This window comes from Pelodiscus sinensis, chromosome 22 (genome assembly GCF_052426305.1).
Source record: "Pelodiscus sinensis isolate ZL-2025 chromosome 22, ASM5242630v1, whole genome shotgun sequence".
Taxonomy (NCBI): Eukaryota; Metazoa; Chordata; order Testudines; family Trionychidae; genus Pelodiscus; species Pelodiscus sinensis.
Window position 1 is genome coordinate 19,447,666 of NC_143073.1, and position 64,967 is coordinate 19,512,632.

At 50.7% G+C, this 64,967-nt stretch overlaps 1 protein-coding gene across 1 annotated transcript; it reads left to right on the forward strand.

Annotated features, from left to right (window-relative positions):
- The first annotated feature begins 30,426 nt into the window (after nucleotides 1–30,426).
- Nucleotides 30,427–57,952, forward strand: LOC106731621 (IgGFc-binding protein-like). The gene is made up of 7 exons (XM_089772725.1): nucleotides 30,427–30,963; nucleotides 31,295–31,853; nucleotides 32,518–33,116; nucleotides 40,214–40,778; nucleotides 41,167–41,366; nucleotides 56,017–56,409; nucleotides 57,626–57,952. The coding sequence occupies exons 1-7, from the start codon at nucleotides 30,427–30,429 to the stop codon at nucleotides 57,950–57,952; spliced, it is 3,180 nt and encodes a 1,059-aa protein (XP_089628851.1).
- The last annotated feature ends 7,015 nt before the right edge of the window (nucleotides 57,953–64,967 follow it).

Consider the following 64,967-nt stretch of genomic DNA (forward strand, 5'->3'; position numbering starts at 1 on the left):
GGCCCTCTTCCTCCCACCTAGCCCCTCCTGGAGCAAGGAGGGCTCCCTCCCTCCCCTCTGATCTCTCCCAGGGCAGGTGGGGCAGTAGGATGGTAGATCTCCAGCCCTGCTGGCCACTCTCTTGATAGTGCAGTTGCCCCCCCCCCCCCCCCCGGTGACTACTCTCATATCATGTCCCCCTGAACAACAGCCCCTCCCTTTGCATGTTATAGAAAACAGTCCTTTTCCAGGGGCTTCTGGGTGTCCTGGCACAACCAAACTCTGACCTTGCTTGCTTTAAGTTAGGAGAAGAGGAAGTTGCATATCACATTTGGTGGCCCTAGCTTTTACCATCTAGGACAGGGATGGCCAGCCTGTGGCTCCAGAGCCAAATACAGCTCTTCAGAAGTTAATATGCAGCTCCTGATGTAAGCGGGGTCAGGGTAAATTCTATCCTGACATCTGGTGGTGAACTGTGGCAAGTGGTACAAAGAGACTTCAGGGGCTGAGCCCAATTTGCATAGACACACCCACCCTGTCTAGTGTGTGCTTACAGCAGCCCAAATGGTCACTTTGGCCACTGTGGGATCCCCAGTCTCTGTTATTGAGGCAGGGGGGATAAAAGTGTTGTTATCCTGATTATGCGAATCAAGGACAATGGACTGGTGGAACTGTTTATGACAGAGAGATTCGCCATAAACTAAGTAGCACTCGCTAGACAAGGGGCATGGGTTCCAAACTCAGTCAAATTGAGAGAAAGTGGGGACAAGCCTTTGTATGTGGGGGGTGGGTGGGTTCTGTCTGAGGGTTGCTGCAACACTGATTGCATTCCCTTCTCTTGCCACTGTGGAATATCAGAGTTAATTTGGGTTCTGTTAGGAGTCTAGTTGTGAGCTGTGGAGCACTAGTGCTAAGGCTTCTCTGTTATGAGCTGAAATTGCTGTGGGGAGCTTGGCACTGTGCTGTAGAACAAGAACTAAAATTGCTGTTGCTGAGAGGAGCCTGGTGCTGTGCTGCAGAACAAGAACTGAAATCACTGTTGCTGAGGGGAGCCTGGTGCTGTGCTGCTGGGCTACTAGCAGAGCAGCTTGCAAGGGACAACCAGCAAGTGCAGGTGGTTTGCCGGGATGACCGGTGGTTGCAGGCGGACAGCAGATGCAGCTGGTGAGGGTGACCTGCGGGTGTGGGAGGACAGGCTGGCTGACAGGAGGCTGGTAGGAGCAGCAGCAGACAGCCAGCGGAGCAGCAGCAGAAGCAACCAGCTGGCAGCCAGGGGCGTGGACCGAGACTGCTGGCCTGCTGGCCGAGGCTGCTGGCGGAGCCGGCCAGTGGAGGCGGCTCGCTGGACGACAGGCGGAGTGTGGCGGAGTGACTTGCGTCGGCGGAGCCACCAGCGGACCACGTAAGGTGTATCGATCCCCGCCCCTCCAGGTTGGGATGGTGAAACCCTGCGTTCACCCTGGGGCGGCACTGACCCTGGGCAGAAACTTTTGGGGTGTTGGACTTTTGGGACTTTGGGGGGATATGTGGCTGGGGGGACGGCCTTCACTCATGTTTGGCCTTCGCTCATGTTTGGTCTGTAAATCCGAGTTCTGGTGTTTCCCCAATTTAATGCTGATGTCGGTTACCTCATGTTATTAAAGGTTTGCTACTATACTGAGGCTCTGTGCTTGCGAGAGGGGAAGAATTGCCTCTTTTGAGGCACCCAGAGGTGTATGTAAGATTTCTCAGGTCACTGGGTGGGGGCTCGAGCCGGTGTTGTATTACCTTGTTGGGAGGAGACCCCTAGATACAGAACCCGGCCCTTGCTGCTATTTACTCGGCTTGGCAGAAGGGTTACACTTGCATAGGTACCAAATCCAGGGCTGGAGCTGCAGGTACCAACTTTCCACTGGGATGGAGGGTGCTCACTGTTCAACCCCCAGCTCTGTCCTAAGCGCTGTCCCTCTCCACCCTTTTCCCCTAGGATCCTGCCACTTCCCATCCTCTCCACTAAGCCTGTCACACCCATGCTTCCCCCCTCCAGTGTCTCCCACTGAGAAAGAGCTGATCACAGTGGGCAGGAGGAAAAGGAGAAGGAGGCGACTCTGACCGGTGGGACTGCCAGTGGGCGAGATGTGCTGAGAGTGGTGGTGGAGAGATGATCAGGGCTGGCGACATACAACTGTTACTCTTAGGCGATGTGCATTGGTCAATTCTGGCTCCTCTTCAGGTTTAGGTTGGCCTAGGAGGAAGTCTTGAACAAATGGACTCATAGACAGATAGACAGACAGATATACTCTAATATATATATATATATATATATATATATATATATATATATATATATTACGACAATCTGTAACCCACCAACCCTCCTTTGCTATGTAACTGCAGGTATTACTTGATCACTGTCATGACCATGAGAGATGGGCAGCAGCCTGGGGACTCTGGGTATGTCAACACTACATGGTTCTATTGACGGAGCCATGTAGATTACCTTTGTAGACATAGGAAAATGAAGTGGCGATTTAAATAATTGCCACTTCATTTAAATTAAAATGGCTGCCGCTCTGTGCTGATCAGCTGTTTGTTGGTGCAGAGCGGTAGTCTGGATGCTCTGCAGTCGACATCAAAGGCATTTGTCGACCTCCCCGGTAAAGCTCATCCCACGAGGCATACCAGGAAGGTCGACAAATGCATTTGATGTTGACTGCGGAGCATCGAGACTACAGAGCTGTGCCGACAAACAGCTGATCGGCACAGCACAGCAGCCATTTTAATTTAAATGAAGCAATGATTATTTAAATTGCTGCTTCATTTTCCTAGGTCTCCATCGACGGAGACATGTAGTGTAGACATACCCTAAGGCTACGTCTAGACTGGCATGATTTTCCAGAAATGCTTTTAACTGAAAAGTTTTCCGTTAAAAGCATTTTCGGAAAAGCGCGTCTAGATTGGCAGGATGCTTTTCCGCAAAAGCACTTTTTGCGGAAAAGCAGCCGTGGCCAATCTAGATGCGCTTTTCTGCAAAAAAGCCCTGATCGCCATTTTTGCGAACGGGGCTTTTTTGCAGAAAACAGTACTGTGCTGTCTATACTGGCCCTTTTGCGCAAAAGTCTTCCGGAAAAAGACTTTTGCCCGAATGGGAGCAGCATAGTATTTCCAGAAAAGCACTGACGATCTTACATGAGATCGTCAGTGCTTTTCCGGAAATTCAAGTGGCCAGTGTAGACAGCTGGCAAGTTTTTCCGGAAAAGCGTCTGATTTTCCGGAAAAACTTGCCAGTTTAGACACAGCCTAAGGCTACGTCTACACTGGCCCCTTTTCCGGAAGGGGCATGTTAATTTCACCTATCGTAGTAGGGAAATCCGCGGGGGATTTAAATATCCCCCGCGGCATTTAAATAAAAATGTCCGCCGCTTTTTTCCGGCTTTTAGAAAAGCCGGAAAAGAGCGTCTACACTGGCCCCGATCCTCCGGAAAAAGCGCCCTTTTCCGGAGGCTCTTATTCCTACTTCAAAGTAGGAATAAGAGCCTCCGGAAAAGGGCGCTTTTTCCGGAGGATCGGGGCCAGTGTAGACGCTCTTTTCCGGCTTTTCTAAAAGCCGGAAAAAAGCGGCGGACATTTTTATTTAAATGCCGCGGGGGATATTTAAATCCCCCGCGGATTTCCCTACTACGATAGGTGAAATTAACATGCCCCTTCCGGAAAAGGGGCCAGTGTAGACGAGCCCTAAGGGTTTAACTGTACCTAGCCAGGTATCTGCTTAGCCAATAGAAATGTAGGTAGGAATTTCAAACTGGGACAAAGGAATTTTTGGGGTTTTCCCTCCTTTGTCCCTGGGCCGTTTTTCTCTAGCTACTGAGGGGGACAGACAATATGTCTCCCTCCAAGAAAAAACTCGTCACTATCTGTAAGTAGGGTAAAATTTAGATAAATCTGTTAGGTTTTATTGTTTTATGGTTTGGGAATGGGAATCTGATGTTTGTGCATTTAAAAATGGGGGTTTCTCTCCTTTGTAACTAAGTTTTGGCCCATGGTGGGAACTCTCCATGAGTATATTAATTGGTGACTTTTCCATCTAGTCATTATGCTTTTAATAGGAGTATTGTGGTGATAATAAAAGTTATTACTCTTTCTTTTTTATTAACCTGGTATTGTGTCCTGGTTTTTACTTTAGGGCTGAGATTTCCCAAGTGATCTCTCCCCTGGCTTTCTTATCATTATTTGGGTGGTGGCAACGGATTTTTATCCCCAAAATCTAGGTTTTTAAAATTTTGAGGGGAAGTTTTATGCCCAAGCCTGGAAAGATAAGGTTTTGGGGTACTTTTGCGGGCCCCCACTTCTGCCTTCATCATGCTAGAGTGGGGGGAAAAGCCTTGACAGTCAACAATGCGAATGTTTATGCCTTATGCTAAACAATCAGTCTCAACTTGCATGTAACTGTGACATTCGGTTCCCGACCTGAAGAAAAACTCTTGTGTTTTCACAAACTTAGGCTATGTCTAGACTGCAGAGTTATATTGGAAAAGGATACTCAAATTGCGAACCACAATTTGCATATCTTTTTCTGCTTTTTTTCAGAAGAGGCTTTTCCAAAATTTGGCCCGTCTACATGGGGCCAAATTTTGGAAAACCCTCCTCTTTCAGAACATCCCTTCTTCCTATACTATGAGGAATACAGGGATGCTGAAAGAACACGTCTGCTTTTTTGGAAACTTTTCCAGAAAGCGGACGTGTTCCTTGGATGTAGCATAGCTTTTCCAGGATACCTGGTATCCCAGAAAAACTCTGCAGTGTAGACATACCCTTAGTCTCTCACCCACAGAAGTTGGCCTACCTCACCCACCTTGTCTGTCTCGTATTCTGGGACCTACACGGCTAGAACTACGCTAGACTGACAGGAAGACAGTTCTCCATATAACTGTTCCCACTTTCCTCGCCTTGTGTTTTTTCAGATACGCTCATGTATCCCTATGGAACCATGTTCCGAGACAGAAGAACCCCCAAGGCAGACGATGGGGCATCTCCTGAAATCCCCATCTCAGTGCACTTCTCCTTCTATGACAGGAGATACCGCTCTATCTATGTAAGTTGCTCATTGTCTCTGCATAGAATTATAGAATCATAGAATCCTAGGGCTGGAAGGGACCTCAGGAGGTATCGAATCCAGTCCCCTGCCCAAAACAGGACCAACTCCAGCTAAATCATCCCAGCCAGGGCTTTGTGAAGATGGGACTTAAACTCCTCTAGGGATGGAGAGTCCACCCCCTCCCTAGGGAACTCAATCCAGCACTTCCCCACCCACCTAGGGAAATAGTTTTTCTTAAAATCCAACCTAGACTTCCCCCACTGTAACTTGAGATCACAGCTCCTCATGTTATCTGTCACCGCTGAGAACAGCCTCTCTCCAGCCTCTTTGGAACCTCTTTCAAATTCCCCCTCACTCTTCTCTTCTGCCGACCAAATAAGCCCAACTCCCTCAGGGTATGTCTCCACTAGCCCCCTAGTTCAAACTAGGATGGCTAATGTAGGCATTCAAAGTTGCAAATGAAACCCGGGATTTAAATATCCCGGGCTTCATTTTCATGTTCCCGAGTGGGTGTCATTTTTAAATCCCCTTAGTTCAAACTGACTGCCCATGGCTACACACACTAAGTCCTTAGTTCGGATTAACTGTTACTCCTCCTGCAATGAGGTGTAACAGTTAATCCGAACTAAGGATTTAGTTCGGATTAACTTCTGATTGCTGCGTGTTACCGCGGGCAGTCAGTTCGAACTAAGGGAATTTAAAAATGGCACCCGGACGGGAAGATGCAAATGAAGCCCAGGATATTTAACTCCCGGGCTTCATTTGCAACTTCGAATGCCTACATTAGCCACCCTAGTTCAAACTAGGGGGCTAGTGTAGACATACCCTCAGATTCTCCTCATAAGTCATGTGCTCCAGCCCCCTAATCATTTTGATTGCCCTCTGCTGGACCATCTCCAATGTGTCCATATCCTTTCTATAGTGGAGATCCCAGAACTGGATACAATACTCCAGATATGGCTTCACCAGTGCTGAATAAAGTGTAATAATCAGTTTGCTAGATCTGCTGGCAGTGCTCCTCCTAATGAACCCTAAAATGCCATTAGCCTTCTTAGCTGCAAGGGCACCCTGTTGACTAATATCTGGCTTCTCATCCACTGTAACCCCCAGGTCCTTTTCTGCAGAACTGCTATTTAGCCAGTCAGTTCCCAGCCTGTAACAATGCTTTGGATTCTGTTACCAGATTTGCCCAATACTCTGGGGTATGCTCATTTATCAGGGTTACCCTTATGGGACTGGGGGAAGGTTAACAGTTCTATCAGTGTGCTGTTGGTGCTTACTTGGGCTCTCATATGGAGCTGAATTCTCCCTGCTGCCAATTCCCCCTCCCACTGGAGCTCTCCTGCAGGAACTAGGTTCCTCAGGATGGGGTTCTTACCACCTTAGCAACACACACAGACACTCACACCCACTAACAGAGCACGTCTGAGAGGACTGGGTACTCAGCACTGACAAGCTGACCCCCTCATATGTCCCTGGACTCAGCTGGCTGGGTTTCACAGCAATGCCACACTGCACCCTCCTGTGCCTTTGGACTCCGTGGGCTGGATTAAACAGCACTTTAAGCTGCCATCCTCATAAACCCCCAGGTTCAGCACCCCCTATCCCCACTTTCACACCACAGTCATTCACTGGTAAACCACACGATGAGCAAACCCCACAGGATTTGAGGCACTACAGGGATCTTTTGCTTGGGTACAAGAAGCGTTGTTGCAGAGCGAATGGGGAAGCCAAAACAACACCCCTTAAGGAAGAGTGAGCAAAAGAGAAAGAAAGAGAGAGAAGCAACCAGTTTAACAGTGAAAGTGATTTATTTCTGAGTAGTGAATAGATATCAAACAGTTACAATATTAAATCTAACAATTACAATATTAAATCTAAATTGAAACTGATTACAAATGTTAGGTAACCATATAACAGTTTACACAGGGCAGGGTCAGGAGGCTGTGCTTAGAGAGATAGTTGAGAGAGAGAGAGAGAGAGAGAGAGAGAGAGAGAGACCTCACCACTCCACGGAGCTTGCACTAATCGGGGTTCCCAGATGATGATGGTAGCCGGGGGTCCAGAGGGCAGGAGAGAAGCAGGACAGAGCCCCCAGCACGATCAGACAGGAGATGATGAAGTCTCAATGGAACTGATGCAGTTTAAGTCCAGGTATCAGAACAGTTTTCTTGGGGCAAGGAGAGGAGTTTTTATAGGGATAGTTCAAAGAGAAAGAGGAGAGACAATAGAGACTGATCACCCCTGGTTATGGGTGATGTTCCTTGAACGAGCTCACAATGCAACTAGGCAGTTTCAGTATTTTAGGTGTCAATAGGATCGTTACTAGAATTGGTCTGATAATGACTAATTTGGGTGTGAGCAGGCCTAGGTTCATTAGCATCTGGAGCAGGGATTTCCCATCAGGCAGTGCTTCTCTGCTTTCGGTGTCCCATAGTTCACTGCGGTTCCTGCCTTGGAAGAGCTGCTCTCCATTCTGTATGCTAATGAGATGTCCCTCTGTTCCATCTTTAATGCAAATGAGGCTGGGGTGTTTCCTTAATTATATCACCCTGGTCTGAAGCAGTTTAGGTGTGTCTTCCCCGGCCTTTTCATTGCTTTGTCTTTGATTCTAGCAGAGGCCTGAGGGAGGGGGATGGTTTTCCATAAATGTCACTCCCTGACTCCCCAAGAGCACAAGGCTGACAGGCGACCATGTTCTGGTTCCCCAAGAATCACAGAGCTGGTGGGTAACAATTCTTCTGTCCCAAGTGCAGGACTCTGTGCTTTTCCTTGTTGAACCTCATCAGATTTATTTTGGCCCAATCTTCCAATTTGTCTAGGCCACTCTGGACCCTATCCCTTCCCTTCAATGAATCAACCTCTCCCTCTAGCTTAGTATTGTCTGCAAACTTGCTGAAGGTCAAATCATACCCTCATCCAGGTCATTAATAAAGATGTTGAACAAAACGGGCCCTAGAACTCATCTTTGGGGCATTCCACTTGAAACCGATTGCCAGCCAGACATCGAGCCATTGATCACTACCCATTGGGCCCAACAATCTAGCCAGTTTTCTATCCACTTTACAGTCCATTTATCCAATCCATACTTCTTTGCCTTGCTGGCAAGAATATTGTGGGAGACCGTATCAAAAGCTTTGCATGGGAGTGTTCTCAGCCACCCAAACCCTATGGTTTTTTTCTGCACCTGCAGGCTCTTTAGTGATCTCTGAGAAATGAGTGGATGGGCTGTCAGTCCAGTTCTCAGAGGGCAGACATCAGCCTCCCTGGGTCAGCATAGAATGGCCTCCTGGCAGGTAACCAGGGTGGAGATTGCATGGGTGGAATAAACCAGAGAAGCTGACTTACCCTCGAGGTTGGGAGGGATCCTCAGGGAAGGCAGCAGTGAGGTCCATTGGGGTCATGGTAGGCATGAAATGCCTTTCTGTGGCCAGTAAAAGCAAATGGGTTCCAACATCCACTGCGTGTGCAGTGAGTGACAGGGGCCACATAAACATGAAAAGCTAAGCTGCTCACAGATAAATATTACTGGTTGCTGAGAGAGACAATCTGGCCTTTGAGCTTACTCTTTTTTCAGATCACAACATACATTATTAAAATAGATATAAAAGCTCATCCACCTTGTCTTGCCAATATTCTGGGATGCACACAACTCTAGCTACACTGTGTACAAACAGACAGACCAATCAATTGATCAGCAAGCATGGGGATGGATAGAAAGATAGGTGTGATGATAAAAGATAGACCCTCAGTTCCTTTCCCACCCCCAGGTGAACAACAATGGAGTGGTATCATTCGGCATCCCTGTTAACCAATTCACACCTGATTCCTTCCCACTGACTGACGGCCGGGCCTTTGTGGCACCATTCTGGGCTGATGTGGATAACCGCATCATGGGTGAGGTGTGTTACCGGCAGAGTCGAGATCCACAGCTTCTGCAGAGAGTCACGGCTGACATCAATGTCTACTTCCCTCATGAAGAGTTCACTGCAGCCTGGCTCTTCATAGCCACTTGGGACCGTGTGACCTTCTATGGCTCCAAGTCCTCCAAGGTAAAATACCAGAGGGTCTTGGTTACAGTGGTGGGTGAAGGCCTGGGAACCAGGTCTCCTAGGTTCTGTGCTTAGCTCTGAGAGTGGAATTGGGGTTACACCAGGTGTGGCATGGGAGTCAGGACTCCTGGGTTCTTTCCCCCAATCTGGGGAAAGTGAGTTTAGTGGTTAAAACATCAGGAACAAGGGCTCAGGACTCTTAGGCTGTGTCTACACTGGCATGAATTTCCGGAACTGCTTAAAACGGAATACTATCCCGTTTTCAGTTTTTCCGGAAAAGGAGCGTCTACATTGGCAGGCTGCTTTTCTGGAAAAGTGTCTGTGTTCAATGTAGATGCGCTTTTCCGGAAAAGAGCCCCGATCGCCATTTTCGCGATCAGGGCTTTTTTCCGGAAAAGACTACTGGGCTGTCTACACTGGCCCTTTTCCAGAACAGTGTTCTGGAATAAGGACTTATGCCCGAGCGGGAGCAGAATAGTTTTTCTGGAATAGCGGCTGATTTTGTACAGTAGAGCATCGTTGCTTTTCCGGAAATTCAAGGGCCAGTGTAGACAGCTCGCAGCTTATTCCGGAAAAGCGGCTGATTTTCCGGAATAAGTGGCCCAGTGTAGACACAGCCAGCGGGTATATCTACACTAGCCCTCTAGTTCAAACTAGGGAGGCTAATGTAGGCATTCAAAGTTGCAAATGAGGCCCGGGATTTAAATATCCCGGGCTTGATTTGCATCTTCCCATTTGGGCGCCATTTTTAAATCCCCCTAGTCTGAACTAACTGCCCGTGGCTACACGGGCAGTCAGATGTTAACTCGAACTAAGTCCTTAGTTTGAGTTAACTGTTACACTTCGTGGAATGAGGTGTTACAGTTAATTCAAACTAAGGACTTAGTTCGAATTAACGTTTGACTGCCGCGTGTAGCAGTTAATTTGGACTAGGGGGATTTCAAAATGGTGCCCGGACAGGAAGATGCAGGAAGATATTTAAATCCTGGGCTTCATTTGCAACTTCAAATGCCTACATTAGCCACCCTAGTTCGAACTAGGGGGCTAGTGTAGACATACCCAAAGGCTGTAATGCGAGTGTGGTGTAAAATGGTTAGAGCAGGGGAGCTGGCAGTCAAAACTACTAGGTTCTATCCCCACCTCTGGGAGCATGTGTGGTCCAGTGACTGAGCTCAATGGGAGCTGCAGGAGTGGGCTGGTGTTTATCTTGAGTCCCTATTGTGCAATGTCTGGCTGTGAATGGTGTGAGCCTTTGTCAGGGTCTGTATGGCTCAGTGGCTCCACTGAATGGGTGGAAAACAGAAAGATCCTAGGTTGTTCTTGCTGGCTCCTTACACCCTGGCTTGTACCACCTCAGCCAGGACCTGATCTTTCTAGTAAAGCTGGACCTTGCTAAAGGCAGCTGCTGGATCAGAGCTGGGATTCTCAAAGCAACTGCAGGGGGGTGAAGGTGGGGCTTGGAGCCAGATCCTCAGCTGGGGTGAACTTGTATTGCTGCTTGGAAATCCATGCTGAGCAGCTGGCTCTCTATGGCCTTCTACATTAATATGCCTTAAACAAATACCAGTTTTTAATTAAACACACAATCACTGTCTGGATAAATCTTCATTAAATACATTCTTGAGAACATTGGCTTCCAAGAACAATGAAACTGCAGAGCTCTTCCGGCCAGAGAACAAAAAGGCTCCAAGAGCGCAAGGCTCCCTGCTGCCCTTCCTCACCCTGGGCTGTGTCTAGACTGGCAAGTTTTTCCACAAAATCATCTGCTTTTGCAGAAAAACTTGCCAGCTGTCTACACTGGCCGCTTGAATTTCCGCAAAAGCACTGATGATCTCATGTAAGATTGTCAGTGCTTTTCCGGAAATACTATGCTGCTCCCGTTCGGGCAAAAGTCTTTTTCTGAAAGACTTTTGCACAAAAGGGCCAGTGTAGACAGCAGAGATTTGTTTTCCGCAAAAAAGCCCCGTTTGCGAAAATGGCAATCGGGGCTTTTTTGGGGAAAAGCGTGTCTAGATTGGCCACGGACACTTTTCCGCAAAAAGTGCTTTTGTGGAAAAGCGTCCTGCCAATCTAGACACTTTTTTCCGAAAATACTTTTAACAGAAAACTTTTCCGTTAAAAACATTTCCGGAAAATCATGCCAGTGTAGACGTAGCCCTGGTGTTTATCAGGAGTGACTCCACTGGAGTCAATGAGGCTGATTCCCTGCTCACTCATCCTGGGTTAGATCAAGAGTAACCTCCCTGAATATAATTCAAACTAGCCAATTAGCCCATCATAAAACGGGATTTTCAGGTCTCTCCTCCACATCGGTCTTCTCTCCTGAGCCTCCGGTCTCTCGCTCCATCTCTCTCTCTCTCCCTTCCTCCTACTGCCTCCCCCTATCTCTCTCTCAGCTCTCCTCCATCTCCTACCCCTCTCCATCTTTCTTTCTCTTCTCCCCCTCCTGCCTCTCACTCTCTCTTTCTCTTCTCCTCCTCATCCTGCATGGGGAGTGCAGAGCCGAAACAGCTGTTTGCACCACTTGCTCCCGCACGGCAACCCGGCTGAGCAGCTGCCTATGAGCTGCCCTCCTGCACCATTTCCTTTCACCCCAGCACTGATCTTGTGGCCTGCCAGCTGTCCTCCCCCTCCCCCTCTTTTTTGTTCCCCCCCCCCCCGGCCAGGCTCAGCACCCAGCCCCCACCCACAGGTGCCGACTGGAGGACTGAGCAGGGGGCAGCCATGGAACAGGCGGCTAGAGAGATGCAGCACTTTCCCCTTAAAAGCACCGCTTCTCTCCAGCTGACTGTGCAGCTGCTTGTGCTCCTCCAGCCTGTGACTCTCTCCCAGGCCCACTCCAGGTGGCGATCTCTCCCGGACTGACTGGACCAGATGTCAGCACAGTAAGGACGTGACGGAGGCTTCAGGCCCCTCTCCCTGGCTGTGTACGTCAGTGCCCTGCTCCCGTTCGCTTCCCGCCGTAGCGCTTGGCTGACTTCTGTGCCGCTCAGTTGGACCGCCGCGTGGGAGCAAGCTGTGTAATCGGCCGTTTGGGGTTCATGGGGAGCATGGACCCCAAACGGTTGATTACGCCACTTGCTCCCATGCAGTGGCCTGGCTGAGAGGTGCAGAAGTCAGCTGAGCACCACGGTGGGAGGCAACTGCGCCACCCAGAGGGAACAGCCAGCATTTCAGCATTATAGCGTGTCAGACATTGGGCTACTATATATATGACTAGCCAATTAGCCCATCATAAGACGGGATTTTCAGGTCTCTCCTGCACATGGGTCTTCTTTCCTGATCCTCTGGTCCCTCGTTCTGTCTCTTTTTCTCTCTCTCCTCCTCCTCCTACTGCCTCCCCCCTCTCTCTCAGCTCTCCTCCGCCTTCTGCCTCTCTCTCCGTTTCCTTCTTTCTCTTCTCCTCCTCCTCCTGCCTCTCACTCTTTCTCCTCTCTCCTCTGTCTCCGTCGGGAATGCACATGCCTGGGCGAGTCTGGCTCCCCGCCGGTCGATTCCCTCTCCCTTCTCCCCACCAGCCAGTTCCTCCTCCCAATTTCCCACAGCCAGCCTCACTGCCCCTGATTCCCACCCTCGACCAGCTTTGCTTCCCGCTGGCCAGCCCCACAGCCTCTGACCCCCACCCCTGACCACCTTTGCTTCCCACCGGCTGCCCCTCCTCCATTTTCCCCTTGTCAGCTACACTGCCTCTGACCCTGCCCCCAGCTCTGCTTCCCGCCCCCACCTCCTCCCCCCAGCCAGTCCCGCTCCTCTCCGGGCCGGCCCCTCCCCACTCCAGCCTCCAATCAAGGATGTCTGGGGTTTTTTTACCCTATCCTTTTGGCGTACGTAGCTGAGGGCGGGGTCATGTGCATCAACGCCCCGCCCCCCTTCACCTCCCACCATGGTGCTTGGCTGAGTTCTGCACCGCTCAACTGGGCTGCTGCAGAGGAGCAAGCGAAGCAAATGGCCCTTTGGGCTCCCTTGTGGTGGCCCGGCTGAGTGGTGCAGAAGTCAGCCGAGCGCCACAGTGGGAAACGAAGGGGGGCAGGATGGTGATGTACATGGCTGGGCCCCACCTCCTGGCCATATACGTCACCGCCTTGCCCCCCCTTCCCTTCCCGCCGTGGCGCTCAGCTGAGCGCTGTGCCCCTCAGCTGGGCTGCTGTGGGGGAGCCCAAACAGTCGCTTGCTGCCTCTGGCTCCCCCGCCGCAGCCCAGATGAGTTCGCAGCACTCAGTTCGCAGCACTCAGCTGAGCACCATGGCAGGAGGGGAAGTAGGGGCGGGGCGGGGCGGTAACGTACACGGCCAAGAAGCGGGACCGTGTACGTCAGCGTTACAGACTCACAGACATTGGGCTACTATATATGGGTATGTCTACATTGCCACCCTAGTTCGAACTAGGGTGGCTAATGTAGGCATTCGAAGTTGCAAATGAAGCCCAGGATTTAAATATCCCGGGCTTCATTTGCATCTTTCCGGGCGCCACCATTTTTAAATTCCCCTTAGTGTGGACTCCGTGCCCATGGCTAAACGTGGCACAGAGTAGGTAGTTCGAATTAGGCTCTCTAATTCAAAATACCGGTACACCTAGTTTGAACTACCTACTCCATGCCGTGCGTAGCTGCGGGCACGGAGTCCGCTCTAAGGGGGATTTAAAACTGGTGGCGCCTGGCAAGATGCAAATGAAGCCCGGGATATTTAAATCCCGGGCTTCATTTGCAACTTCGAATGCCTACATTAACCACCCTAGTTCGAACTAGGGTGGCAGTATAGACATACCCTATATGACTATCCAATTAGCCCATCATAAGACGGAATTTTCAGGTCTCTCCTCCATGTCGGTCTTCTCTCCTGAGCCTCCGGTTTCTCTCTCCATCTCTCTTTCTCTTCTCCTCCCCCTACTGCCTCTCACTCAGGGGACCTCGGAGCCCAAATGGTCGTTTGGGCTCCGCACTCCCTGTGCTGCATGGGGAGCACAGAGCCCAAAACCGTGTGGTGACCCAGCTGAGCGGCGCAGAAGTCAGCCAAGCGCCATAGTGGGAGGCTAAGGGGGGCGGGGTGGTGATGTTCACAGCCAGGGGGCAGGGCCTGGAGCTACTGTCATGCCACACATCACCACCCCGCCCCCCCATCGCCTCCCACCGTGGTGCTTGGCTGACTTCTGCACCACTCAGTCGGGACGCCGCATGGGAGCAAGCAGAGCAAGCGGCCGTTTGGGCTCCCCCGTGGTGGCCCGGCTGAGCGGCACAGAAGTGAGCCAAGTGCCACGGCTGCAGGCGAAGGGGGGCAAGGCAGTGACATACACAGCTAGGCCCTGTCCCCTGGCCATGTATGTCACCGCCCTGCCCCCCTTCTCCTCCCGCCGTGGCGCTTGGCTGACTTCTGCACCACTCAGCTGGGCCACTGCGGGAGAGTCCAAACAGCCACTTGTGCTGCTTGCTCTCCTATGGCAGCCCAGCTGAGAGGCGCAGAAGTCAGCTGAGCGCCACGGCGGGAGGCAAAGGATGTTACAGAGGCAACAGCGCCGCCCAGAAGCAATACCAAGCGTTACACCGTTACAGAGTCACAGACATTGGGCTACTATATATATGATGATACTCTTGATTTACATAAAATGAGATGCAGAATCTGGTTCATAATCTCCAAAATCCTCAACAGTTGTTTTATTCCCATCTGGTGGCCAGTTTGGTGGCTTGGTTGGATTGAGTTTGATGGTTCTCAGCACAGTTCCTAGAGGACAGGCAATGATTTGACAACTCTTCTTTCTCTGCCAATAGCATTAATTTAACCCCTTCATTGTCTATGTCATCAAGCATTGCTTAGGACATGGCTCCAGAACCTCCCTCCCACTCAGGCAGGGCTTCCGGGTGGTGAACATGAGATTGTAACTGGTGTGTGGATAGACCTTTGTCTTAGGTGCTGGTTTGTGAATTTTCATTGATTGCCTTCCTCAATGTGGCTGCACTGCTGTAGGTGAACTCCTTCCAGGTGGTTCTAACCACTGATGGTGACCTGTCCTTCATCTTGCTGCACTACAGAGACATCCAGTGGACAACAGGGGTGGCGAGTGGTGGGGACTCCTATACTGGATTGGGGGGTATCCCAGCACAGGTAAGTCCCACCCAGTGTTCCCTGTAAACTAGGTGCTTGTGTGGCCACTCAGGAGAAATTCCAGTGCCACCCAGCTGATAAGCAGAGCACCCAAAGCTACATTTTTATTAATACTGGTGGTGCATATTTGTGTGTGCTTTGGTATACATAGAAAAATTTATTCTGCACATGGATGGAAAAAATCTGCTCATGGATGGAAAAGATTGGAGGGAACATTGGTCCCACCTCATTAACCTAGGCTATAAAACTGGGAGCCTAAGAAGGCAAGTTGAGCACACATGATTAATGCTTTCAATCAACATGAAGCCTAGAAGGCCTGTATTATGGGAAGCAGCTTCTGTCTCTCTATTAATCCATCCATCTCTGTACACTACCTACTGGGCTCCTAAGCCAAGTTACTGCCTAAGTGCTGGTGATTAGGAAAGAAGAAAGAGCCAGACCCTGAGTTCTAGTTTCAACAAAGTGTGTGGGTCAGTACTCCTGAGTTCTTGGAGTCTATTCACAGCCTGGCAGGAAGTGAGGGCTAGTGGATCAAAGCAAAGGAGCTGGGAATCAGGGCTCCTGAGTTCATACCCAGCTCTGCTGGGAGAGTGGGCGTCAGTGGTTGATGTGGGAGGACTGGAAGTCCTAGTTCTTGAAGGGATGTATACTTTAGTGGTCACAGAAGTGACATATTGTTAACCCTGGGTGATTTTCCAATAGCTGTCACCCACTACCGTCCTTTTCTTCCTGTGCAGTAGGGGGAGCAATATAAAACTGATTTCCCCCACGAGCCCAGTGCCTACAGATGCCCCATCATGGACCCTGGCATGGCCAAGACTCATGTGTATCCCATGGAGTTGAAACCGTGGCACTAGAGTTGTGTGTCTGCAGCACAAACAGCCACCATCTTCCTTTGATCCTCTTCTTGTTTATTCCACTCTCAGGCTGGATTTAACAGTGGAGGATCTAAAAAATACTTCAGCATTCCTGGTTCACGGACCCCAGACATCCTGAAGATCAGTTCAATGAGCAACATCAAGAGCCCTGGGCGCTGGGCTTTCCAGGTGGACAATTTTGCTGTACCCAACGGCTGCGTCTACAACGGTGTGTAGCAGAGGCTGCAACACTGCTGTCTGGTGGGGTGCAGTTTCTCTCACACCAGTGCACTTGAACCTCTTTAATTCAGCAACCCTGGGAAATAGAGTATGCCAGATTAAGGAAGTTTTCAGACCTTGAAGGGTGCTGGGACAGGATCTGAGAGAGAAGGTTAGGGTATGTCTACACTACCCCGCTAGTTCGAACTAGCGGGGTAATGTATGCATACCGAACTTGCTAATGAAGCCCAGGATTTGAATTTCCTGGGCTTCATTAGCATAAAGCCAGCGCCGCCATTTTTAAAAGCCGGCTAGTGCGAACCCCGTGCCGCGCGGCTACACGCGGCACGGGCTAGATAGTTCGAACTACGTAGCCATTCCGAACTATCTGTACGCCTCGTTCCACGAGGCGTACAGATAGTTCGGAATAACATACCCTAAGTGAGGGAGATGGGGGTGTGGACTCTGAGGGTATGTCTACACTACAAAATTAGTTCGAACTAACAGCCATTAGTTCGAATTAACTTTAATAGCGTCTATACATACAAACTGCTAGTTCGAATTTAAATCGATTAAACCTCATTCGAGCATTGCAGGGCGTGGAGTCACGTGTGACTCTGGGAGCAGGGCACCAGGTAAGAGCACCATCCCCATCCCCATCCCCCTCAGGGTATGTCTACACTACAGCACTAATTCGAACTAACTTAATTCAAAATAGTTAATTCAAATTAAGCTAATTCGAAATAACACATCTATACACACAAACTATTTTGAAATAGCATGTCCACACTGAGTGGACCCTGAACCGAAGTTAAGGGTGGCCGGAACCAGTGCCAGCAGGGTATCAGGTTAGGACTTAGTGTGTGGGGCTGCTGCCTGAGGCTAACTGAGCTCCATGCTTAAAGGGACCCTACCGCTACCTCAGACAGACAGTTCTCAGGGTTCCCCACTTGCTTGTCTACCTCAATGAGGGACAGCAAAGCAGTCCTGTCTTGGAGAGTCCTGAGTGCCCACACTCGGGACACCACAGCACTCAGCCACATGGAGCCAGAGATGCCCCTGGGAACGCCGGTGCGTCTCGGGGTCGTTTCCATCAACCCGGCTGCACTTGCTGCAGGCTGCCATCCGGGGGGGGGGGTCCATTGGGGAGCTGTGAGGACCCAGGAGGCCCTGAGGGAGAGCGTCCACCCTGAGGTGCCCGAGGAGCCACCTCGATCCTCCCCAGCGGGGGCTCGTGCCTCATTCCTCCTTCACGTCCTTCCACTTACCCCTCCCTAGCCCCCCTTCCTGATGTCAAACAAAAGATACGTATGTTCAAAAATAGAAACTGGGTTTATTGAACAAAACTGGGGTGGGAGGATGGACCTCTGGGGAGACTGGGAAAAGGAGGTGGGAGAAGGGAAGACAGAGGATGGGAGAGGGGAGGGGAAAACAAGGGAGGAGAGAGCTGAAAGGAGGAAGCAAGGGGAAGAAGTGGGAGGGGAAGCTCAGCGCTCAAGGTTGGGGGTCTTGCCAGACCAACTTGATTTTCATGCTAACCTGCTCCTGGGTTTGCAGCCAGGCTGGCAGCTATCCTGCCATAGACGGTCGCATTCCTCCATCTAGTGCAAAGATCATGGATGTTGGGGGCATCCCCCCCAAACCTGAATAAGGTCCATGATCTCTACCCTGGACCAGGAAGGCGCCTGCCTTCTCCAGCCCCTGTCAGGCTCCTGAGAGCTGGCAGACTGCTCCTGGGGAGTGGTGGAGGGCTGGCTGCCAGTAGCTGACTGGCTCATGTTTTGGGGCCTCTTGGTCAGGGGCTCCGGTGGCCGCTGCTGGCTCTGGGCTGGCAGGCTTGGAGCTGGCACAGGCACTGTGGCCAGGGTCTACCCCTTTAATGGCTCCAGGGCTGGGGAGAGGAGAGTAAGTTTTCCTGGTTGTGCCCAGAGTGGCCACCAGGGCTCCCTGGGAAGGGCTGGAGGCCCCCTATTTCGAATTAAGTGTCTATTTCGAATTTGGCGTTACTCCTCGTAGAATGAGGTTTACCAAATTCGAAATAAGTGCTCCACTATTTCGAATTTATTTTGAAATAGCGATTTGGCTGTGTAGACTCTAGGAAAGTTAATTCAGAATAATTGCTGTTATTTCGAATTAACTTTGCAGTGTAGACATACCCGCACAGATTTACTGGAGCATAAACATACATGGGCAAAGACCCACTTTGTCAGATGCACGTCCTGCAGCAGTGCACAGAGCTGCTTCTTCCTCCTGCTGCCAGGGTCTGAACCATGGGTGTCCCCAGATTAAGGACACCCAGATTACGGGGTTTCAGGTATATATTACTGACAGCACCTTGCACTGGCTTTGGCTAAGGCCCCCATCTTATTTCTTATCTCCCTCTGACCCACAGATCCTGTTTGAGACCATCAAGTACTTCCATGAAGCTTGGAAGCCTGGTCTCTGGGCCTTGGCCTGTAAGGCCTAGAGAAGCACGTCTCTCTCCCAGACACCTAGCACCTCCGTCCCAGCCCATCCCTTCCCCTTTCCCCTCCAATTGCTCACCCCATCTCTGTTCCCTTCCAGCCCATCCACCTTGCTAGACCCAACTCTCTTTAGCATCAGCCCCCATCCTTCCCTTTAACCGTATCTCTTGCAGCTCCAAAGTGTGTCTCCCTCCACCTTGGCCCAGACAGCTGCTGCCTCCCCATCTTGGGCACAGAGTCATGTCTCCTGTTCTCTTCCCGCAGCCAACTTCTTGCCCTCCGGCACCTTCTTCTGGAGCAACCAGAGGTGTGAGCACAGGTGCCAGTGCATGTATGGTGACGATGGGGTGACATGCCAAGCACAGGGCTGCTCACTGGATGAGGTCTGCCATCCAGTCTCCTGGTACCACGTATGTCAGCCCATCAACCGAGCATCCTGCCAGGCATGGGGGAGCCGGCACTACACCACCTTCGATGGGAGACGCTACCACTTCCAGGGGGCTTGCACCCATGTGCTGTCTCAGCTTTGCGCCCCTCACCAGCCTTCTGGCCTGGCACCATTCCGGGTGGAGGCAGAGAGTGAGAAGCCAGGAGTGGTACAGGGGGCACCTGGCACCCGGCTTGTCCGGGTCACAGTCTATGGGAAGGACATCACCATGGACCAAGGAGCCATTGGATACATCATGGTAAGTCGAGGACAGAGACTCCAGGACTTAAGCTGAGCCCCAGAGTTACTGCTCTGCCTTCATACTCCCACAGCCCTTAGCAACACAAACCTGTCCCGTACTGCCCCCAGTACCTGCCTGCCCCAGGCCCTCCCATGCTACCCCCAGTGCTCTCCTGCCCTCCTATACTGCCCCGCTTCATCAGATTTTTCCCTCCCACACTCTATCTAGTTGCCATTAATAACAGATGGCAGAGGTTGGACATCCACGGCTTGTGCCCTGTCCCCACGACACACTGGGCTCGTCTACACTGGCCCCTTTTCCGGAAGGGGCATGTAAATTTCACCAGTCGTCGTAGGGAAATCCGCGGGGGATTTAAATATTCCTGTAGGAATAAGAGCCTCCGGAAAAGGGTGCTTTTTCCGGAGGATTGGGGCCAGTGTAGACGCTCTTTTCCGGCTTTTTTAAAAGCCGGAAAAAAGCGGCGGACATTTTTATTTAAATGCCGCGGGGGATATTTAAATCCCCCGCGGATTTCCCTACGACGACTGGTGAAATTTACATGCGCCTTCCGGAAAAGGGGCCAGTGTAGACGTAGCCATCGGGTGTAACACATAGGCTGGCTTGCACGGGGCTCTCCTCAGAGGAAAAGATACTCTTGGAGCGAAAAAAGGTGGGAAAGAGCTAAGCATCTTTATTATGCCCCTCATCTCTTCTCCCTATCTGTGCCACTCCCTCCATCCCATACAACTTTACCATTCTCACCCCTCCTCCGACCCTCCCCATCCCCTACATCCCCCCCATCCCCTACAATCTCCCCATTCTCACACCCCACCCTTCCCCGACCGCTACAACCTCCCCTTTCTCACCTCTCCTTCAACCTTTCCCTGTTCCCTACAGTCTCCCCTTTCATAACCCTCCCCCATCTCCTACAGCCTCCCTATTCTAACCCCTCCTGCGTCCCTTCCCTGTCCCCTAGGGCTTCCCCATTTTGACCCCTCCTCTGACTCTCCCCTGTCCCCTACAGCCTCCCCTTTCTCACCCCTCCTCCAACCCTTCCCCGACCTCTACAATCTCCCCGTTCACACCCTTCCCCCATCCCATACAGCCTTCTCATTCTCATCCCTGCTCTGGCCTTTCCCCCTCCCCTACAGCCTCCCCATTCTCGCCCCTTTCCTCTCCCCTATAGCCTCCTCATTCTCATCTCTCCTCTGACCCTTCTCCCTCCCCTACAGCGTTCCTTTTTTCACCCCTCCTCCAAATCTTCCCAGTCGCCTACAGCCTCCTCATTCTCATCCTTCACCTATCTCCTTCAGCATTGGTTCCCAACATTTTGGGGCTGCCAGGCGCTGTGCATCCGGGGGCGGGGCCGCTCACGGGCTATGGGCCTGGGGGTGGGGCCAAGCATGTGCAGTGTGCCCAGGGCCGGCACCAGCATGTGCCGCGACCCCGGGCAGGGGCCACCCAGGTGCCATGCATCCAGGGCCGGCACCAGCATGTGCCGTGCACCTGGGGCTGGGGCCAGAGTCGGCATCGGCATCTGCTGTGACCCCGGGCAGGGGCCGCCCCGGCACGGCATGCCCGGTGCCGGCACCGGTATGTGCCACGACCCCGGGGCAGGAGCCCCCATGCGCCCAGGGCTGGCACCTGCCGCAAGCCCAGGGGCGGGACCAGCCCTGATTGCTCCGCAGGCACACATAAATGGCCCAGTGGGTGCAATAGCACCCACGGGCACCGCGTTGGGGACCACTGTCCTACAGTGTCCCCATTCTCACCCCACCTCCAACCCTTTCCCGTCCCCCACAGCCTCCCCATTCATACCCCTCCTCTGACGCTTCTACCTCCCCTACAGCTTCCCAATTCTCACCACTCCTCCAACCCTTCCCGGTCGCCTACAGCATCCCCATTCTTATCCCTCCTCCAATCCTTCCCCATCCCCTACAGCATCCTCCTTCTCACCTGTCCTCCAACCCTTCCCCCTCCCCTGCAGCCTCCCCATTCTCACCCTTTCTCAAACCTTTCCTCCCCACTGTCACCCCTCATCTGACCCTTCTCCCTCCCCTACAGCATCCCCATTTTCACCCCTCCTTCAACCCTTCCCATACCATACAGCCTCTTCATTCTCATCCCTCCTTCGACCCTTCACCCTCCCTACAGCCTCTTCATTCTCATCCCTCCTCTGATCCTTCACCCTCCCTACAGCCTCTTCATTCTCATCGCTCCCCCGACCCGTCACCCTCCCTACAGCTTGTTCATTCTCATCCCTCCTCTGATCCTTCACCCTCCCTACAGCCTCTTCATTCTCATCCCTCCGACCCTTCACCCTCCCTACAGCCTCTTCATTCTCATCCCTCCGACCCTTCACCCTCCCTACAGCCTCTTCATTCTCATCCCTCCTCCGACCTTTCACCCTCCCTACAGCCTCTTCATTCTCATCGCTCCCCCGACCCTCCCTACAGCTTGTTCATTCTCATCCCTCCTCTGATCCTTCACCCTCCCTACAGCCTCTTCATTCTCATCGCTCTTCTACAGCCTCCCCATTCTCCCTCCCCTCCAGCCCCCCTCCTCTCCTTCCCCTACACAGCATACCCATTCTAACCTCTCCCTGATCCCCTACAGCCTTCCCATTCCCACCTCTCCTCCGATCCTCCCCCATCCCTTGCAACCTCCCCATTCTTTCCCGGTCCCCCATCCTCTGCAACCTCCCCATTCTCAGCCCTCCTACAACCGTTCCCCATGCCCTACAGCCTCCCCATTGTCACCCCTTCCCCGTCTCCTACAGCCTCCCAATTCTTATCCCTCTCCATCCCCTACAGCCTCCCCATTCTCACCCCTCCTCTGACCCTTCCCCTTCCCCTACAGTCTCCCCTTTCTCACTGATCCTCCAACCCTTTCCCGTCCCCCACAGTGTCCCCATTCACATCCCTCCATCATCCTGTACAGCCTCCCTATTCTCACCCCTCCACCATCCCCTACAGCCTCTCCATTCTCACCCCTCAGCATTCCCATCCCTCCTTTTACCCTTCCCCGTCTTCTACAGCCTCCCCATTCTCACCTCTCCCCCATTCCCTAATGTCTCCCCATTCCTATGCCTCCTCCAACCTTTCCCCATCCTCTACAGCCTCCTCATTTTCATCCCTCCTCACCCCCTACAGAAGTGGTGGCCCACCTAAATCCGAGGAGGAGCCAGAATTTACCAATGCATCTTGTTAAAGAGAAATACTTCTATGTCACTAGCCCTGATCATCTTCCCACCACCACTCTCAGCACATCACACCCATGGGGATCCCCACTGGTCAGTGCTGCATCCTTCTCCTTTTCCTTCTGCCCACTGTGATCAGCTCTTTCTCAGTGGGAGACACTGGAGGGGGGAGCATGGGTGTGACAGGCTCAGTGGAGAGGGTGGAAAGTGGTAGGATCCTAGGGGGAAAGGGTAGAGGGGGACAGTGCTTAGGGCAGAGCTGAGGCTTGAACAGTGAGCACCTTCCACCCTTGTGGAAAGTTTGCACCTGCAGCTCCAGCCCTGGATTTGGAGCCGATTGTAGCACCTATATTAGGAGCTGCATATTAAGTTCTCGCCCCTCCTCCAACCCTTCTGCATCCCCTACAGCCTCCCCATTCTCACCCCTCCTCCGACACTTCCCCGTCCCCTACATCCTCCCCAGTCTTACCCCTCCCCCATCCCCTGCAGCCTCCCCATTGTCACTCCTCCACTGACCGTTCCCTGTCCCCTACAGTACCCCCACATGTTCTCACCCCCTCTGTTGTTTTTTTTTGCAACATATTTAACAATTCTGGGAAGGATGTTGTGGTCCATTAAAACATTTGTGTTGATAAAAGGAAATGCGATTGGGCATCTTTGACTGTGTCCACACTTCACACTGATTGCTGGCTGCAGCAGACAGACCTGTCATAATTCTGATTGCTAGCACGCTACCAACAGCGGGGGGAAGAGGGGGAGAACAGCAGGATGGGCTCACCGCCCTGAGTGTATACCCATCCAAAACACTAGGCAGATAGCCGTGACTACTTGATGAGTTCAGTGAACAGCATGAGGGTGTCTCCTCCAGCTCAAAGTGCAGAGTGTCTAAGTTAAGTGGGAGTGTTAACAAAACAAGCACACAAAACAAAGAGTTTTAAACAGACTCCATAACATTTTTTCCCCCTCTCAATCCAGCTGCTTTACAAGTATGCCATAGCCTAGGGTGACCATAGGTCTTTCAGGGAAAAAAAGATAGGGAGGACATGGATTTCTAAGGCAATTTTAAAAAAAATCTAGTCCTACAAACAACCCTCTGAAGTCTTTAGATGCTATATATTCATAGATTGATTTGGCTAGAAGGTGGTCCTTTATGATCATTACACATGGCCTTACACTGATTGCTTCATCAATCCAATAACTTCTGGTTAAGTTGAGGAATATATTTTAAAAAGAGAGATACAGTTTTTCAGGGGTGAAAGTAACAAATTTCTTACAGGTACTGTCCTATCACAACCCACTGTCTCCCATGATAGAACTTTCAGTGTGGTATGGAGTGCAGGGGGGCTTAGGGCAAGGGATAGGTGAGTGTGGGAGAGATGAGGGCAGGGGATTGTGTTGTAGGGGGTACAGGAGTCCAGGCAGGATATCAGTAGTTGGGACGTGCTCAGGTTAGGGGGTTTGGAATACAGAAGTCAGAGCAAAGAATTGGCCACTGGATCTCCACGGCTGGCTGGGGTGGCAGGGATTGCATTGACTGGCAGCCAGATCCCTGGTGTTGGGGCAGGGCAGTGGGGACTGCACTATTGGGTACTGGGACTGGAGCATAGAGAGCTCCACAGCTAGCCAGCCTGTGGAGCATGGGCTTACTTTGACCTTTGCTTTTAAAAACTTTAAAAACAACAAATAGTCCAGCAGCACCGTAGAGACGTCCAAAAGGTGTAGATGGGCTCAACTCACTTCTTGCAAGGCTCCCTTATTGTCCCCTCAGAGGATATGTCTACACTACAGCACTAATTCGAACTAACTTAATTTGAATTAGTTAATTCGAACTAAGTTAATTCGAACTAGTGCATCTAGATCTAAAAACTAGTTTGAATTAGCATTTTGCTAATTCTAACTAGCATGTCCACATTGAGTGGACCCTGAACCGAAGTTAAGCCTGGCCGGAAGCAGTGCCGGCAGGGCATCAGGTTAGTACTGAGAGCGTTGAGCTGCTGTCTCAGGCTAGCCAAGGTCTGTGCTTAAAGGGACCCAACCCCCACCCCAGAGAGACATTTCTCAGGGTTCCCCGCTTGCTTGTCTACCTCGATGAGCGACAGCAAAGCAGTCCTGTCTTGGAGTGCCCTGAGTGCCCACACTCGGCACATCACAGCACTCGGCCATCAGCCCGGCTGCACTTGCCGCAGGCTGCCATCCGGGGGGGGGGGGGTCGTCAATCAGGGGGCTGCAGGAGAGCTTCCACCCTGAGGAGCCCGCAGAGCCACCCCAGTCCTCCCCATTGGGGGCTCGTACCCCATTCCTCCCTCACTTCCTTCCACTTACCCCTCCCTAGCACCCCTTCCTGATGTAAAAAATAAAGGACACGTGTGTTCAAAAATAGAAACTCTCTTTATTTAACAAAACTGGGGGGGAGGATTACCTCTGGGGAGACTGGGAAAAGGAGGTGGGAGAGGAGAAGAGAGAGGGTGGGAGAGGGGAGGGGGAAACCTGGGAGGAGGGAGCTGGAAGGGGGAATCCAGGGGAAGAAGGAGTAGGGGAAGTATCAAACTATGGGACGCCATATCTTCAGTACTGTGTACAGATGTGATCTCCTTACCCCAGAAAAGATATTTTGGCCTTGGAAAGGGTTCTGGAAAGAGTAACTAAAATGATCAGGGATTTGGAACAGGTCCCATATGAAGAGAGGCTAAAGAGACTGGGACTTTTCAGCTTAGAAAAGAGGAGACTGAGGGGGGGGATATGATAGAGGTCTATAAAATCACGAGTGGGGTGGAGAGGGTGCATAAAGAAAAGTTCTTCATTAGTTCCCATAATATAAGGATTAGAGGACACCAAATGAAATGAATGGGTAGCAGGCTTCAAACTAATAAAAGAAAGTTCTTCTTCACAAAGCAAATAGTCAACCTGTGGAACTCCTTGCCACAGGAGGCTGTGAAGGCTAGAACTATAACAGAATTTAAAAAGAAGTTAGATAAAGTCATGGAGGTTGGGTCCATGGAGTGATATTAGCCAGGGGGTAGAAATGGTGTCCCTGGCCTCTGTTTGTGGAAGGCTGGAGATGGATGGCATGAGACAAATGGCTTGGTCATTGACTTTGGTCCATCCCCTCCAGGGTACTTTGTGTTGGCCGTTGTCGGCAGACAGGCGACTGGGCTAGATGGACCTTTGGTCTGACCCAGTACAGCTGTTCTTATGTTCTTATGTTCTAAGCTCAGGGCTCAGGGTCGGGGGTCTCACTGGACCACCTTGATTTTCATGCAAACCTGCTCCTGGGTTTGCATGTGGCCTTTGGTGACCAGGCTGGCAGCTATCCTGCCCTAGATGGCCACTTTGCGGTGCCTAGTGTGGAGGTTGTGGACGTTGGAGGCCTCCCCCCAAACCTGGATGAGGTCCACAATCTCCGCACTAGACCAGGAGGGCGCCCACCTCTTGCGGCCCCGGGCAGGCTCCTGGGAGCTGCCAGCCTGGTCCCGGGAAGAGGCGGAGGGCTGGGTGGCAGCAGGTGTCTGGCTTGTGCCATGCCAGATGCAGGGTCTGCTGGCTGGGTGCTGGCAGGCTTGCACCTGGCACGGGCACCGTAGCCAGACCGTGCCCCTTTAAGGGCTCTGAGGCAGGGAGGGGGGCAGAAGAGTTTCCTTGGTTGTGCCCAGAGTGGCCACCAGGGCAAGCTGGGGAGGGCTAGCCTCCCACTAGTTCGAATTAAGTGGTTACACAGCCCTTAATTCGAACTACTTAAATTCAAACTAGGGTTCATAGAATGAGGTTTATCTAGTTCGAATTAAGCTCTCCGCTAGTTCGAATTAAGTTCGAACTAGCGGTTTGCATGTGTAGCGCCTATGAAAGTGAATTTGAACTAACGTCTGTTAGTTCGAATTAACTTTGTAGTGTAGACATACCCTTAGCTCTTTAGCCCCACCAAAGGAAAGGAGCTAAGAGGGGACAATAAGGAAGCCTTACAAGAAGTGGGTTGTGCCCACAAAAGCTCATGATCCCATCTACATACTTTGTTGGTCTCTAAGGTGCTGCTAAGACTATTCACTGTTTTTTAAGTTTTTCTGGTTACAGACTAACTCAGCTCCTCCTCTGAAGCTTTGGTTTGAATATAGACTCTTACAGATACTGTAGAATGACTATTGTCCATTGTTCCAATAGTTCATTCCCATGCTGTTAAAAGTGTGGCTCATTTTTGGTCTGATTTTCTTTCTCTTCAACTTCCAGGCCTGAAATAATATTCTGCCTTTTTGTCTGCTGGATTCACAAGTGCTCATTCCCAGCAAACTGTTCCCGGGGGATCATAAGGAGGGATCATGGAGAGAGATAAGCTATAAGCATGATCCTCCACAGTGGTCAATCAGAGTAGCTTAGCTGATGGCAACAGAACTGTGCCAATTTACAGTAGCCCAAATGCCCTAGGGCGCTTTAAAGTGAAGATTCTTAGCTAGAGCTCAGTGCTTTATTCTTATCAATCCCCTGCTAGGTGAATGGGATAAAGTCTCTCCTTCCGGTCGCTCTTCTCAGTGGGAAGATCCAAGTACACCAGAATGGCTTCTCTGTTAAAATTGCCACTGATTTTGGGCTGGAGATTTCTTATGATGGGATTCAACATGTGGTGGTCACGGTGCCCTCAACTTACCATAACTTGACCTGCGGCCTGTGCGGGACACTGACTGGTGACCCCTCCGATGACTTCCGGACTCCAAATGGCAGTTTAGTCACGTCAGCTGCTCTCTTTGCCACAAGCTGGCAGGTAAAGGGTGGCAGGCACCAGTGTGTGGAGGACCAGGAGCTGCCTTCTTGTCCCACTGCTGAACAGGTTCATTACTCTGGCCATGACTACTGCGGCATTATGCAAATGTCTCCAGGCCCCTTCACAGCCTGCGTGCAGGCCCTGTCCCAGGCAGGCTGGGTGGAGACTTGTATATATGACCTGTGTATGTCCAGCGGGAATCAGACTGTGCTGTGTGGGGTTCTGGGTGCTTATGCAGAGAGCTGCCAGGCAGCCAACATCACTGTGGGGCAGTGGAGAACAGACCGATTTTGTGGTAAGTAAAATCTCTGCAAATCTTTAGCTAACCATGAAGTACCTGTGCTGTCCATCTGTCTTAAGCACTTATATGGCCTCCATCGCCTCAGTAGATGATTGCCTCACCATCTGGAATAGCATTTTTCTCACAGTAGTTTTGTGAGGCAGGGCACTGCTATTTCACAGATGGGGACTTGATCCACACAGAGGATCAGGCTATGGCTACTTTGCAGTGCAGTATGGTGTGTGAAATGCAGAGTGCACCACATTGTTGCACTCCAGTTGCCCCATGTGGATGCTGCTGGGGTGTACCAAATGGTCACTACCTTTTCTTAACATAGTCCTCCTTCATACTGGACTGTGATAACATGAACTAGTTACCTCTTAGCTCATGCTAGTCACACCCACATAGGCTAGTTAGAGCACATTAGTGCACACTGCAGCTCCTCCCTCCCCCCAGTCCAGTGGTCTCAAACCGTGGCCATCCTCCAGGTGATCCGCAGCTTGAGCGCAGCCCTCCTCCTCACACTGCTGCTCCAGCCTAGCAGGCGCTATGCAGCCATGGGACTGAAACATCAGCTCCAGCTTCCCGCTTGGAGGGCACGGGGAGGGGGCGAAGTGTGTGAAGAAAGTCCTGACCTTCCCCACCAGACCTGGCTCACAGAGAAAGACAGAGCAAGTGGAGCAAGGGTCTCCATTCACTGCCGCTCCGCCCCCTCCTTACCATGCTGGGAGAGTGTCAGCACAGGGATGTGCTGTCTGGACACTTTCTCCACTGCTCCCATTGACTGCCAATGAGGGGGAAGCACCCCCTAATGCCCACATTCCACACCCCAATGCCCCCTCACTCACCCTGCCTCCAAGACCCCTCACCCCAGCTTGCTCCTACACACTCCCTTGCTCTCACACCCTCCCTCCTGGCCAGACACCCTACCCCCAATCTGCTCCTGCATCCTCCCTCCTGGCCAGACTCTACACCTTCCCAGACACCCTAATCCCAGACTGCTTCTGCATTTCCCTTGCTCCTGCCCCTTCCCCCGGACAGACATCCTACTCCCAGCCTGCTTCTGCACCCTCTCTTGCTTCCACACACTCCCCCTGGTCAAACACCCTACTCCCAGCCTGCTCCTGCACCCTCCCTTGCTCCTGCAACATCCCCTCTGGCGAGATACCCTACCCAGGACCCCTCCTGCACTCACTTTTACTCCTGCACTCTCCCTCCTGCTCACATCCTGCATCTTCCCTTGTTCCTGCTCCCTCCCTTGGCCAGACATCCTACTCCCAGCCTGCTTTTGCACCCTACTTCCCACCCAGACCTCACAACCTCTCCCCCTTTTGCACCTCACCTCCCTCCCAGATCCTGCACCCATCCCTATCCTACTCACTGGCAGCCCTTGGAACCCCACACTGAACCCCTCATTTTTGTCCCCATCCCAGAGCCCCAAAGGGGTCCACAAAATCCACTAATTTCAGAACCCTAGAAAAGTAAATCTGGCCTATGGGAAGCCCTGAACCTCAGCCCTCCCTATCTCTTCCCCTCACCACATGGGGGCTGAAGTGTCAGAGGAGTGAGGTGTCTCATTTGGGGGCCACATCAGTGAGGGTTGGCGGTTCTTGGAGGAGTTGGGTGAGGTTTTTTTTGTTTTGGTTTTGGTTTTTTGCTTTTCACTTGTGTGGTCCCCAACTGATTTTTCTGTGGGGTCAGTGGCTCCTGACCCAAAAAAGGTTCCTCATCCCTGCCATAAATAAAACTTTTTGTGTTGAACATAAATTATTATTTTACTTTATTTAAAATTAAGTTTGATAAACTAATACAAGAAAGTTAAAAGGCTTAATCTGTTTAATAATTTAACCATTCTCCCTAGCTGCACCATTAGCAAAATGGCTTAGGTGTAATTAACAGTGAGTTTACATTAGCAACAGCTGGTCCGTGGAAAGGTTTGCATTGAGCCAGATGGGCCAAAAAGTTTAGAACCACTGTGCTAGTCCAAAGTCTGCACAAGATATCCCAAGAAGTACATTTTGAGCCTAATACTGATCTCAATTCCACACTGGCTCCCATCATGTAACATCTGATATATGCAGTTATGAGATTGGACTGAGGCCCTTTGTTTACTTCTCAGATTCTGCATATTTGAGGGTGGCAGGTAAGAAATAAAATTGCTGGTGTCATTGCTGCCAACAATTTCACAAATATTGGCAAGGAAGGGTGGACTAGCCCTTTGGGCAATGTACTGAACTAGGGTTTAGCCTCAATTCCTGCTTTGCCACAGACTTCCTGTGTGACCTAGGGCATGTGTGTGCCTCTGCTCCCATCTGCAAAATGGTGGTAAGCCTTTTCCCGTCTGATGTCTGCATAGATTATCAGCTCTGAGACAGGGACTGTTTCTTACTATTATTAGTGTCTGCAGAGTGCCTAGCACAACAAGGGCCTCATTTCCATTCAGGCGTCTAGATGCTTCTTTAATACAAAGAATATCTATCTATCTATCTATCTATCTATCTATCTATCTATCTATCTATCTATCTATCTATCTATCTATCTATCTTCTGTTTGATTGTTCAAGAACTCATCCTAAGCCATAAGAGCTACAGACTACACTGCTGTCTGTCACAGCTAATAGGCCCAACCCTTCAGATGACTTCCCTGGGAGTTGCAGGTTCTCAAACACTGGTTCATTTCTGTGGTTCAGGGTGCTAACAATGTTCTCCTTTTCCTTCCTTTGAGTCTAGGGGTCACTTGTGCAGAGAACAGCCATTATGAACCCTGTACCAGTGCCTGTCCTGCCAGCTGCATGGATTCCACGGCCCCCCTGTACTGCCCCCAGCCGTGCAGAGCGGGCTGTGTTTGTGACAAAGGCTACATTCTCAGTGCAGCCACATGCGTGTCCCTGAGTCAGTGCGGCTGCACGCTGGAGGGTCGGTATCACCAGCTGGGAGAGGAGGTGATCTTGACAGACACCTGCAGCAGGAAATGCAGCTGCCGCCAGCCAGCCCAGCCCATGCAGTGCCAGGATCATGCCTGCGGGGCTCTGGAGACGTGCAGAGTTGTGGATGGCGTCCGAGGCTGCTACCCTGTGACGTTTGGCACCTGCAGGGTGTTTGGCCACATCCACTACACCACGTTCGACGGAGTCATGTTTGATTACCAAGGAGTTTGCAAATACACCCTGAGCAAGTTCTGTGGGCCCCCCGGGAGCCTCCCGGACTTTGCCGTCAGAGTAGAGAATGAGCACAGAGGCTCCATCGCGGTGTCCTGGACACGCCTGGTGGAGCTGGATGTCTACGGGGAGCGTATTGCTATGGCCACGGGACAGTACGGCCAGGTGCAGGTGAGAGCATTTCCATGGCTTCTCTTACATTTTGCTTTTTTCCCCAGCAAGTAACTTGGAAAGAGCCACAAGGGCACTCTAAATCAGAGTGGATGCAGCTATCCTGAAGGGATGCTACAAAGTCAAGTACAAGCTGGAGTGCTGTATTCTCTGACTTCTCCCCCTTCTCCAAGTATAGGCATGACCCTTCCTGCCCTTGAGGAGGGGGACGATAGTGTAAAACTTGTACATTCATGCTATAGTCTCCTCATAACATGGGGAATGCCAGTTTTCCCAGGCCAGACACACATCCTGTTCTTTAAGATTTCTTCTTGTCTCATTTTCCCCATAGGTGAATGGATCCCTGGTCAATCTTCCCTTGGTGCTTGCTTCAGGTAAAGTGTATGCCTATTTCAGTGGCTCGTCCTCTGTGGTTCAGACAGATTTTGGCCTCTCTGTATCCTATGACTGGTTCGACTCTGTGTCGGTTTCTGTTTCTGAGGCCTATTCTGGGTTCCTCTGTGGACTTGGTGGAGACTTCAATGGGAACTGGAGTGATGATTTTCGAACTCCGAATGGTTCTGTGGTCCATGACCCTGCCACCTTTGGCAACAGCTGGAGGGTTGCCAATTCCCATTTTCACTGCACAGCCGTTGGGCTCCCCGCCCATTGTAATGAACGAGCCCAGTACAGATCCCAGACCTATTGCAGGATCATCGCAGACTCTGCTGGGCCTTTTAAAGTGTGTAACAAACCAGCTGATGCTCATGTTCACATGAAGAACTGCATGCAGGATATGTGTGCAACTCAGGGAATCCACGAGACTCTGTGTCAAGTGCTTCGCAGTTATGCTCAGCAGTGTCAAAGTCGGAGCATTGCCATTAAGCCATGGAGACAGCAGGCTGCATGTGGTAAGCAGATGGTTCCAGACACATGCTCTTCCTCTCTTATTGAACAGCTCAGACATTAGCCTGAGTCACATTGGTCAGGGCCGGCTTTTCCTGTTCCTACATTCTGATGCTTTCCTTTCAAAGATCAGTATAAAAATCTTTAGATGATGAGGACAGATCATTTATTTCTTTGTTCCCAGTTTTCGTTCTTCAGAACAAATTAGCTTTTCTGATACAGTGTCGACTTTTATTCTTCCTGCTTTCAAATGTCAGTCTCTCAAAATGTCCTACCAAGCTATGAGCCAGCACTACAAAGCTGGTAAAACACAGGAGTCATTAGTTTCTCAATAGAGCTCCAATATCAGATCTAGTTTGAAATTAATAAAATGAAAATGAGTGCGAGAAATGTTCATCTTAGATGCAAAACTGCCAGTTCTAATGGGTAGAATTTTGACAAGTGCTCTTGGGATTTAGGAGCACAAATCCCACTGGGATTCATACTATAAGTTGCTCAGGTACCTCTCAAAATGCCAACCAACATGAAAATATTTTTTCACACAACCATCCCTTTTCATGTTCTATCATATTATCCCTATTTTCATTCCCTCTCTGGGGTTTACTGCCTGGTAGGGACTCCCTGGAACACTCCTTTGGGATTTAACAATCCTTTTTATGTCCCTTTCAGAGTTAATCTGCCCCCCCAACAGCCACTATGAGCTCTGTGGACCTTCCTGCCCGGCCTCTTGTGCCCACCCAGCTGTGCCCTCCCGCTGCCGGACTGCATGCCAAGAAGGGTGCCAGTGTGACCCTGGCTTTGTGCTGAGTGGCACTGACTGCGTGCCTCGGGAGCAGTGCGGCTGCACCCACAATGGCAGATATCACCTGGCGGGGGAAAGCTTCTGGGAAGGAGAAAATTGCCAGAGATTGTGCAGGTGCAATGGCTCCTCCCACGCTGTCCAGTGCTCCAGCGCTGCCTGTGCTCCCGGGGAATCCTGTGGCACTCGCCGGGGGGTTTATGGCTGCCACGAGAGAACCAACGGCATCTGCTGGGCGTCTGGGCTGCCCCACTACACTACGTTTGACGGCAAGCGCTACGACTTCCAGGGCACCTGCAGATATGTCTTTGCTGAACTGTGTGCGGCATCAAAGTCCTTGCCCTTCTTCAGAGTGGAAGTGAAGAATGAAAACCTGCCCCATGTCCCTGTGGCTGTGACGTCGGAGGTGTTTGTCCTTGTGAGCGGAGTTGAGATCCACCTGCAGAGGGGTCAGCATGGGACAGTCCAGGTAATTCCCTGGGAAAGTATTGACTCAAAGATCTTACACCGGAAAAATATTTCCCAGATTATTTTCTACCTTCCCCAATAAACCAATCCTTGTTCTCTACTAGTCCACTTTAAAGGTGGCTACAACTAAAATCCTCGATTAGGTGGACAGTCTACACTGCCAGCTTTGCCGGCAATGACTGTGCAAATGAAATGCTGCATGGAGAGCGTGGACCCCATGTGTCGCTTGCTCCCATGCAGCGGCCCAGCTGAGCGGCGCAGAAGTCAGCCGAGTGCCATGATGGGAGGCAACAGTGCCACCCAGAGGGAACAGCCAGCATTTCAGTGTTACAGAGTCACAGACATTGGGCTACTACATATATGACTAGCTAATAGCCCGTCATAAAATGGGATTTATGGGTCTCTCCTCTATGTCTGTCTCTCTCTCTCTCCTCCTCCTTCTGCCTAACCCCTCTCTCCCTCAGCTCTCCTCTGCCTCCTGCCTCTCTCTCTGTCTCTCTCTTTCTCTTCTTCCCCACCTGCCTCTCACTCTCTGGGTATGTCTACACTGCAAAGTTGAATAGCGTCTATTCATGCGGAGCTCTTAATTCGAATTTGGTAAATTTCATTCTATGAGGAGTAATGCCAAATTAGAAATAGCTACACAGCTAAGTGCTATGTAGAAACTTAATTCGAAATAGGGGCCCACCAGCCCTTCCCAGGGAGCCCTGGTGGCCACTCTGGGCACAACCAGGAAAACTTACTCTCCTCTCCCCAGCCCTAGAGCCATTAAAGGGGTAGACCCTGGCCACAGTGCCTGTGCCAGCTCCAAGCCTGCCAGCTCAGAGCCAGCAGTGGCCACTGGGGCCCCTGACCCAGAGGCCCCAAAACATGAGCCAGTAAGCCACTTGCAGCCAGCCCTCCACCGCTCCCCAGGAGCAGTCTGCCAGCTCCCAGGAGCCTGACAGGGGCTGGAAAAGGCGGGCGTCTTCCTGGTCCAGGGTGGAGATCATGGACCTTATTCAGGTTTGGGGGGGGATGCCCCCAACATTCATGATCTCCGCACTAGACAGAGGAACCTGGCCATGTATGGCAGGATAGCTGCCAGCCTGGCCACCAAAGGCCACATGTGAACCCAGGAGCAGGTTAGCATGAAAGTCAAGTTGGTCCGGTGAGACCCCCAACCTTGAGCCCTGAGCTTCCCCTCCCCCTTCTTCCTCTTGCTTCCCCCTTCCAGCTCCCTCCGCCCAGGTTTCTCCTTCTCCGCTCCCACCTTTTCTCTTCCCCTCTCCCACCTCCTTTTCCCAGTCTCCCTAGAGGTTCATCCCCCCCCCCCCAGTTTTGTTCAATAAACCCAGTTTCTTTTTTTGAACATATGTCTTTTGTTTGACATCAGGAAGAGGGGCTAGGGACAGGTAAGTGGAAGGACGTGGGGGAGGAATGGAGCACGAGCCCCCAGTGGAGAAGACCAGGGTGGCGCTGAGGTCTCCTCGGGGTGGACGCTCTCCCGCAGGGCCTCCTGGATCCTGACAACCCCCTGATGGACCTCCCGGATGGCAGCCTGCAGCAAGTGCAGCCAGGCTGATGGCAATGACCCCACAAGATGCACCAGCATGCCCAGGGGTGGGTCTGGTTCCATGTTGCAGAGTGCCATGTTGTCCTGAGTGAGGGCAAGAAGTTCACTCTGAGAAACAAATGCTTTGCGGTCCCTCAGCGAGGTAGACAAACAAGCAGGGAACCCTGAGAACTGTCTGTCTGGTATTGGGGGGCAGGGTAGGATCCCTTAAAGCACAGACCTCGGCTAGCCTGAGGCAGCAGCCCCCCACACTAAGTCTGACCCTGATGCCCTGCCGGCACTGGTTCTGGCCAGCTTTACCTTCAATTCAGGGTCCACTCAATGTGGACGCGCTATTTTGAATTAGAAAAACGCTATTTTGAATTAGTTTTTGTGTCTAGATGCATTATTTTGAATTAGCTTATTCAAAATAAGTTAATTCAAAATAGTGCTGTAGTGTAGACATACCCTCCCTTTCTCTTCTCTTCTTCCTCCTGCCTCTCACTCTCGCCCCACTCCGTCTCTCTCTTTCTCTTCTCCCCTCCTGCCTCTAACTCAGCTCTCCTCTGTCTCTGTCGGGGATGCACACTCGTCCAGGCCCTGCCCCCTGGGCATGTATGTCCCCGCCCCCTTCTCCTCCCGCCGTGTTGCTCGGAAAGGAGGTCGGGGTGGTGAAGTTCACGTGCAGGGGTTGGGCCTGGAGCCGCTGTCACGCCGCGTATCATCACTCTGCCCCCCCCTTTGCCTCCTGCTGTGGCGCTCGGCTGAGTTCTGCACCGCTCAGCCGGGTCGCAGTGGGGGAGCAAGCGGAGCAAGCGGCTGTTTGGGCTCCCCTCCAGCTGCCTGGCTTAGTGGCACAGAACTTAGCCGAGCACCACGGTGGGAGGCGAGATGGGGCAGGGAGGTGACGTATATGGTTGCCAGGTGTCCGGTTTTCTACCGGACAGTCCAGTTTTCGGGCCCTCTGTCCAGGAAAAAAAATCAGAAAATACTGGACATGTACAATGTCAGGTGTTTCCTGGTTCTCTGGCTGGGTGCCAGATGGAAGCCTGGCGGGGGCGGGGGAGTGGCTGGGAGGGGGGGCGCGATAGGCACTGGGAGCCTCTAGCTGCCTCTGGGAAGCAGGGGAAGCTCTGTCCCTGCTCCTGAGGGCTGTTCCGGCGCGTGCTGGAGCCGCAGCTGGACTTGCTCACTGGGACCATGAGCGGGGCAGGCAGTACCCTGGGATCTGCATGTGCCCGGGTGAGTCTGGCTCCCCGCTGGTCGATTCCCTCTCCCCACCCCCTGCCAGCCAGTTCCTCCTCCCGATCTCCCACGGCCAGCCTCACTGCCCCCGACTCCCACCCCCGACCAGCTTTGCTACCCGCCAGCCAGCCCCGCAGCCTCCGACCCCCACCCCCAACTGGATTTGCTTCCTGCCAGCCGCCCCCCCCCCCCCCGCAGCGGCCCGGCTGAGTGGTGCAGAATGCAGCGGAGCGCTATGGTGGGAGGTGAAGGGGGGCGGGGCGGTGACATACACAGCTGGGCGCTGCGGTCCCCATGCAGCATCTGCATGGGGACCATGGGGCCCAAATTGCCACTTGTGCTGCTTGCTCCCCCGCGGCGGCCTGGCTGAGTGGCGCAGAAGTCAGCCGAGCACCATGGCGGGAAGCAACAGCATCCCCCAGAGGCAACTCGTAATGCTACAGCATTACAGAGTCACAGACATTGGGCTACTATATATATGACTAACCAATAGCCCATCATAAGACAGGATTTTTGGATCTCTCTCCACGTCTGACTCTCTCTCTCTCTCTCCTCCTCCGACTGCCTCCCCCTCTCTCTCTCAGCTCTCCTCCACCTCCTGCCTCTCTCTCTGTCTCTCTTTCTCTTCTCCTCCCCCTCCTGCCTCTCATTCAGGGGACCACAGAGCCCAAATGGCCGTTTAGGCTCCATGCTCCCCCTGCAGGAGCAAGCAGCGAAAGTGGCCATTTGGGCTCTGTGCACCCCATGCTGCATGGGGAGTACGGAGCCCAAACAGCTGCTTGCGCCTCCTGCTCCTGCGCGGCGGCCCAGTTGAGTGGCACAGAAGTCAGCCGAGCACCACGGCGGGAGATGAAGGAGGGCGAGGCAGTGACATTCATGGCCAGGGGGTGGGGCCTGGAGCCACTGTCAAACCACACGTCACCACCCCACCCTCCTTCGCCTCCCGCCGTGGCACTCAGCTGACTTCTGCATAGCTCAGCCAGGCCGCCGCTGGGGAGCAAGTGGTGGAAGCAGCCGTTTGGGCTCCCCTGCGGCGGCCCAGCTGAGTGGCGCAGAAGTCAGCTGAGCGCCATGGTGAGAGGCGAAGAGGGGTGGGACAGTGACTTACACGGCCAGGCCCCGCCCCCTGGCCATGTACGTCACTGCCCCTCCCCACTTCCCCTTCCGCCGTGGCGCTCGGCTGACTTCTGTGCCGCTCAGCCTGGCCGCCGTGGGAGAGCAAGCAGCACAAGCGTCCTGCATGGGGGTGCTGCATGGGAACCGCAGCGCCCAAACGGCCCTTTGCACCGCTTGCTCCCCCGCGCAGAAGTCAGCCGAGTGCCATGGCGGGAGGCAACAGAGGGAACAGCCAGCATTTCAGCATTACAGAGTCACAGGCACTGGGCTACTATACTTGTAAAATGGGTACACTACTTGTAAAATCATAGGACTGGGAGAGATCTTGAGAGGTTATCTAGTTCAGGCTGTGTCTAGACTTCATTCCTTTTTCAATAAATGGATGTAAATTAGGCACGTCGATATTGCAAATGAAGCTGGGATTTGAATTTCCCATGTTTCATTTGCATAATGGCGGCCACCGCTTTTTTTTTTTTGAGGCATAAGGCTCTTGCGCAAAAAGGAAATGTCCATGCTGCTTGGTTTTGCGCAAAAATCTATATAGCAAAAACGGATTGGCAGAAAATATGCACATGAGATCGTGACTCATGCAAATGAGCCCCTCATTAGCATATTTTCTGCCACAAAAACTGGCAGAATAGACGTAGCACTCGAGCCTTGCAGTCACATCTGATTTGCTCCTGGCCATACCTCACAGTATCTTCAGTGTCCACATGGATGAGTGGCATGAGGTAGTAGTCAGAGGCTCTGGACGATTCTTAACAATCCCTCTGTAATTTCTTGGATTCAGGACTCTGGCAGGCAGCATAGCTCCTGGGATGCCAGGTCAGAGTGATGATAGGTGCCTCTGTCCCCCTCAGAAGAGAGTCACCAGCCACCACTTTCCTACATTTCCTTCTGGGTGTGGTGTCTGTGATCCGCCTGGCCTTGAGGCTACTTGGCTTCTCCTCCTCCACCTTTTGGGGATGATTCCTCATAGCTCACTGTCAAGGTAGCATAATGGTTCTTCATCACTATGGTGGCTGGATTGGAAGTAGGGGTGGAGTATGACTGCTGCCAGGAGTAACCAGCATTCAGTGTCCTCCCTCTGACTGAGTCATATCTTGGTGGCATGATAGCAGGTCTCTTTAGCTGGATAGCTTCCTCAGCCTTGGATGTCTCACTATGAATGCTCTCAAGTAATTCCTCAGGAGCATGGATGCTCCTCAGCCTAGCCATCTCCTCCTAGCAGCTCTCCCACCTGCTTCCAGAGAGATTCCACCAGCAGACACCTGTCACACTGGCTGGTCCCTCCTGCCTGGCTCTCTGAGAATGGAAAATGCAGGCCATAGTCTCTGCAATTAAAACACCAACAGCTCCTGGTCATTAGCAGGCAGGACTGAGTCTGGGACCTGTGGAACTAAATGCAAGAACTACTGCCTGAGCTAATAGCCACATAGCCATTAGCTAAGGCTATAGAGCAGACTCATTTTTCTCTAAGTGGTCTTAGTTCCACTACATGGGATGGAACACTTCACCCAGGAGTGTGAGTTACCAAATCCACCCCAGGACCTGGATAGAGGTATTTTTTATCAGAGTCTTTGTCTTAGTGTACCGTAGGTGAAGGAGCGAGCAATGTTGGCACAGGCAATGCAACCTTTCCTAACCACTGTGATTATATTACAATCTGTTGACCAGCTCCCCCTGGTCACTTAGCATTTGGCTTTTAAAGCTTTCTCTCCCAGATCAGTGCTACTCCCATAGGAGGACAGTGATCACAAGGAGGACTGAGCCTTTTGTTCCCTAGATCATCTTTGAACAGCCTCAAACAGTCCCCAGACATACAATCCCTAATGGTCTAGTATTGTCATGGAGGAGATGGAGTAAGCTCAATCTGTTTCACAGAAACCTGGAGCTGAATGGGAACTGAAAAAGTCATCTAGTCCATCCCCCCCACATTGAGGAAGGACTATGTATACCTAGATCATCACTGACAGGTGTTTCTCTAATTTGGTTAATAACATACAATGACGGGGATTCCACAACCTCCCTAGGTGACCTGTTCCAGGGCTTAAATATTCTTAGAATTAGATTTTATCCCTAATGTTTAATTTGGAGTTTTCCTTGCTGCAAATTAAGCAAATTGGGAATTGTCTTACCCAAATTAGAGGACATGAAGAACAATTGATTGCTGTTCTTTTTATAACTAGGGATATAAAATCCCGTTTAAAATATTAATCTGTTAAACTCTGGCTGTGTCTAGACTGGCATGATTTGCGCAAAAGCGGCCACTTTTGTGCAAAATCTTGCCATCTGTCTACACTGGCTGCGAGTATTTGCGCAAGAACACTGACTTTGTAATGTACAAAATCAGTGGTTCTTGCGCAAATACTCTGACGCTCCCACTCAGGGATAAGCCCTCTTGCACAAGTATTCTTGCACAGGAGGGCCAGTGTAGACAGCAATGTTAATTTCTTGGGCTAAAATGGCCATCGGAGCTTTCTTGTGCAAAGGCACATGCCAGTATAGATGCTGTCTTGCACAAATACTTTTAATGGAAAAACTTTTCCATTAAAAGTATTTGCGCAAAATCATGCGAGTCTAGACGCAGCCTCTGTGTTTAACTGATTAATTGATTCACTGCACTGAGCTGTGAGCAGAGGCCTGCTTCAGTCCAGTCAAGCTGGAGTGGCCCCCTGCCCACAGCATGGCTGGGCCGTGATGTGTCCTGTTGTGCCATAGGCTGCTCCAGCCAAGCCTGGCTGAGCCCACCAAATCATGCTGTGTGCGGAGCATGGCGCAGTGCCATGGGTCTGGCCAGGCTGGGCTGAGACCCACTGTCCCACGGGCGAGGGCTGGTCTGGCTAGGCTGGGCAGAGCCCATCGTGCTGCACTGCAGTGGGGTGTGCTTGAGCCCCTCACCTGTGGTACAGCATGCCACAGCACGGTTGGGCTGGAGTACCCTCCGCGCACGGCATGGCATGGTGTGGTGGGCCCAGCTGGGTAGAAGATTCATATCTTCCTAAAGTACATGCAGGAGTTCAGCCAGAAGATATAGGGCTTGCTGGTGTCATTTATGTGGTAGAGAAGAATAATTCCCTCCGCTGAGGGAAGCTGTCTGGCCTGGATCCTGTTGGAGATCAGACTAGATGTTCAAAATGTCCCTGTCTATGAATAGGAAATTTCCTATGTTGATCTCTTTGGTGCTGTTTTCCCTCACTCAGGTTAACGGGGTGACTCTGAGTCTTCCAGTGCATCTCCAGAGAAGCGGAATCCTCGTTTATCAGGCTGGGTTTCATACGGTTGTGCAAGCCGACTCTGGGCTGAACGTGAGCTACGACCTGGCCCACAGCCTCTTTGTCAGCCTGCCCCCAGAGTACCGAGGCCAGACCTGCGGCCTGTGTGGGAACTTCAATGGAGCCGCTCAAGACGACTTTGTGACCCATAACGGCTCCATAGGGAAGGACGCCTTCCACTTCGCTGCAGACTGGAAGTCGGAGGCTGTCCCTGGCTGTGACGATGGCTGCCGCGATTCCTGCCCTGTGTGTGACGATGAGGAGAGTCTGGTGCAGTCCAAGTCCCAGTGCTGGGTGATCCAGGATCCTGACGGGCCGTTCTCCTCCTGCCACTCCCAGGTTGAGCCAGGCCCCTATCTGTCTGATTGCATCTTTGACCTGTGTGTGTCAGGAGGGGCTGGCAATGCCCTATGCGAGTCCATTCAGACATACGCAGCCACCTGCCAGAGAGCCAACATCACCATCTCCCCTTGGAGGAGCGAGGCTTTTTGTGGTAAGGCTGCTCTGCTATTGGACTGTGTGCTGCTGGTGGGCACACAGATCTTATGTGATCAGATTCTATAAATATTTGTAGCAGGAACCCAAATTCTGTTGTAATCCAGTCCCCAACTACAAAGGCTTGTAGACATATTAAAGACAAGGTCTGAATTGTCTTCTAGAGAAGGAGAAGATCAACCAGTCCCAGGTTGTCCCTCTCATTCCAGGGTGAATTTGACCTACCGATGTAACCTTCTACCTTAGGCATTCCTGTTCATCATTAGTATTTTGCAGAGGCATGTGAGACTTCTCAAAGCTAACGTTCTTACTAGTAACCGTGGGAGTGTAAGATATAGTCATGCCAAAGATTCATACCCATTTTCCACTCCCAATTCTTTTCACAGATCCTCGCTGTCCAGCAAACAGTCACTACAAGCTTTGTGGGCGTCCCTGTCAGGACCTGTGTGCAGGCTTCTTTCTTGAACATCACTGCAGCTCCCTGTGCTCTGAAGGGTGTTTCTGCAATGACGGGTACCTGCAAAGCCGGGAGCAGTGTGTCCCGCCAGAGCAGTGTGGCTGTGAGCATGAGGGAATCTACTATGGGGTGAGTTTCCACTTCTCTTGCAGATCTGGCAACTCAGGACAGTGAGAAGACAATATAAGGGAGCCTGATTTACTGTAATCAAGGACTAAAGAATCTGCTTTTTCCCTGGTGTATGTTCCATGGAAAAGTACTGGAATCATCTGTCCATGAAAATTTTTCTCTATATATCTTATCTGTCTATCTTACTTACTTGTCTATATCTAGTTTTGTTTTCTCTTCCTTTCTGGGAGATCAGAATATTAATCACAGATGGGTAGTGCTGGAAAAGTCCATTACACATCAGCAAACCCAGACACTTGCACTGAAGCAGAACCAAGCAGACCTTAGACAATCCCTGAGACGTGTTTTCCAATCTCTTCTTAAAAATCTCCAGTGATTGGGATTCCAGAACAAGGGATGTTAAATGTAATCAGCTAATTGATTAGTCAATTTTAACCCCACTGCATTACAGCCTTTTTAATGTATTAAGAGTCTGGTGGCTCTTAATACTTTTAAAAAACACAAGTGCGGCAGGGGGATCAGGTGTGAGCTGGGAATCAGATTGCTTGCACCCAGTCCCCTGCTACGTCTCTGCCTGTGTCCCCTTCCCCCACAGAGATGGTGCTGGGGGGGAGCCCGGCTTTTAAGCGAGCTCCCCCAAGCACTGGCTCCCACTCTCCACCCCCCATCTTGCTGCCTCTTTCTGACAGAGAAGCGACTAGTCGAGTCACTAGTCAACTAGTCACTAGTCACTGGTCAACTAGTTGCTTACATCTCTATCCAGAGCCTCCATTGGAAGCCTGTTCCAGAACTCAACTACTGTGTTCTCTACTCTCTCCCTAAATCGTGGTATTGGTCACTATCAGCAACAGGGTAGTGAGCTAGGGAGACCAGTGGTCTGAGGCTTTGTGGTGGTTTTTATGGTCAGATGTGCTTACATGCAGGAGGAATCCTGCCACATGATAAATCCGCACAATAAAACCATGCTGATGATCGATTGTTTTCCCCACATTAAACACCTACTTGTACACTGGGAAGCCCCAAAACTGTCTTTCTCAGAAGCATGAACGGTACCATTTGTTGCAGCTAGGGACCTAAGAGCCAGGTACCATGGGGCAGCCTTCCCATACTTAAAAGCAATCCCAGATGTGTTGTAGGTCAAGGAGTATGCACAGGGAAGAGGCAGGGCTGAGGGAAGATGGGGACAGAGGAGTTTAATAGCTGCGGAATAAGTTAACATGGCTGCTGTATTCAGATATGAATGAAGGAGCTGTGAGCATGGAGGGGACCAGATTGGAGCTGGCACTTGCTATAGGTTATGACAAATCATAGAAACAGAGAGCAGCATGGGACCTCGAGACATCATCAAATCCAGCCCCCGAGGCCAGGCCAAGTAAACCTAGACCAGCTCTGGCAGGTATTTGTCCAACTTGTTTTTAAAAACCTCCAATGAGGGAGATTCCACAACCTCCCTTGGAAGCTTATTTCTGTGCTTAACCACCCTGGTAGATAAAATGTTCTTCCTAATGTCCCTTGCTGCAGATTAAGCCTGGGCTTCTTGTCCAGTCTTCAGTGAACATGGAGAACAATTATAAGGGTTATGTCGAGACTACATCCATCTGTCGCCAGAGGGATTTAGATTAGACATACCGAAATTGCTAATGAAGTGGGGATTTAAATACGCAACGAGGTTTACAGGATCGGTCGGAAAAGGCTTTCCTTGTTGACCGATCCCCATCTAGACTGCCACTTTTTGCCGGCAAAGTGCCGTGGCGGCAAAAAGTGGTGGCCATTTTTATTCCAATGAAGCGCGGGATATTTAAATCCCCGCTTCATTAGCAATTTTGGTATGTCAAATTTACATCCCTCTGTAGACAGAGGGATGTAGTCTAGACATACCCTAAGGCTATGTCTACACTCGCAGCTTCTTGCACAAGAACATCTTGCACAAGGGTTCTTGTGCAAGAAGTCTTGCGTAAGAAAACATCCACGCTGCCAAGTGTGTGCTGTGCTTTTGTGCAAGAGCAGTGTGGACACTTTCTTGCGCAAGAAAGCTCTGACGGCCATTTTAGCCATAAGGCTTTCTCGCGCAAGAAATCCCCGCCTAGCGTCCACACTGCCCTCTTGCACAAGAGCTCCTGCACAAGAGGGCTTACACCTATTAAAAAAGAGCGTAGCTCTTGCACAAGAAGCTCTCTCTTACCACACCGTACTGTAAATTTCCTTGCGCAAGAGCGGGTGGGCAGTGTAGACGCTCTGCAGATTCTTGCGCGAGAATGGCCATACTTGTGCAAGAAGCCGCAAGTGTAGACATAGCCGAAGTGTCCTCTTTCTAGCAGCCTTTAACATATTTGAAGACTTCTCAGGTTCCTGCTCAGATTTCTCAAGACTAATCAGAGCTCTTTTTTTTTTTTTTAAATCTTTCCTCACAGGTTAGGTTTTCTAAACCTATTGCAAATTTTGTTGCTTTCCTTTCAGCTCTCTCTAGTTTGTTCCCATTTTTTCTAAAGTGTGCTGCCCAGGACTGCAGACAGTACACTAGCTGGGGTCTCTCTGGTGCTGAGTATAGGGGGACAGTTATCTCCCATGTCTAACATACAACCCTCCTATTAATAAACCTCACAATGTTATTAGCTTTTTTTGTAATTGCCTCACATTGTTGACTCCTGCAATTTGTGAACCACAATAACCCTAGTATCCTTTTCAGTGGTACTACCACCTAGCCAGTTATTTCCAATTTTGTAGTTATGATTTCTAATCAAAGTACTTTGCATTTTGTCTTTATAGTATTTTGCCCTGTTGAATTCAGACTATTTCTCCAATTTGTCACGGTCATTTTGACTTCTAATCCTGTTAATTAAAGTGCTTGCAGCTGCTCCCAGCTTGATATCGTGCACATTTTATAAGCATACTCTCTGCTTCTGTGGAGGGACACTACTGGGTATGCCCCCCAGTCTGACAGTGAATCACTGAAACAGCTCTTTGAGTATGGTGTATTATCGAGTTGTGCTCCCACCTAATAGTATTTTCAATTACTGCAGTTTGTATATGAGAATGTCATGTGGGACTGTGTTAAAAACCTGACTAAAATCAAGATAAATCACATCTACTGCTTCTCCCCACTCATCCAGGGTTACTAAGCCAGTAACCCTGTCAAAGAAGGACATTAGGTTAGTTTGGCATGATGTATTCTTCACAAATCCATGCTGGCTATCCTTATATACTATCATCCTCTAGGTACTTGTAGTATAACAGGTCAGTCTGGGCACTGCCGAGGGAGTTGGATCAGGGCATACAATCACTGCAGTAACTGCATCACTTGTGCATGTCTACGCTTTACTTTTTCCATCTGTGGTGCATATCCTCACCAGGAGCACTTGCACCGATTGAACTGTTAGCACAGGGAACTGTGGAATGGCTTCTCAAAGCCAGCAGCAGCAGTCAATGTAAGCAATGCCATGTCCATACAGACACTGCGTCAACTCAAATACATGAGCATTGATTCTATGCCTCGCATGGAAGTGGAGGTATTAAGACGGAGGGGCAGGAGAGTTACGTGGGTGTGAATGAAATTTTGGAGTAAACAAGTAGAGTTACATTGATGTAAGATGCCTTGCATCAACAGAATTATGTAGTGTAGGGCAGGGCTTGGCCTTTCTGATTTTGTCCCTGAATGCTTATACTATTCATTTGTGCTGCTCCTTAGCAATCAGTCCATGTTTCCACTTTTTACAAGATTCCTTTCTGATTGTCAAATAACTAAAAAAGCTCCTAATCTTATCATTTATTTTAGAAATGTGTGTCTGTCTGTCCATCTGTGAGTTCAAGAATTCCTCTTAAACAGTAAGAGCTAGGATAACCTAATTTGGTATAAGTGGTGAGGAGTCCTGTGGCACCTTATAGACTAACAGAAGTGTTGGAGCATAAGCTTTTGTGGGCAAAGACCCACTTCATCAGTCATCTGATGAAGTGGGTCTTTGCCCACAAAAGCTTATGTTCCAACACTTCTGTTAGTCTATAAGGTGCCACAGGACTCCTCGCCACTTTTGCAGATTCAGACTAACATGGCTACCCCTCTGATACTAATTTGGTATGCAGCTTCCTCTTATCATAACTTAAAGCAAAGTCAGGGTTTGGTTGAGCCAGGACAATGGGATGTGCCTGGAATTCAATTGTTTTTCATAAAAAGGAAAGAGAGGGGTCTGGTAGGAGGGACAATTTTACTGCAGAATGACCTGAGGGAAGCAATAAGGGGCCAGAGATGGGGACTGGGACAGCTATAACCCCATTAGGCCAGCAGGGGGCTGGAGTGGAGAAAGGAACAGCTAGCTGCCTACTATATATTACAGAGAATGTGTCTGCTTGTGTGTCTGTCTGTCCCTCAGCTGTGCTGCAGTGGCTATAGAGAGATGCTTCTCACCTGGCCTCCAGCTGCTGTGGTGTCAGAAGCTTTGTCCTCTCTCCCCAGGGCAGCCTGCACACTGAACCTCTCATCCCCAACCCCACCCCAGAGTAATGATTTAAACGAAGAAAAACAAAACATATTTGAAGTAAGGACCCAAATTGAACTGGGTAAATCTTCTAGTGAAGCAGTATTGGCCTGTTACTGTTCTTCCTAGCTGTCTCTCGAATCAGGATAATTTGAAATTATGTCTTTATTATTGTTCCCTTGACAAACTGCCAGCTGAACTGAACAACATTTTTCCTTTGATTTTCTTCCTATGGGACCTGACCTACCAGTTTGCTGAGCTTTTTAAAGATCATTCTCCTTATTCTGCTCCGCTCACCTTCCTTTCCCTAGAACAGTGGTTCTCAAACCAGTGCAGACCTTTCTGTAGGCCACCAGCCATGATCACAGAATCATAGAAACAGAGCTGGAAAAGACCTCAGAAGGTCATCAAGTCCAGCACTCCGCCCAAGGCAGGACCAATCCCAACTAAATCAACCCAGCCAGGGCTTTGTCAAGCCGAGACTTAAACAACACTAGGGATGGAGACTCCACTACTTCCCTAGGTAACCCATTCCAGTACTTCACCACTCTCTTAGGCTGTGTCTAGACTGCAGGCTTCTTTCGAAAGAGCCTCTTTCGAAAGCATCTTTCGAAAGAGGCTCTTTCGAAAGAGCGCGTCTAGACTACAATGCGCGGATCGAAAGATCGATCCGCTATTTCGAAAAAGAGCGTCCAGACTGCCGGACGCTCTTTCAAAATTGAAAGCCACCCGGAACTGCTTCTGCCAGGGCATGGGGGCAGCATTTCCTTCCGGGTGCTGCCTGCCTGCCCTTTGCAGAGACGCGTGGTGAGAGGGACACTCCTGAACACCCGTTGCTCTGCTCCTGCAGCTGCCTTTGCTGTCCCTTGAGGAATTTTGCAAGGCATTGCAGTGCTGCTTTGGAGTGCTCAGCTTCCTGGGACACCCCAGCAGCTTTTTTCTTTTGAGGTTTTTCTGCTTGCAGACCCTTATTTGTGGCATGGAGCCAGAGCTGCCCCTGGGCAGGCGAGGGCCCCACACCACCATACTGCAGCTGTTGCTGCATCTTCGTGAGACAATCATGAGGCTCCTTCCCGAGCTGGACCCAGACCAGAGGGACGAGGGGTTCCCCCGTCCGGCAGCCACACTGCCCTTGCCTCCGAACTTTTTCGTGGACAGGCGTGTTTGGAGGTTTGACACCAGCTCTGACTGGTGGGACCGGCTTGTGATGGATATCTGGGATGACCAAGACTGGCTACAGAACTTCCGCATGAGAAAGACCACTTTCCAGGAGCTGTGTACCTGGCTCGCCCCTGCTCTGCAACGGCAAGACACCCACCTGCGGCCCGCCATCCCCCTGGAAAAGAGGGTCGCCATTGCCCTCTGGAAGCTGGCAACCCCCGACAGCTACCGCTCCGTGGGACACCAATTTGGAGTGGGGAGATCTACTGTCGGGGACGTCTTGATGGAGGTAAGTCATTGTCTGGGGACAGTCACAGTTTGGGGTGGGGGGAAGGGAGACTGTCAGGAAGGGCCAAGTGGAGTGGGAGTGAGAGTGGGAGGGAGCTCCTCCAGTCACCCTGAATTGGGGGGGGGGGGGGTTCTGAGGAGGGGATTCCCGGGCTGTTTGTTTGAGAGGGAAGGTGGGCGGTGGGTTCTCCTCCTAAGACATAAGGCACCCCTTCTAACACTTTGTTGTCTGTCTCGTTCTGCAGGTGGTGAGGGCCATCAATTCGGAGCTGCTCAACAGGCTCATCTGTCTACCAGATCTGGACAGCGTCATGGCCGGCTTTGCTGCCCTCGGCTTCCCCAATTGTGGAGGAGCGCTCGATGGGACACACATTGCCATCCGTGCACCGCCCCATCGAGCAGCCCAATTCATCAATCGAAAGGGCTACTTTTCTATGGTCCTCCAGGCCCTGGTCGACCATCGTGGCCAGTTTTCGGACATTTGTGTTGGGTGGTCAGGCCGGGCACACGATGCCCGCATCTTCAGGAACTCGTACCTGTACCGGAGGCTTCAGGCAGGAACATTTTTCCCCCATCGCCAGTTTGCGGTTGGGGATGTGCACATGCCGGTGTGCATAGTGGCTGATGCCGCCTATCCCCTGATGCCGTGGCTGATGAAGCCCTACACCGGCCAGCTGGATGCGAGCAAGGAGCAGTTTAATGCTCGCCTTAACCGGGCTCGCAACCAGGTTGAATGTGCGTTTGGCCGTTTAAAGGGCAGATTCCGGTGCTTGCTTACACGCCTCGACATGGGGGAGACCAACATCCCCGAGGTGGTGGCCGCGTGTTGCGTCCTCCATAACCTCGTGGAGAGGAAAGGGGAGGCCTTCCTACCAGGGTGGGGGAGAGCTGCTGATGCCCAGGAGAGGCTCTTTGTCCAGCCCCGGACAGCTGCCATCCGCCAGGCTCACCGGTCTGCAGTTGGCATCCGGGAGGCCCTCCGGGAGCAATTCTCCAGTGGAGGCCACTGAGTGCACTGAGGGGCTTCTGCCTGGGGACTGGGCCCTGGCCCCCAATAGAAGCTTCCCTCCACAACCCATCTCCTGACCCAGTTTGGACACATCACTTACACCAGGGTGTGTTTCAAAATAAAATGTTCTCTTTACTTATTTATAATTTTGTACATATTATCAAACAATGTGGCAAAATTACAAAAAAAATTTTCATTTTTGTTGTTGCCAAACTATATACAATAAACAAACAGTTCCTTTAACCCTTTGTTTGTGCTTAATAAGTGGGGTGATGGGGGTGATTGAAACCTGGAGGGGGGAAGGGGACTGGAAACCTGGAGGGGGGAAGGGGATCAGGTTGAACGGGGCTTGGCAGATTTCCCTTTCCTGGCTGGGCCTCGTGTTTGGGGTGCTCCCCGGCTACGGGATCGGGTGATGCACTTGTCGGTTGGCTGGCTGCTGGGGGGCTCTTGGGACGTGGAAGCCTGGGGGAGAGGAGGGCCAGGGGGAGAGAGGGGTTTGGGAGCTGGGGGGGCTGGGGGAGAGGGAGGTCCAAGGGGGGAAAGGGCTGCTGTTGTGGAAGGGGGGTTTGGTGGGGTGGGGTCATGGGGTGCTGGAGGAGCAGGACCAGGCACAGCAGCAGGCAAGCCGCTGACCTCCCTCAGGGTGGCGTACAGCACCGTGCGCTGCAGGACCAGTTCATTCATGAGCCGATCACGCCACCGCTCCTCTGCCTCCGCCCTCTGTAGCAGGATGGCGTTCTGCTCCTGCACAGCCTCGACGTGCTGCCGGAGGATGTCGGCGTAGACACGCCTGTGTCTGCGGCTCCCATGTCTCCGAGGTGGAGATGGAGATGGAGGTGGGGCTGGGGTGCTGCGGCCCTCTTCCACGGCTGGTCCGGCTGTGGAGGAAAAGAAGAAGACACAATCAGTCCTATAAACTGGACTCTGTAGCACTTACAATACTAACAGGATGGTTTATTAGGGGATGAGCTTTCCAGGGCCAGACCCACTTCCTCAGATCAGAGTGACACGGCTACATTTCTATCACAATCAGTCATGTGTGCAACAGCTGTCCAAAAGGGCATGCCCTCTCCCTTGAGACAGGGGAAGCAGACATTCTGAAGGTCACACTGTGTGTGTGTGTGTGTGTGTGTGTGTGAGAGACCTGGGCATCAGCCTGAGCATGACAGGTTTCCCTTGTGCATCACCCACTGTGCACCCACCCACCTACCTCCCCCCCCCCCGGGTGTGACACAAACTCACTGTACTCACCTGCTGCTTCCTCTCCCACGCCAGATGACGCCTGGGAGGCCTCAGAGGTCTGGGTGACTGGCTCCAGAGTGAGGGTCGCCGTCTCCTCGGTGTCCTCCTCCTCTGGGCCCATGTCCCCGTCTCCAGACTGCTGTAGCTCCCGCTCTGGAGCGTCCACCACCGGGTCTGCCAGTCCGGACTGCACGAAACTCCGTGGTGTGCGTGCTTCTGCACTGCCACCCAGGATCTGGGCCAGCTCTGAGTAGTAGGGGCAGTAGTGGGGGGCTGCCCCAGAACGGGAGCTCTCCTCCCTGGCTTTGGCGTAGCCCTGCCGCAGCTCCTTCACTTTGGAGTGCACCTGGTCCTGGGTGCGGGGGTAGTGGCCCTTCTGGGCCAGGGCTTCAGCCATGCGGCCATAAATGTCGGCGTTTCGCCGCCGGCTTTTGAGGGCCTGTAAGGCCTCCTCCTCTCCCCACAGCTCCAGCAGGCTCTTTATCTCTGCGCCGGACCAGGATGGTGCCCGGCGCTTGGAGCCCTTGGCTGGGTCCCCAGAAGGCTCGGAGGAAGGGCCAGGACACTCTTGGGGCTGTGACATGCTGCAGCAAGGTCACCGTGTGCTCTGGCTCCTTGTCTGCAACAAGTGGCTGTGAGGGTGCCTGTCCCTTTAAGGAATGGCTGCAGCCAGGAACCACAGACGTGCAACCCATGGCCCAGATTGTCCACCAGGGCTTGTTCCTGGAGGCCAATAATTTCGAAAGAAAGGGCTCCCCCCGTCCAGACTCACGTTCTTTCGACGGATCTCCCTCGAAAAAGGCGTTCTTCCTCGTGAAACGAGGTTTACCGCCGTCGAAAGAAAAGCCGCGTTCTTTCAATTTAATTTCGAAAGAACGCGGCTTGAGTCTGGACGCAGGGGAAGTTCTTTCGAAAAAAGGCTACTTTTTTCGAAAGAACCCCTGAGTGTGGACACGGCCTTAGTGAAATAGTTTTTCCTAATATCCAACCTGGACCTCTCCCACCACAACTTGAGACCATTGTTCCCTGTTCTGCCATCTGTCACTACTGAGAACAGCCTCTCTCCATCCTCTTTGGAACCTCTCTTCAGGAAGTTGAAGGCTGCTATCAAATCCCCCAACTCTTCGCTTCTGCAAACTAAACAAACTCAACTCCCTCAGCCTTTCCTCATAGGTCATATGCTCCAACTCCCTAATCATTTTGGTTGCCCTCCACTGGACCCTCTCCAATGCGTCCACATCATTTTTGTAGAGGGGGCCCCGGAACTGGACACAATACTCCAGATGTGACCTCACCAGAGTCGAACAAAGAGGAACAATGACATCTCTGAATCTGCTGGCAATGCTCCCCTTAATGAAACCTAATATGCCATTAGCCTTCTTGGCTACAAGGGCACATTGTTGTTTCATATCCAGCTTCTCATCCACTGTAACCCCCACGTCCTTTTCTGAAGAACTACTACTTAAATGGTTGGTCACCAGCCTGTAACAATGCTTGGGATTCTTCCGTCCCAAGTGCGGGATTCTGCACTTGTCCTTGTTTTACCTCATCAGATTTCTTGTGGCCCAAGCCTCCAATTTGTCTAAAGTCACTCTGGACCCTATCTCTGCCCTCAAGTGTATCTACCTTTCCCCCTAGCTTAGTGTCATCTGCAAACTTGCTGAGGGTGCAATCCATCCCCTCATCCAGATCATTAATAAAGATATTGAACAAAACTGGTCCTAGAACTGAACCTTGGGGCACTCCACTAGAAACCAACCGCCATCCTGACATCGAGCCGTTGAACACTACCCGTTGGGCCCGGCCTTCTAGCCAGCTTTCTATCCATCTTACCGTCCATTTATCCAATCCACATTCCCTTAAATTGCTGGCAAGAATATTGTGGGGGACCATATCAAAAGCCTTGCTAAAGTCAAGGTATATCACATCCACTGACTTTCCCATGTCCACAGAGCCAGTTACCTCATCATAGAAGCTAATCAGATTGGTCAGGCACGACTTGCCCTTTGTGAATCCATGCTGACTATTCCTGATCACTTTCCTCTTTTCCAAGTGCCTCAAAATAGATTCCTTGAGGATCCCTTCCATGATTTTTCCAGGAACCAAGGTAAGACTATCCGATCTATAGTTCCCTGGATCATCCTTCTTCCCTTTTTTGAAGATGGGCACTACATTTGCCTTTTTCCAATCATCCAGGATCTCTCCCAATCTTCACGACTTTTCAGAGATAATGGCCAAAGGCTCCTCAATGACATTTGCCAACTCCCTCAGTACCCTCAGATGCATTAAGTTCACACCCATGGATTTGTGTACGTTTAGCTTTTCTAAATAGTTCCTAACCTGTTCTTTACCCACCACGGGCTGTCCATCTTCATCTCATCTTGCGTCACTTAGCGCATTAGTCCGGGAGGCTACCTTGTCCTTGAATACAGAGTCAAAGAAAGCATTGAGTACTTCAGCTTTCCCCACATCATCTGTCACTAGGTTACCTCCTTCATCCAGTAGGGGCCCCATGCCCTCTCTGATCACCTTCTTGTTAACATGCTTGTAGAAACCTTTCTTGTTATCCTTCACATCCTTAGCCAGTCGCTATTCCAATTACGCTTTCGCCTTCTTCATAACCCCTCCCTGGTCATTTGTCCAAATTTCCACTTTTTGTAAGCTTCCTTTTTGTGCTTAAATTCACCAAGGATTTCCCCTGTAAGCCAATCTGATCTTTTACCATGTTTGCCTTTCTTGCTACGTGTCGGGATGTTTTCTTTCTGTGCCTTCAATAAGGCTTCTTTAAAATACTGCCAGCTCTCCTGGACTCCTTTCCCCTTCATGTTAGCATCCCAAGGGATTCTGCCCATCAGGTCTCTGAGGGAGTCAAAATCTGCTCTTCTGAAGTCCAAGGTATGTATTTTACTACTCTCTTTTCTTCCTTTGGTCAGGATCCTGAAAGCTACCATCTCATGATCACTGCTTCCCAGGTTGTCACCCACCTCTACTTGACCGATTAGTTCCTCCCTGTTTGTGAGCAGAAGGTCAAGCTGTGCAGAGCCCCTGGTCAGATCCTTCAGCACTTGTACCAAGAAGTTATCCCCAACATTCTCCAAAAACTTCCTGGATTGCCTGTGTACTGACGTATTGGTTTCCCAACAGATGTGAGGGTGAGTAAAGTCCCCCATGAGAACCAGGGCCTGCAATCTGGGAACTTCTCTCAGTTGAACAAAGAAGGCCTGTGACGTAGTGAGGGAACCTGGCTCGGTTTCTATGCTGCTGGCTCTGGGGTAACCCCCACTGCTGCCGTGGGTACCATGACCCAGCAAAACAGGATGAGTCACTATCCAAAGGGATCTCTCAACCAGTATGGCCAGACACCACCCATGGAGAGGAACAAAGGAAGGTGGAATGCTGCCCTGGCTGGGGGGGGAAGGGCTGGAAGAGTGTTGGTTAGTTGCTGTCTGGGAGCATAGAGGAGACAGCCTAGGGAAAGGGGCTGGAGTTTAGGGACCCAGTCTCCCCCATCTCAAGGGGGCCTGAGGCAGCCTAGCCCAGCTCTGTGACCAGATTACATCTGTGCTGTATCCTGGAGAGGCAATAAACTTCCTCTATTCCACCGGCTGGTGCAGTCTGTTTGTGCCATTTCGGGATGCAGGAGACGGGGGACCCCCAACGCGCCGTCACAAGGCTTCATCTACCTCATCCACCTGATTCGGTGGCCTCTAGTAGACACCAACCACAACATCACTGCTGTTGTTTGCACCTCTAAACTTAGCCCATAGGCTCTCAACAGGTTTTTCTCCCTCTATATACTGGAATTCAGAGCAATCCGTCTATACCCTTCCATGACAGCACTCCAGTCATGCGAGTCACCCCACCAAGTCTCTGTTATCCCAATTAAATCATGTTTCTTGGACTGGGCCAGGGCCTCGGCCTCCAGGTCTTCCTGTTTGTTGCCCAGGCTTCTTGCATTAGTGTACAAACACCTCAGATAACCAGTTGATTGCCCTATCTTCTCCATTCGAATCAGGGGTTCTCCTTTCTTGCTCGTTCCTCTTTGCATTTCTTCCTGGTATCCAGCTTTCCCACTCCCCTCAGGTTTTTGGTTACCCTCCCTGAATGAAACTAGTTTTAAGCCCTCCTCACTAGGTTTGCAAGCCTGCCTGCGAAGATGCTCCTTCCTCTCTTGATTATGTGGATCCCATCTCTTTCTAACAATCCTTGTGCCCGGAACAGGTATGTTGCTTACTGGGAGTTTGAATTCAGGATGTGACTGAGAGGCTTACCAAACTGATCAAATCTTTGGATCGCTACCCCTTCCTGCAACATACCTGTTCCGGGCACAAGGATTGTTAGAAAGAGATGGGATCCACATAATCAAGAGAGGAAGGAGCATCTTCGCAGGCAGGCTTGCAAACAGAGTCCCATGGTAGAAGAAACCAAAGCCCTCTTTGTGACACCACTGCGCAACCACACATTTAGTTCCTCAATTCGATGATCCCTGCCCAGTCCTTTCCCTTCAACAGGGAGGATGGACGAGAACACCACTTACGCTCTGAATTCTTGGATCCTTCTTCCCAGCGCTACATAATCCGCAGTAACCCGCTCAAGGTCATTCTTGGCTGTATAGTTAGTTCCCATGTGGAGAAGCAGGAAGGGGTAGCGATCCAAAGATTTGATCAGTTTGGTAAGCCTCTCAGTCACATCCTGAATTCAAACTCCCAGTAAGCAACATACCTCTTGAGATTCCAGGTCCAGACGGCAGATGGATGGCTCAGTCCCTCTTAGGAAGGAGTGCCCGACCACTACCACCCGTCGTTTTCTTTGGGGGGGGAGGGAGTCGTGGAACACCCATCCCTAGGACTACGCATCCCATGTCTTCCAGTAGATGGTGTTCCCTTGCGGTTTCTTCCTTGTGAGGTCCCTTCCAAAACATTCACCACTGCAGAGCCTGCGGAGAGAGCCTGAAAGTGATTACTTATCTCTATAGCCTTTTCCCCCTTCTAGAAGTTACATGCTGCCAGTTCTCTTCCTGGTCCTGTACTGCCCTCTCTGGCTCTTCCGCCTGCAGTGCTTGCAGGATTAAACGCTGCCTTCTATCGGGAAATATTCATCCTCTCTGATCGAGCAGAGGGTCAACACTTGAGTCTCCAGTCCTCTAATTTTTTCTTCCAAAATGGTGACCAGCTTGCACTTAGTGCAGATGAAATCTGTTCTTTCTTCTGGGAGGAAAACAAACATGGCACATGCTGTGCAGGTAACAGCAGCAGACCCATCACCATCCATTGCTGCTGTCCTGGAGAAAGGATTTAAAAAGAAAGGCAAGAGAACCTCATCCCTTTCCCTTTCCCCTTTCCCTTCCCAACGCCCTCTCTAAGCTCCCTGTTAGCACTCACCTGTTCGCAAGCTCCTTGGTCACTTGCTCACTGCTTAATAAAGCCCTGGACTGCCTGAAAGTCCCTCCCCCTACCATGGCTCAGCCAATCAGCAGAGGCTTCTAGAATGCAAACTTTAATTGGAAGCCAACTGTTTCCACCTGCCAGTCACAGCACATACTCCATGAAGGAGAGGGGGAGGGAAAAGGGGAAGTGGAGAAAAAAAAGCCTCACTTTCAAACACAGGGGGAAAAAAAAGCCTCATTCACAAACACAAGCACAGCACACAGCAAGAAAGCCCCAAGCACAACACACACTTCCCTCTAGAGTCCTGTATCTGCTTCTCCTCTACCTGGAGAACTCCCTCTCTAAAGCCTCACTCACAAACAAAATGAGTGCAGGAGCATGCTGAGGATGGGGGTCGGGCCAGAAGGTTGGCTACAGGAGTGGAGCGGGGATGGAGGGTCTTGGCTGGAGGAGTATGTGTGAGGGGGAGGAGGATGCAGGGTTGCTGGCTCCGAGATTCTGCCACTCCTAGGCACTGCCTTCCACTGCTCCCATTTGCCATGATTCCAGCCAATAGGAACAGCAGAGAAAACCTCCAAGTGAGTTGTTTCCTGCGCTGCCATTCCTCCAGTTGTGGAAGGAGCAGCAGAAGTGTGTGGAGCCACTTCCTTGCCATCAAGCTGGATCTGGCTTGCGAGGCTCCCTGGTCTGCAGCAGGAAGTCAGTGCTGGTGCGCCAACCCACCAGGGGTGTGTGCAGGGCAGAAGCCCAGGCTCCCCACTGTGGGGGGAGTGGGTCCCAAATCTGCAGCCCACCTGCTAGATGGTCGCGGAGCTTTAGTGGGCGTTGGACCACAATTTGAAACCATTGCTTTAGGAGCATGAAATCTATCCTGATTTTATGGTCACTTTAAGTCAAATTTCCTTCTTTCACATTTGCTACCAATTCCTCCCTGTTGGTCAGAATAAATATAAAATGAATCTTAATGAAATTCTAGTTTCTAGTTTGTGTCTCATTTCTCAGATTTTCGTAATGCATTTGTTAGTACAATGTTTTGATTATGTCAAAGGACATTTCTTCTTCTCCTTTTTCAATCTCTCTCTTTATGCCAGGTTGGAGATTTTCTCTGGCTCGCTGATTGCACCCAAAGGTGCAGCTGTGACTCCTCTTCCACTTTCCGGTGTGTCCCAGCCAGCTGCAACCCTGGCCAGCGATGTGCTGTGAAGGATGGGAAGCTGGGCTGTCAGAGCCAGCTGACAACCTGCACGGTGACAGGGGACCCTCACTACTTCACTTTTGATGGGGCTGTGGCACATTTCCAGGGCACGTGCGCCTACGAGATCTCCCACACCTGCAACTCCTCCCTCGACTTCTCCTTCCGCGTGGTGGCTGCGAACAGGAATTTCCGGAATCCCTGGGTCTCCTTCATTTACCGAGTAGAACTTTGGCTCAAAACTGGTGATTTTAATTCCCATGTTGTTCTCGAGCGAGGCAAAGATGTACTGGTGAGCTGAGTTCTTTGACCCTTTGTTTGTAGAAAGGACAAAGAAGAAACAGACACAACTATCATCTCTCACAGGCTCCCATCACCATAGCATCCAAGCACCTCACCTTCTTGAAATCCTTTATCTTCCCAAGCCTCCTTTGAGGCAAGGCAGTGCTATTATTCCCATTTCACACATGGGGAAACCAAGGCACATATTTCCAGCTCCTCTGTGATCTCTGTGAGAGTTAGACACAATACATGCCTTTCAGCATCAGCACTAGAGAGACCAAGGGCTGGATTTTCAAGATATTGAGGTTGGCTAAGGATGCTAGTAGTGTTTTTAATCAAAAACACCATGGTGCTTCTGAAAACCCCAGCAGTGTTTCTCTGCTTCTTTAGAGCTGATGCACTTGCTGGAAATCTGGTCTTAACGGACTTGCCCAAGGTCACACAGCTTGTGGCAGTCAGAGAACTTGAACCCTGCCCACCCAGCTCTCACACCAGCCCCATAGCGGCCAGCCCCTTTAGTGCCTCCCCTACTACAAGGCAGAGGGTGGGAGTGGTGTTTGTTAAGGTCGTTTGTCCAAGGAGAAGCAGAACTTCAGTTGGAATTGTCCTGGGAGCATCTCTCCCTCGAACTATGTGCTGGGACCGACCTGTCTCCTCCAGTCTTGTCAGCCTTTGGCTCCTGCTCCTTGTTGGTCTCAGTCCCTCTGGAGCCATCATTTAATTCTGATAAATTATAAAGCATGAGGTGGCCCTATGCTCCCCCGTGTGTGCTGTCTGCAAGGAGGAGGGATTCAGCATGGTGGGAGGGTGGGGCAGACAAATGGGTTGAGGCACGTGTGTGTTGCATGGGCATTGCACCCAGCACAATGGCACGACGAGCTACACTGCACCGAGAGATGCCAGGGATAGACTGAGGGGACGTTGCTTCCCCTGCCCCCGACTGAGTTGCTTCCACTGTACACTCGCTAGCCCAGTGTGGGGCTCGGACTGTGAGATTACAGTCCTGGAAACAGATGCAGTGCACAAACTGTGCTGTGCTCCTCTTCTTGTGTCCTTTGGGGAGCTCTAGGTTATAGATTTGTCTCCTCAGACATCACAGCAGCTTCCATGTGGGTTTAGCGCTGGAATGCTGCAGTGGAAATGCCCCTCTGTAACCCTTGGGAATAGTTTTTATTACCTCCCCAGGAGGTACTCCCCCTTCCAGATCACCTCCCTTCCTGTTTCAGGTTAATGGGACAAAGACCCTCATACCAGCCCAGCTGGGTCACGTGGCCAATCTCACCAGGGTGAGGAACATGGTGATTCTGAGAGCAGACGCCAACGTGGAGATCCAGTTTAATGGCCGCCATGCCTTGTTTGTCCGCGTGGGCCCAGAGTATCGAGAACAGCTGTGTGGAATGTGTGGGAACTTCAATGGCGTCCGCAGGGATGATAAAGTCCTGCCCAGTGGAGAGAGAGCCCGGGATGATGCAGAATTCGGAAATGCCTGGACCTCTGACATCAGCCCACCGAGGTGTGTGTGTTATCTCTTCATGGTCCCTTCTTTTGTCTGAGCACCTGTTTCCGTGGCCTTATCGGTCCTCTCCCAGCACTGTGTTGCTTTAGGAGTGTGCCTGCATGGCAAAAGAAACCCAACAAGAGTGAGCCTTACAGCCCAGGGGAGGGTTTCAGAGTCCAGGTTCCAACCCTCTAGCAGGGATGTCTTCACTGCTATTCTAAGCCCCACAGTGCAAGTCCTATTGGCTTGAGCTAGTTGACCTGGGCTCAGGGACTTGCTGTTGTGAGGGTTTTTTTTGGCATGTGACATAGAGAAGATATCTTCTCTTTCTCAAAGAAAGCTAATGTTGTGCCTTTATTTAAAAGAGAGAAACAGAATAACTCAGGTAATTGTAGGTCTGTTACCTTGACATTGATTCTGGGCAAAATAAGGGACTGGCTAGTACATGACTGAAATACATGTTCAAAGGGGATTAACATAAGTAATGGGAAGCAACACTGTTTTGGCATCTATGGGTGCTGAGGGCTGAGAGCTCATGGGGAAAAGCAACTCCTCCCCTCCCAAGCGCTTCCAGAATGCTGCAAATAATGCCTTTGGATGTTCGAGCTCAGGAAGGGAAGGGAAGGGAGGAGCAGGAATGGGGGATTGCTCTGGGGAAGAGGTGTTAGAGCCTTGTGGCTGGGGGCTGGGAACACAACTCAGTGGCTGCAGAGCTCTGTAGTGCCCCTTCCCCAACCCTGCTCCATCAGTGGTGCCTCCGGAGCAAAGTCCAGCAACCAGCAGCAGGAGAGGGGTGGGCATTGACCTCCCCTGGCCTGGCAAATTCCCTGGCTCAGGATTGATTAGTTCCGAGGGTGCCGGGTCAGGGACTTTCAACTTGCGCTATTGATTGTATTTACGTAGAGTTCTGGAAGGTATTTGACTTAGTGCCGCACAAGATTTAGAATCAGCTCTTGACTGATACAAAATGAATCTGCACACATTAATGGATTAAAATGGGGCTAAGTGAGAAGTCTTAAGACATAATTGTAGACATGGAATCAGCACTGAGGCTGTGTCCAGACTCCATGCCTCCGTCGACGGAGGCATGTAGATTAGCCAGATCGGAAGAGGGAAATGAAGCCGCGATTAAAATAATCGCGGCTTCATTTAAATTTAAATGGCTGCCCCGATCTGCCGATCAGCTGTTTGTCGGCAGATCGGGAGAGTCTGGACGCGATGCCCCGACAAAGAAGCCTTTCTTCATCGACACAGGTAAGCCTCGTGAAACCAGGTTTACCTGTGTCGATGAAGAAAGGCTTCTTTGTCGGGGCATCGCGTCCAGACTCTCCCGATCTGCCGACAAACAGCTGATCGGCAGATCGGGGCAGCCATTTAAATTTAAATGAAGCCGCGATTATTTTAATCGCGGCTTCATTTCCCTCTTCCGATCTGGCTAATCTACATGCCTCCGTCGACGGAGGCATGGAGTCTGGACACAGCCTGAGTGATGTGTCCCTAGTGTGTGGGGTGGAAATAATGAGGTGTGCTGATCAATGATACAGAATCAGTGTTTCACTGGTGCCAGGACTTACCAGGGCTGAGCCCTGGCACCTCTATGCTTGGCAACTCATTGCCCCAGCACTTCTGGGTTTCCTGCATCAGTTGAATGTAAACATTTGTTTGAGCCCCAGCACCTCTTTCATTACAAACTAAGTCCTGTGCAGAATGAATTGGACCACTTGGTAAGTTGGATGCAAGTCAGCAGTGTACATTTTAACATGGCCAAATGTAAAATTATGCCTTTAGGAGCAATGAATGTCAGCCATACTTCTAGAGGGAGGGATTCTATCCTGGGAAGTAATGAATCTAAAAAGAAACTTAGAAGTCGTGGTGACTAATCAGCTGAACGTGAGTTTCCATGGCAGTGCTGTACCCAAAAAGTGAATCATAGAATCGTAGGGCTGGTAGACACCTCAGGAGTCATCTAGTCCAGCTCTCTGCTCAAGGCAGAACCAACCCCGATTAAATCATCCCAGCCAGGACTTATAAACCTCTAAGGGTGGAGATTTCACCATCTCCCTAGGGAACCCAATCCCAGTGTTTCACCACCCTCCTAGTATTCAGCATAAACCTCTCTCTCTGCAGCTTGAGGCCACTTTTCCTTGCTCTGTCTTTTGTCACCACTGAGAACAGTCTAGTTCAATCCACTTTGGAATGCCCCTTCAGATATAGAATCATAGTATCATAGTGTGGGAAGAGACCTCAGGAGGTCATTGAGTCCAACCTGCAGCTACAAGCAGGACCATTCCCAGCTAAATCATCTGGGACCAGGGCTTTGTCAAGCCAGGATTTAAAAACCTCTAAGGATAGAGATTCCACCCCCTTCCTAGGGAACCCATCCCAGGACTTCCCTACCCTCCTAGGGAAATAGTTTTTCCTAATATCCAACCTAGACCTTCCCTACTGCAACTTGAGACATTGCTCCTCATTCTGTCATCTGTCGCCACTGAGAACAGCCTCTTTCCACCCTCTTTGGAACTTCAGGAAGTTGAAGGCTGCTATCAAGTCCCCCCACACTCCTCTCTTCTTCAGACTAAATAAGCCCAAATTCCACAGCCTGTCCTCATAAGTCAAGTGCCCCAGCATCTTCAACATTTTTGTTGCCCTCTGCTGGATTCTCTCCAATGCATCCACATCCTTCCTTTAATGGGGGCCTCAGAATTAGACACAGTATTCCAGATGTGGCCTCACCATGCCAAATAGAAGGAAACAGTCACTGCCCTAAATCTTTTGGCCATGCTCCTACTAATGCACCCTAATATGCCATTAGCCTTCTTGGCTCCAAGGGCACACTGTTGACTCCCATCCAGCTTTTTGTCTATTGTAATCCCCAGGCCCTTTTCTGCAGTGTTGCTGCTTAGCCAGTCAGTTCCCAGTCTATAGCAGTGCTTAGGGTTCTTCTGTCCCAAATGCAGGACTCTGCCATTGTCCTTGTTGAACCTCATCAGACCTAATCCTCCAAATTGTCTAGGTCACTCTCCAGTGTATCTTTCCTTACTCTCCAGTGTATCTATTTCGAACTCTAGCTTATTGGAAGGTTAAGGGGAGGCTTGATGAGTGCTCATAAATACCTCTGTGGGGTATTTATGTGGGACAAAGGTATAAAAAGATGGAGGCTGAGCCTAGATAATTTACCAAAGGCTGTGATAGATTCTCTGGGCATTTGTCTAACAGATCAGATCCTCTGCAAACAGAAATTAACTCAAGATTTGTTCTGGCTTGTGTGCTACAGGAGGTCAGATGGGGCTACATATACACTGCAGGCTTCTTGAGCCAGAACTTTTTGCGGAAGAGATCTTCCACAAAAAGTTATTGCGCAAGAGCGCATCCACACTCCGATGGCCATTTACAGAACCCCCCCTTCCCCACAAGATGTAGCATTGCTGGAGGTTCTAGTGTTTTTACTGAGTTTTTTGCTTTCCCCAGCAAGTGGGGAAAATGGCTGTGACGGACCGGGCCAGGTCTGGGCACCGCTGTGGGCATCTGCTCAGAGCGAATTGCTCAGAACAAGGGCTCTTTACAGCCCCAGACCAGAGACCTTCCCAAAAAGGCCACAAACTGGTCACACTGAGCAAAACCCCTCAGGGTGTGTCTACACTAGCTCGTTGATTCGAGCTAGGTAGGCAAATCAGGCAACCAGAGTTGCAAATGAAGGAGGAGTAACAGTTAATCCGAATGAAGGATTTAGTTCAGATTAACTTTAAACTGCCACGTGTAGCCGCGGGCAGTTAGTTCAAACTAAAGGGGATTTAAAAACGGCAGCCGGACGGGAACATGCAAATAAAGCCCTGGATATTTAAATAGCGGGCTTCATTTGCAACTCCGATTGCCTGATTTGCCTACCTACCTCGAATTAACAAGCTAGTGTAGATGTACCCTCAGATACCCCAGCTCTCCCTGTGCCACAATCAGCCCTGGGCCTACACACAGGTGAGAGGTTATAGAACCCAATCTCACCTACCCTGAACAGGTCTTTCTGGTCCCAAAGAACCAGCCACAAATCCCTGATCAATTTACACTTTGGATCTTACCCACAAGATCACATTGGGCCAATCCTTTAGAATCTAAAATCTAAAGGTTTATTAATAAAAGAAAGGAAAGCATGAGAGTAAGGTTATTAAGGAGAATACATTACATGCATTGAATCTCCCAGTTCTCAATGCAGGTTCTTAGCAGAGATGTTATAAACTGCTATCTTTAAAGTCTCTGGTGTACATCCTATGTCAGGATAGGCCCATGATTCTTCCCGGCTCGCTGTTCCTCGTAAGGCTGCATCTGGAATCGGTAGCAGAATTGAAGGCAAGATGGAGTCTGCCTCATGGCATTTTATATCCATCCCTGGTATCTTCCAAGCTGGAGCAGGTCACATGGCACAGTGACCTATCCTTGTGTCCCAAGTCAGCAGCCATGATACTGGCTGGTTTGCAGGTCCCAGACACATTCCTTAGGTGTGTACTAGCCTCTCTGAGAGCCTTGTCCTTGTTAATTAGCATAGTCACTGGCTGAACATTCCTGGCCCATTGCTCGGTCTCAGACAGAGAATCTTCCAGCATCAACACAGAGTCCATATTTATAACTCCACATATAGAATTCACACAAGTACATGAGTAGAATATATAGAATCAGTAGAACACAAGCTTTCACTTGGCACCTCACCTTTGTATATACTTAGAGGCACACTCCCCTGCTTTGGGTGCAGCATGACCTGACTAATCCCCTATAAAATCCCGTAACATGACAATGGCACCCTGGGCAAACTTGTATTTTGGTGCCCCTTGAGTTTAAGTATGTAGGGGTACGTCTACACTGCATCCCTAGTTCGGACTAACACCTCCCAGCGCGCACTTCCTGGTTCGAATCAGCTGTGATTCGAACTAGCGCACCAGCGAGATCATGTCAATGGAGCGCGGGATATTTAAATCCCCGTTTCATTAACTACTTCAGTCATCTCCATTTGCATCCCTAGTACGAACTAGGGAAGCAGTGTAGATGTACCCTAATAGATATAAAGCTGTAATCTCAAAAGCTTTTATAATTTACTCAAAATTTGACACAAACTTGAATTCAATTTTATTAAAGTATTGAAGTATGTAAGGGTATGTCTACACTACCCCGCTAGTTCGAACTAGCGGGGTAATGTATGCATACCGCACTTGCTAATGAAGCCCGGGATTTGAATTTCCCGGGCTTCATTAGCATAAGCGGGGAGCCGCCATTTTTAAATCCCCGCTGCTTCGAACCCCGTGTAGCACGGCTACACGGGGCTCGAACTAAGTAGTTCGGACTAGGGTCCTATTCCGAACTACCGTTACTCCTCGTGAAACGAGGTGTACCGGTAGTTCGGAATAGGCACCCTAGTCCGAACTACCTAGTTCGAGCCCCGTGTAGCCGTGCTGCACGGGGTTCGAAGCAGCGGGGATTTAAAAATGGCGGCTCCCCGCTTATGCTAATGAAGCCCGGGAAATTCAAATCCTGGGCTTCATTAGCAAGTGCGGTATGCATACATTACCCCGCTAGTTCGAACTAGCGGGGTAGTGTAGACATACCCTCAGTCATAAAAACATTAGAGCTAAAAGTGTCAAACTAAAAATTAAACTAAACACTAAACTAATGATTAAGAACAAATACAAAATGCTGCTCACCAAGATGCTAAGATTCAGAAGGCAGCACTGCGCCTTTGCTGCTGCAAACTGTGCCATTGCCTGCGACAGGAGAGATTGTGACCCACAGCATTCTCCATAGGCAGGGGTGGAACTGAAAACTCAGCAGATCAAAGGAGAAGGCACATCTAGGAGGGCACGTGAAGAAAGCTGCACTTGCCCCTTATTCCTGGGATTTGGCCTGCTGCTCAAGGCAAGCTCTATGCAGTCAGATGGGGGCTGCATCTTGCTTGAGCCCATGGCCCTCCTGCAGGCCTCTGGCTACGCCTGACTCACTGGGGGGAAGGGCATTTCAGATTGTGTTGGGCATCAGGGAGGCAACTTTTTACTGTGACTCCAGAAAATACATAGGCACCAGAAACTCCACGGCTATGTCTACACTGGCATGATTTTCCGGAAATGCTTTTAACGGAAAAGTTTTCCGTAAAAAGCATTTTCAGAAAAGCTCATCTAGATTGGCAGGACGCTTTTCTGCAAAAGCACTTTTTTCAGAAAAGTGTCCGTGGCCAATTTAGACGCGCTTTTCCGCAAAAAAGCCCCAATCGCCATTTTTGCAATTGGGGCTTTTTTGCGTAAAACAAATCTCTGCTGTCTACACTGTCCCTTTTGCGCAAAAGTTTTTCGGAAAAAGACTTTTGCCCGAATGGGAGCAGCATAGTATTTCCGCAAGAACACTGACAATCTTACATGAGATCGTCAGTGCTTTTGCAGAAATTCAAGCGGCCAGTGTAGACAGCTGGCAAGTTTTTCCGCAAAAGCAGATGATTTTGCAGAAAAACTTGCCAGTCTAGACACAACCCAGGGTTTTTTGTTGTTTTTTTCTTTTTGGATTTTTTGCAAATAACTTAGAAATTAGCTATTGATTTCACAGTACAGCCAAATCCTGAAATATTTCCATCAGTAATAATTTAATTATTTACAGCTAGGGAAAACAAGAAAAATGCTGCTTGAGAACTTAAGAATTAAAATTCAGTGATATAACAACCTTTGGAACTCCACAGAGTTGTTCTCTATGCCCATGAAGCTCAAAAGGGCTGATCTCTTTCCAAAACCAAAACCAAAAAAGATAATACCTCATTTACCTTGTCTCGGTGTTTTAACAGCTTTAAAGCTTGGATTCTTTGAATCTCAACTTCTGCTGTCATTAAAAAATTATCTGATCTCTCCCCGTAATTTCCCACAACTGTGAATATTATAAAAAGACAAAAAGCTTAACATCTTACAAAGTTATAAACATACAAAAATGGATTCCACGAAGCCTATTCATAAGCCAGAGCAGCAGGGATGATGCAGGACCGGCTCGAGACATTCCTGTGTCCCGGGCAGCGGGTGCACAACACATGTGCGGCTTTGCCCCCGGGTGCACGG

Excerpts from the sequence above, each read along its gene's own strand:
- LOC106731621 (XM_089772725.1), top strand. The coding sequence starts at position 30,427 with ATGGATTCCACGGCCCCCCTGTACTGCCCCCAGCCGTGCAGAGCGGGC. Across the intron at positions 31,854-32,517 it reads GAGACAGCAGGCTGCATGTG|AGTTAATCTGCCCCCCCAAC; the intron begins GTAAGCAGATGG and ends TGTCCCTTTCAG. Across the intron at positions 40,779-41,166 it reads GAGGAGCGAGGCTTTTTGTG|ATCCTCGCTGTCCAGCAAAC; the intron begins GTAAGGCTGCTC and ends TTCTTTTCACAG.